Source organism: Cannabis sativa, chromosome 4 (assembly GCF_029168945.1).
Source record: "Cannabis sativa cultivar Pink pepper isolate KNU-18-1 chromosome 4, ASM2916894v1, whole genome shotgun sequence".
Taxonomy (NCBI): Eukaryota; Viridiplantae; Streptophyta; class Magnoliopsida; order Rosales; family Cannabaceae; genus Cannabis; species Cannabis sativa.
Genome location: NC_083604.1, coordinates 70,420,452 through 70,492,540, shown reverse-complemented (window position 1 = coordinate 70,492,540; position 72,089 = coordinate 70,420,452). Strand labels below are relative to the sequence as shown.

At 36.4% G+C, this 72,089-nt stretch overlaps 5 protein-coding genes across 6 annotated transcripts; 3 read left to right on the top strand and 2 right to left on the bottom strand.

Moving 5' to 3' along the window:
- The first annotated feature begins 32,034 nt into the window (after window positions 1–32,034).
- Window positions 32,035–33,126, top strand: LOC115712459 (uncharacterized). The gene has a single exon (XM_061114414.1). It carries the CDS (start codon window positions 32,278–32,280, stop codon window positions 32,860–32,862), a length of 585 nt encoding a protein of 194 aa, XP_060970397.1. The 5' UTR covers window positions 32,035–32,277; the 3' UTR covers window positions 32,863–33,126.
- A 636-nt stretch (window positions 33,127–33,762) lies between these two features.
- On the bottom strand, window positions 33,763–36,811 carry LOC115712312 (GTP-binding protein At2g22870). Of its 2 annotated transcripts, none has more exons than XM_061114412.1 (5): window positions 36,525–36,811; window positions 35,505–36,064; window positions 35,341–35,410; window positions 34,290–34,452; window positions 33,763–34,196 (listed from the first exon to the last, which is right to left on the bottom strand). In XM_061114412.1, exons 2-5 carry the CDS (start codon window positions 35,974–35,976, stop codon window positions 33,987–33,989), a joined length of 915 nt encoding a protein of 304 aa, XP_060970395.1. In that variant the 5' UTR covers window positions 35,977–36,064; window positions 36,525–36,811; the 3' UTR covers window positions 33,763–33,986. The 2 variants fall into 2 exon arrangements, with proteins under 2 accessions (XP_060970395.1, XP_060970396.1); XM_061114413.1 differs by having other exon boundaries at window positions 35,505–36,142; window positions 36,525–36,644.
- Window positions 36,812–47,747: 10,936 nt separating this feature from the next.
- Window positions 47,748–59,470, top strand: LOC133037358 (carbon catabolite repressor protein 4 homolog 6). Its single transcript, XM_061114409.1, has 15 exons — window positions 47,748–47,975; window positions 48,076–48,526; window positions 48,614–48,780; window positions 49,033–49,098; window positions 49,550–49,602; window positions 50,115–50,196; window positions 50,292–50,338; window positions 50,905–50,986; window positions 51,299–51,391; window positions 51,507–51,539; window positions 51,671–51,759; window positions 51,865–52,861; window positions 52,963–53,048; window positions 53,160–53,244; window positions 58,959–59,470. Exons 1-15 carry the CDS (start codon window positions 47,895–47,897, stop codon window positions 59,043–59,045), a joined length of 2,499 nt encoding a protein of 832 aa, XP_060970392.1. The 5' UTR covers window positions 47,748–47,894; the 3' UTR covers window positions 59,046–59,470.
- A 116-nt stretch (window positions 59,471–59,586) lies between these two features.
- LOC133037360 (uncharacterized) lies at window positions 59,587–62,255 on the top strand. Its single transcript, XM_061114411.1, has 3 exons — window positions 59,587–60,592; window positions 61,024–61,211; window positions 61,367–62,255. Exons 1-3 carry the CDS (start codon window positions 59,983–59,985, stop codon window positions 62,036–62,038), a joined length of 1,470 nt encoding a protein of 489 aa, XP_060970394.1. The 5' UTR covers window positions 59,587–59,982; the 3' UTR covers window positions 62,039–62,255.
- A 236-nt stretch (window positions 62,256–62,491) lies between these two features.
- On the bottom strand, window positions 62,492–67,405 carry LOC133037359 (ACT domain-containing protein ACR1). The gene is made up of 7 exons (XM_061114410.1): window positions 66,906–67,405; window positions 66,096–66,270; window positions 65,923–65,968; window positions 65,146–65,260; window positions 64,177–64,244; window positions 63,118–63,876; window positions 62,492–63,012 (listed from the first exon to the last, which is right to left on the bottom strand). Exons 2-7 carry the CDS (start codon window positions 66,194–66,196, stop codon window positions 62,584–62,586), a joined length of 1,518 nt encoding a protein of 505 aa, XP_060970393.1. The 5' UTR covers window positions 66,197–66,270; window positions 66,906–67,405; the 3' UTR covers window positions 62,492–62,583.
- Between the last annotated feature and the right edge of the window lie 4,684 nt (window positions 67,406–72,089).

The window sequence follows — 72,089 nt, the reverse complement described above, 5'->3', positions numbered from 1 at the left end:
TGTCAATAGAATTAACCACCTCTTTACCAAGGACATTGCACAAGACATTCTCTCTCTGCCACCTCCCAACATTCAAAGACCTAATTCTCTCTTTTGGAAATTTACCAACTCTAGACATTATACCGTCAACTCAGGCTACCACTTTGCACAGAGATTTAGGAGAGCTAGTAAACCAACACCCTCCAATCCTGACTCAGATGCTGGCTGGTGGAAGTTCCTTTGGAACCTTAATCTCCCTTCAAAAACTAAGCATTTCACCCATAAACTCTGCCATGACACTCTTCCAACAACAAAAAATCTACACTTTAGGAAAAGTAGCCCTACACCCTTATGCCCTCGATGTAAAATGGATTATGAAACTTCTCAGCATGCTTTATTTGAATGTTAGGGTATAAAAAAAGCTTGGACAAGTACACCTTTCACATCTCTAACTAAAACCTCAAACGGAAAAAATATTTTTGATACTTTGATTAATAATAAGTCCCAATTAACTAAGAATGAGTTTGAAGTGTTTCTCTGTATGCTTTGGAAAATCTGGAATAACAAGAACTCTTTTGTGTTTAGACATTTGCAGGAACAACTCTCTACAACTTATCAGGAAGCTTTAGACTATCTCCATTCGTACAAGCAGGCGCAAGGCAAGCAGCCTAAATGTGCCCAGGATGACACTACAATCATCACTTGGACTCCCTCAAAAGCATGTCAATTTAAGCTCAATGTGGATGGAGCGGTTTCAGCAAAAGAGGAGAAAATAGGTGCATGGGCTCTAGTTCGTAGCTCGACAGGACAAATCATAGCTGCTTTCGCCAAAAGCAATCATGGTATGATGCAACCAAGAAATGCAGAAGTGTGGGCGTTATTGCAAGCCCTACTCTGGTGTCAAAACAATCACATTTTAATCCACTAGGTGGAGACTAACTGTCTGAACCTCGTCCACGACATCAAATCCCAAGAAAGTATCTTCTCAAAATATTGAGCTCTTATTGATGCTCTTAAAGAAGTGTTAGCTTCATTTCTCATTGTTTCCTTTTCGCATGTCAGCTGACAAAGGAATACAGCTGCACACAATCTTGCCCAAATATTTATTGGGTTAATTGACACTTGGTTTTGGTCTGACCCCTACCCATGTTCTTTCCAATTGTTTGTGTCATTCTCCCCTAGAAAAGGTTTAAAATTTTCTAAATTTAATCTGAAATATCTTATATAATTTTAGCTTATAGATGGATAATGAATCCTTTTAATTCTTTTTCCAACCTTTCTGTACTTCTAATTTTGAATGGAAGAATTTAAAATAAAAATAAAAAAAAAAATTGAAGAATGAAGAAAGGCCTTTCCTTTTAGTTATTCATGAATAAAAAAATTTATTGTAGCTATTCACTTTTCATGACTCATTATAAATTGGATCATTAGTTATTCTATATGACATTTAGGATCAAAAATCATTTCATGAACTTATTTCAGTTTAATACTTAGGTTATTTTCACTATTTTGCAGTAGTAGTGGAGCTTAAGATATTTCTTGTATACATAAAAGAAATGTGTGTTTTTTTTTTTTTCAACAGAGCTTTAACGGTTTGGTCTCATGGATAAAATAATGGAGAGATAAAAAAAATGGGGCCTTTTCAAATTAGGATATCTATTATGTAATTTTTTTTTTTATATATATATATATACTAGCAAAAAACTACGTGCGAGGCACGTATACTAAATTTATGCTAGTTTTTTTCTATGTTATTTGAAAGTGATACAATTAAAAATTAAAAAAAAATATATTATTAATTATTAGGTGAAATTAGTATTATGTGTATCTAAATATTATATTTTATAATGTTGTCAATTAAAAGTGAATACTGAATGCAATGTATTAGTGTTTAAGAAAGCTTGATGATTTAAATATGTTCTTAAGTTAATCCAAAAATAAATTAAAAATTGATGTTCCAGTACTTAAAGAAACATTACTTAAATGGGTGTAAGATAAAAAGAAAATTAAAAATCAATCTCTAAATTACTGATAATTGAAGATAGCATTTGTCTAAAAATTGTAGATAAGAAAACTAATGATAGTCATTGGTGGATTTCAATTTTCATTTGCTTCGATAGAGACAATAGTGTAATTTTTGTATTTTGCACTTTTTATTCTAGCCGAGTCCGCATATATCTGGATTGTCCATTTTTTCGTTGATAAATTGAATATGGTAGTGTCGACAAAAAGTGAAAATCATGTTTAACAAAAAGTGATAGTATTCTATAACAAAATACTATTAAATTATTTTAAAATACTATATTTTATTAAAATAAAACTTTATGCGATTAAAATTTCATATTTATCTTTACTCAAAAAGAAAAAAAAAATGATAAAAAAAATGAAAAGTTTCTATTATTATCTCCACTGCCTTTCTAGATGTGAATAATAGTCTCTTCTTTCTTCCATATTCTTCTTTATTTTTTGTATATTGTGTTTGCAACATATATGTAAATTATTACGTAACTTTAAAAAACTTTGCTCCTGGAAACTAATGCATATGCCGAGCACTTAGAATCATTTATTAGCTGTAAACTTTGTTGGGTTTTTTTCGCCATTGATGCTTGGTTTTGTGAACTTTGATAAAAGTCACGCTTCTTTTTTATTATTATTACTTATATATTTTGTTATTAAGTTGTGAAGAAGAAAAAAGAAAAGTGGGGATTGGAATATTATGTGTGATCCATGGGAATGTCCAAATTGTAATAGGAAAAAGAATACAATAAATAATTAAAGAAAATCTAATCGTAGATGTACAACAGCAAAAACCCAATCGTATTTTTTTTTTTGGATTTAATAAGATTTATTTTATTATATATAAATGAGAAGTGATCCATAAATTTCTCATAAACTATTTTATTTTTAATAATAAACCATTTTATTTTTAATATAAATAAAAAGTAAATAACAAATGCAGTATATTAGTGTTTAAAAAAGCTTGATAATTTAAGATGTTCTTAGGTTAATCCAAAAATCAACTAAAAATTAATGTTCAAATACTTAAGGAAACACAATGTTTGTAAGATAAAAAGAAAATTAAAAATTAATCTCTGATAATAGAAGATAACATTTGCTTCGACAGAGACAATAGTATAATTTTTTATTTTGCACTTTTTATTCTAACCGAGTCTGCATATAACTGGATTGTCCATTTGTCCTTGTTTCGTGAAAATATAATCCATTAATTGGACACCAGTACACGAAAATATTTTTACCAGTGAAAAAAAAAATAATTAGAAAATTAATTTTCTTTTTTCTTAAGATAAAACGAATTTAGGGTAAGTAATTTTTTTTGTTTTGATATTATTTTTATAATATTTTTTAAGATCATCAAAAAAAGTTTTAAAAAATATCAGTGTATATTTTTGTAAAGGATAATTTTATGATTTTTTTGACTCATGTGGACCCAACGCGCATGGATAATTCAGTTTTTTTTTTGTTATTTCATATTAGAGAGAGTGAAAAAAAAGCTATATATTATTTCAAAAAAAAAACTATATATTATATTTATTAACTATCCTTTCGAAGATAGAAAAGAAAAAAGACTGTATATGAATATTTAGTATAGTAAAACACATTAAGATAATTAAACGTATTCTTTATAAGATCAAATTCTTAACATAATCCAAATATAGAATATAACAACATGTTTTTTGATGTGAAGGTTAAACATAACAAATGACATAGTTTAGTCTCCGTATAACACAACAACGATGTGAGCTCATTAATTTTGATAGAAACAATGCAGATTTGAAAAGATTCAATAAGGAGACAAAAATCCCAAAATGTTAGAAAATGAAAAATTAATCTTAAAAATTGGAGGATGATTTACGAATAAAAAGAAGATCAGAACCTGAAATTGGGGGACGATTTGGTAAAAGAAAAATCCATTTATAATTCGTTCTTTTCTTGATCTCTCTCAACAAACTAATTGTATATGCGATTTAAGGTTCAATTTATTTTATATATATTTTTAATTTCTAGAGTTATAGTTGTGATTATATATAGAGTTGAAATATGCTAAATATCAGTTCAAATATTAATAGGATTTATTTTATTATTATTTTATTATATATAAATAATATTTTATTATTTTATTAAATAAAAATAAAAAGTCACCCTTGAATTTCTCATAAACCAAGAATTTTAGTTATATAGACACACTTTATATAGAATAGATATATTTATGAGGTTATGTGTGAGAACTTAACTTTTTCCATTTTACAACTAAAAGCACCATTTTACAAATTTTTGATTGAGTACACATAGGTGTATATTAAATAATGTGTACTAACATAAATCTTATATATCAAGAGTTAAAAAAGCATTCTTATGCTATGGGGACAAAATAGACATGCCAACCCTAAAAATTTCTTATATTATATACTTTATTTTAAAATTTTAAAATTTATTATTTTTAGTATTAATATAATTATTTATTTAATTTCTAAAAAATAAATTATTGGTTTAACTGTCACTAATTAAAAAAAATTAAAAGTATAAATTTGTAACAAATAACTTTTATGAAAAAAATAATATAGTACAAAAAGATAATTAAGTTGTCAAAATTAAGTAAAAAAATAACTTCGTAATACAAAATATTTTGAGGAGTTGATATTATTTTGTTTATTGCGACGAAATTGGTATTTTGTTATTTTTATGTTGCTTTGAGCTGTCTTTTTATTATTTTATAGTTATTTTTATATTATTAATTAGGTGTTCAATATTTATTTTTTAATTGTTTTAATTATTTTTTATTTTAGTGAAATATATTATTTTTATAATTTTGAAACTTTAAAATAATATTTTAAAAATTTAATGCAGTAAAAAATGTGTAAAAAAAAATATATATAATAGTAAAAATATAAGAAAATAATAATAATAAATCTATGACCACATCATCCATTAACACTTATTCTTTTTTTTTTTTTTTTGAAAGGCCATTAACACTTATTCAAATGAGCTAAATTTGATGATTTTACAACAACAACAATAATAATGATGACATCACTTGCATCCGTGAATTCAAATTAGTACAGCCTTTGTAAACCCACGGAGACTGATATTAAGTCCATTATTATTTGTTCGGTTCTTATAGATTGGGAAAATAATATATAAATACACTTTTATTTGATAGACTTTAAAATGTGTTCAAAAAAAAAAAGATAGACTTTAAAATAAAGTAAAAAATCAATATATTCTTTTGGAAAATTCTACAATGCATCCTCATAAAATGGATATATTGATACACCCCTACTATTTTAGCATCTGAGATAATTTTTTAGTCAATTTTATTTTTATGGTCATGTATGTTATAGTTATTTAAGACATCCTGCAAAATTTTAAGAAATTTGAAAAAGTTTAACACGCCGAAAACTATGTTCAAACAGTGTGTTGCACGCGTGACTATTTTATGTTATACGCGTGTAAAATCGACTGTTTGAACATTGTTTTCTATATTGTAAATTATTCCGAATTTCTCAAAATTTTGTAGAATATCTTAAATAACTATAACGTATATAAATATGAAAAAAAATTAGACTAATTTTTTTTTCTAGATGCCGAAATAAGTTAAGGGTGCATCAATACATCCCTTTTAAGGGGGTGCATTGTAGAATCACCCTATTCCTTTTTCTTTCTTTTAACACAAGTAAAACGAAATAGTTGTGTTTGGTCAAAGTATAACTCCTATTTATATATTTACTAGGTGAAAAATCCATGCGTAGGATTCTTATTAAAATTAGAGTAAGCAATCGCTTTTTTAAAAAATTTAAAAAATATAGACATGTATTTTAATTAATTACAAGATATATTTTTAAATTAAAATAAATAATTAATAACAAAATACTTTTCAGTTTAATATTTAAGTAATATGTCAATTTCCAAAAGTTAAAATCCCACCAACAATATTTTTTTAAAAAAAAAAAAGAAAAGTGTAGTTTTTTTAAAAAAAAAATAAAATAAAATAATAATTAAATTTTATTTTATTACAATTTAAAATATATAATATATTAATTTTTCTCACATTTATTTTATATTTTGTTATGCAATTTTTTGGTTTATATATTTTTTTTTTATTTTGGTTAAAATATTTTGTCTTTTCGTGATTTTTCATTTTTTTTTTGAGTGACTCTTCTCTTTAAAAAAATAATATTTTAAATAATTTAATATTTATATTTAATCTTGTGGGTTATGACTTAATTTTTATAAACTCTTCTATCTTTTTAAAAAAATACTATAAATTTAAATTTCAATAATTTAATATTTTTTAAATATTTAACCAATAATAGTTTTAAGAGAATTATGTCATATACCATTTTTTAATCTTTTTTTTTTTTTTTAAAAAAAATTTACAGTTTAGATTGCTTTGGTTGTTACTCCAGTAGTTTCTATGTAAATTTTTGTTGCGATTTAAATTGCTCTATTGGTTACTATGTGAATTTTTATAAAAATATAAAAAATATATATACAAATTTTGAAGTATAAAAATAAAAAAATCTCTTTTTTCATTATAAAAGTAAGTTGGCGCCATCATCAATATTGGGCAACGGTGCCTATATATTCTTTATATCTCTTCTCTCTCTTTAGTCACATCATAGTGACCTCCTATTTTTTTTTTTTTGGCAATTACACATACTACCCCTATTAAAATTGGTCTTATACTACTAAAAAATTATTAAATTTAAGGATATTGGCGACTAAACCACCTAAATTTTACGGTTTGTAACAGTTAACTACAAAAACCAAAATTTTAGCGGCATAACTACCTAAACCCTAGTTCCGTTTTGCTCTGCACACCTCCGTCCAAAAATCACAGTTAAGTGCCACAGTGGATTGTCCACGTGTACACACTTGTACACGTGGCAAGTTTTTAGTGGTCCATGTAATATTAATTTTAAAAAATAATTATAAATATTCAAAAATTAGAAAGAAAAAAAATTAAAATATTTTTTACTTTTTTTTTCTTTTTCCTTTTCTTTTTTTTTTTTTAAAAAAAATAATTTAAAAAATTATAAAAAAATTATTTTCTTTTATTTTTTTATTTCCTTTTTCTTTTTTTTTTTTTTTTGGTAGGTGGGAAAATGCATGAAAATCATTATATTGTCCATCTTTTAAACTAGATGCAAAGGACTTGGGAGATATTGGAAAGCAGAGAAAATAACATCAAGAAAGACAAACACGGTTCCTAAAGATCATCGCTTTCTCCTTATTTTTCCCATATTTTCTCATCAACCAAACAAGTAAGAACATCAACAAAAAATGCATAAAGTTCAAAACCCAGTTCACAACTGCATTACAGTTTGGAACCCCCAACCCCCTGTAACTTCTTCTTCCTCCACCTTCAACCCAAACCACCACCACACTAGAACTAACCTAAAATTACAAAAAAAAAAAAAAAAAAAAAAAAAACATTGCCACCACAAATCACAACAGCCACCATCTGCAAGATCTCCACACCCACAAACCAAGAACCCCTCCCCGTTAGGGGTGAGCAAAAAATTCAAAAAACCGACCAAACCGAATACACCGACCGTCCGAACACCGAAAAAACTGACACCGAAAAAATCAAAAATTGAAAAAACCGCCTTAACATGGTCTATTTTAGTGTCAATGGCAAACCGACCGATTAAACCGAGAACCGACCGAACATATATGTTATATATTATATATATTATTTTTGTACATATTTAATATACAATTTTATTAAAGTAGTTTTACTTATATCTTTTTTATTTAAAGTCTCAATTATTCATTGCTTTATTTTATTGTAGTTTGATGCATTTACATATTATATATACACATTCATAAAATAATATAAATTTTTAATATAACTCATTACTATATTAATAGCACAAATAATTTGAACAAAATTAAAATAGTTTATTTTACATTATTTATTGGCTAATTAGGATTTTTGCCCCCTAAACTTTGACATGTACCAAATCATGCCCCCTGAACTTTTAAGATCGTTGAAAATGCCCCCTGAACTATTTAGATTGTTGGATTTAAGCACTTTTTTCCAATTTTAGTAAAAAAGTCTAACATGGATGAAAGTCCAGGGGCCATAATTTAGTACATGTCATAGTTCGAGGGTCATGATTTGGTAGATATCAAAGTCTGGGGAGCATGGTTTAGTATAAAAACAATTACTGAAGTAGTAAAATTGAATGAAATTAGACAAAAGTCCTTAAATCCAACAATCTCAATAGTTGAGGGGGCATTTTTAACGACCTTAAAAGTTCAGGGGGCATGATTTGGTACATGTCAAAGTTCAAGGGGCAAAAATCCTAATTAGCCTTATTTATTTGACTAAGAAAGTTTTATTCTTAAATTATATGATATTTGATACAATACTCTAATTTTTTTAGTTTTCAAATAATTATAAAATATTTAAAAACTTATTTTTTTTAAAAAAAAATGAAGTTCGGTTTGAACCGACCAAACCGTAGATTAAAACGGTCAGTTTTTTTTACATTTGTATAATGGTCGGTTGGTTTTTGGATTATAACCATGAAAATCAAAAACCAAATTTCAGATTTTTTTTTTTTTGTGTAAAAAACCGACCAAACCGACCGTTGCTCACCCCTACTCCTCGTTGAACCAAGAACCCACGAACCTAAACCCCAACGATGTAAGCAGCTCCAATCGCAATCCTCTCTTGGCAGCTCTAGTCACACGACTCCAGTGTGAAGTAGAGGTTTAGGAAGGAGAGGTTTAGAAATGTGGTGAGGAATCAGAGCTACTCGGTTTGTCTTGTGGTCGAAGGTCTCACTGATTTTGGAAACGTTTTGGCTACGTTTAGATCCGCAGATGCTCTTGGGTTTCAGTCCGTTCATGTCGTCGCGTGCGATAGCTCCAAAAGGTTCATGTCAGCGTCAAAATCAACGAAATGGTCTGAGAGAGAGAGAGAGAGATAGAAGAGAGGAGAGGGTCTGAAAGCGAGAGAGAAGAGAGGAGAGGGGGGGAGGCGACTGATGGAGGCAGGTAGGGTTTTTTTGGTTTAGTTAAAGAAGAAGAAGGAAAGAAAAATGAAAACGAAAAACATAAAAGAAAAAGGAAAAAGATAAAGAAAATAAAAAAAATAAAAGAAATTAATGTTTTTTTATAATTTATTTATTTTTATAATTTTTAATTTTTATAATTTTAAAATATTTTTTTTAAAAAAAAAAAGAAAAGGAAAAAGAAAAAAATAGTAAAGAAAAATATTTTTTAAGTTTTTTCTAATTTTTTTAATTTTTTTTAAATATTTATAATTATTTTTTAAAACTAATATTACGTGGACCACTAAAAACTTACCACGTGTACAAGTGTGTACATGTGGACAGTCTACCGTGACACTTAACTGTGATTTTTGGACAGAGGTGTAAAGAGCAAAACGGAACAAGGGTTTGTTGGGTTTTATGCCCTAAATAAAACTCTTTACAATCTGATTAGTTATCAATATAAGAAATTTGAAGTGATTGATGTTTGCATGAATTTTACATGCTAATGGTTTAATATGTTTATTACTTTCATACACAAAAATCAGTTAAATCCAGATCATATGTTTATTCACAATTACAGTATCGTCAACACAGTGGAATGTTTATTTTAAAATATATGAAATTTATTTTCATTTTAATGTTTTAAAGTTAATTTTAAGAAAAACACTTTTAGTTTTAGATATTATTTCTAGACAAACTATTTGTATTTTTCTTGTATTTAATTAAATATAGAATTTTAACTAACTAGATTCTTTCTGGAGCTTATTTAATTAAATATTCCTATTTAAGTTATAAATCAGTTATATCAACTGATTTTTCATATCTAACTTAAATTTGAATATTTTATTTAAATTTTAAACTAAGTTGACGAATCCTAGGCATTAGTTATTAAAGATTCTTAAAATATTTTTTAAGTTAATATCTTTTCGAATATTAACTTAAAATGGAATATTTTAGATATTTTTTAGGTTAATATCTTTTCGAATATTAACTTAAAAAGATATCTTCAAATTAAGTGGTTATAACTTAATTTTTGATATTTAATTAAATCTAAATTTAAAATTATTTAAGTTTTAGATTTTTTCTATATAACTTAAATTAGATATTTTTCAAATTTTTGTTGAAAAGATACTTAGTCAAATAAGATATTTTCTAGATAGTTATTTCTAGACTACTTATTATTTCTAATATTTAAATAGGAAAATATTATAAATTGTGAGATTGATTATTTAAATGATTAATTTTGGTACAATTTTATTTAAGTATATTTTTCCTAGTATTAAACTAGAGATTAATAATTAAGCCTTCTCTACACTTAATTATTTGTTTCTTGAATTTAATACATTTAATTAACTTGAAAATTTAAATATCTAAGTTGATTTTCATCATGATACTTAAATATTTATTTTTCATGACACTTAATTAAATAGAAAATTATTTTTAAGTTGAAATTTAATTTTTCAACCTAAATTTAAATAATTTTCAATATATATATATTTTCCTTTATTTTATTAATCAATTTCGAAAAAATTGCATTTTATTTATGCAATATTTTTGAATTTATCTTGAAAAATAGATTGAGCTGTGTTGACCGAGGTTTTCGGCAACTATTAAAATAAAATTATAATAAGAAGCTGTAAGAAAGTGAGATGAAGACTTTTTACGTGGTTGGGGCGTTAATGAGCCTTAGTCCACGAGCCACTGCTATTAATGGATGTATTTAATACAGATTCTACACTTGAGAGAATGTTTTTCTCTTAAATACAGAGAATTTTCTTGGTGAGTTTTTTCTCTTCTTGCTCTTTTGCAACCAAGATTCTCGACCCCATTAAATGAGCTTTGAGGGGGTATTTATAGTGTTTTGGTGGGGTAATCCCTAGATTTGTTCTTACACATGTGTCTGTAAGTATCCATAAAGTTGGGCATTTCCGATGAATATACCATGGGTGATGCATGGTCAAATCCCTAGGTGCTGTAGGGTTTTTATGGAAAATGTCCTTTTTGTCTTGTGATTGACGTGACTCTTCGCAGAGTAGCCGTCGCTAGACTTAAATGATCATTACTGTAGCGCTGCTGTTCGGGGGTTGTGCCGTCAGACTTTATTGCGTGTTACAGTCCCAACACGCTTCCTCCCATGCAGCATTAAATGCGACTTGATTTCTCGGGAGAGACCTGACACATCCCGGAGGGCCTTCATGCTATACTAGCTTCCTGGAGTACCTTGTACTCCGGGTGTCTCCTCCGGGACCCATGCTAATAGCGCTTCCTGGTGGCATAAAAAGACTTAGCAAATCTTTCCAAGTTATCTGATCCACGTGTCCCCTCTCGACTGGTCCACGTATTTTGGGCGAATTTTGGAGCAACATTTACCCCCCAAGCCTTGTTTACTTAGTAAAAATAAACCAAGGCTTGTTCAAGTGTCTCCGGTTGACCCCTCGTTTCCCTAGCTCGAGCCTCGAGCGTGTGGGGGCAAATTAAATGATGTCATTTAATGCAGCGATATGCTTTTTGCAGGAATGTTTCCAGCCGCCTCCTCGGTCTTCTGATACGACTTGGGGACGCGTGGAGGTGTGTCTGATAATGGCATTAAATGCAGCGATTCACTTTTGCAGAGGTCGATTCGTTTCACGCCCCATGATTGATGCGGCGCATTGATGGTGTCAGACGGATACTCAAACGTTTCCACCGCCTTAATGGTAGATTGATCTGGTCCGTTGATCTTTGGAAATTCAAATCGTGCGTTCCCCCCACCGTGCGATTGGTAGGTGAAGACGCCTGTTCCTCATGCACTTTTGCCTATAAAAGCCACCACCTTTCCTTCATTTCGGTTACTTTCCATTCCTTGCCATTTCTGCTCGAATTTCCTAGAGAGAAAATTTCTCGAAGTAGCACGAACTATCTTAATACTCAGACACTTCATTTAATTTTCCAGTGTTTGATTTTGCCAGTGCTTCTCAACTCTCACTCAACCACCTTTCAGTTCCTCCAGTTCAACGATCGACTGTAAGTTTCTCGCATCCTTAGATAATAACATGCTTATATTTACTTCGTTCGTTTTCTGGGTTCGCACTTAGAGGCTTCTGGGTGTGTGAGTGTTTAAGTTCTTCGAGTTCTTTTTTTTTTATGTTTACTGCATTAGTTGTAGAATCGCCATTTATCATGCCCCTGTTGTAGTTATACAGTTCTGTTTGAAGAGGGCCATGTGCTCTTCGTTTAACAGTTGCTTAGGGCATAGGATGGCTTTTCTCTCCTTTTTTTTTTTCTTTTTGCGAAACCACTTTCTGCGATTTCACTGCACCCGACACTTGTTGAGGGATTCTCTCCGCAGTTTCCTGTGTGACACGCGTCCGAGGGGCCTCTTTCCGGCGGTTAGGGGACCCCCACTCCCTTTTTCTTGATTTAGGGTTTGGTATGGGACCTAATCGCCGGGTTTTTCTTTTTCCCTTTTGTTTTTCTCAGAACATAAAATGTCTGCTTCTGGCTCGAAATCTTCGAAGAAGAAAGGGAAAAGCATGGCCACCCTGGAGGAGGTTTCTCTGGGACCCGTTGCCCAGGAGGGGTACAAGTCCCGTGCAACTGGTTGGGAAGCGACCGAGCTTCGATCGACCCTGACTTGTCCTCACCACTCGGAGAACATTATTAATGTGGCCGGGATCAAACCCTCCACCTCGGGGACCTTCCACCGGCCTCCTCGTGACTCGGAGACGCCTAACCACAACTATGAGGGCTTCGGGGCTTGGAGTCAGACCCATTTGATGACCGGTGCCATGCTCCCGCTCCAAGATTACTTTGTGAATTTTCTTGTATTTGTCGGCCTTGCGCCATACCAACTTATTCCTCAAGCTTACCGCCTGCTCTCAGGCTTATTCATTTTTTACACCGCCCGTGGCTGGGGGTCTCCCACCCGGCGGAAATTTTATATTTTTATGAACTTGTATCCGTCCCCACGAAAGGGGTCAAACTTAAGGATGGTTTTTATGGGTTCGGATCCACCCCGCTAACGAGGGGGTGGTTCCATATAATAGGCGGTACTCATGTTAAGGAGTACCGCCACCGCTTTTTCTTCTCGTCCGTGTTCAGGGCCGTGGACCACCCGGAGCTTCTCACGGAGTGGGTGCGGATCCCACCTTACCAGCGGACGCTTCCCACTCAGGCTTTCCTTCGAAGGGCCCAAGCCTTCGCCTCCTACGACCGTGCCGATCTTGATGTCGGGGGCCTGGTCACCACGGAGAATTGTAGGAAGGCCAAACTTATCCTTTCTCATCAATCCGTGGATGACTCCAACCTCTCACGGGTCATCTGCCCCAATGTGAGGGCGCCGGTTGCGGAGAAGGCCTTCCGGATGAGCTCATTGCTACGGCAGAGAAGAAGTACCAAGATTATCTCTACCGAAGGCCCAGGAGAAGGCGTATTCTAAGGCCCAGTGCCGCTCGGGGAGAGGGCTTCGCGTGGGGAGTCCGGTGGTGCGAAGGAGCCAAGCCATTGGCGGGAAGTCCGAGGCTAAATTTTTTGACAAGATACTTCAAGAAGAGATTGGGGGCCCTTCCGCCGGGAGGCCCCTTCGTCTTGAAGGTTCTTCTGAGAATCAGACTTCCCGGCCTCGGCCTTCAGCCCCCGAACCAAACTCGGGTGCTCCTGCTAGCACTTCCAAAGGTGCGGTGGTAAGTCTCCCTTGATAATTCGCTATGTTCCTTCCGTTGATGTATATACCAGTCATAGGCCCATAGGGTTCGACGAGCGTCTCCGTAGGATTAAGATGTCGTCGACCCGGTGGGGGGATCATTTGAAGGAATTTTATTTTCCGAACTTAGGAGATTACCTAGGTCGGTCCCGGATGGGCTCCGCCCTCCGAACCTATTCCCTTAGGTCCGTCGGCTTACATAGCTTCCACCGGTTTCGGCCCTCGGACGGTTATCTTGGAGATGATGTCGCCGCATTAAAGTTCGGGACTTTGCTAGGGCCGAATTAGGAAGTTCGGTAGGAGTAGCTTATTTGCCGCATCTTTTATAAGCGGTTCCTCACGAACTTCTAACACTTGCTTATTTTATTGGAACAGTACCTCCATGGATGCCATCCCGGAACAAATTGCGGGGTTCATACTCCCGTGGCTCCTCCGGCTTTCACCCCTCTCCCCCGCTCCTTCCTTGAAGGTTCCTTCCGCGCTCCCCCGAAACCATTGACTTAGTGGATGACGAGGAGGTGCTTCCGGAGAAGGCCAAGGGAAAGGGTGGGACTTCTCGGAGGAAGCCGTTGAGGGTACCGGAGAGCCTCAAGCCCCTCCGGTGGTAGCGAGAGGAGGACGAGGAGGAGCCCGAAGTGGCTCGATTCGCAAGCGTAAGGGCAAGATGATTGCCCAGACGAGCCGAAGAGGCCTCGGAGGCCGACACTCCCCGCTCATGGCCTAGACGGCGGGGTTTCCCCGATGGAGGAAAATCCCGCTCCTTCCCCACATTGATCTTACCCCGATTCCGGGGATGAGGTGAGGCGGAGCTTCGCATAGCCAAACACAACTATGCTATGGACGAGTACTCCCGGGGTATGCCGAAGTGGAGGCCCTTAGGAGGATTCGCGAGCCGAGGTTGAGGCGAGCATCAACCACCCGGACTATCATGATCCGTGGAACCTCAATCCGGACCCCTTAACGGACCGGTTCCGTCCCCTCCTGTGGCCCACTTTGGCTCCCTTTGCCGCGGAGATGACCAGGTGAGTTCGCTTCTCGGCTTACACGTTGCGCGCCCAAGCGGTTTGCCACTTGTGCTTCCCCGAACTCTATCTTCCGTGTCCAGACCTCGGCCATTCTCTCACAAAGTGGTAAGTACTTTGCAATTTTTTGCGTTTCCTTTTTGTTGTTTGTATTTTGTTTTCTTCCTTTGAGAAATTTTTCCTTATACCTCGTTATGGTTCGCCTTGCCGCCGAGGCCGGTCGCCTCTCCAGAACATCATAAACCATGGCTTCGCTCCGTCCGACTTTGGGGACATGAACGACGTCAGAAGGTCCTCCAAGACCTCACGGCGGAGAGGCAGATCTACCGGGGAGGCCGCCGAGCGCCAGAGGCAGCGCCAAGGCCAAGGAAGAGGAGTGCCCACCGAGGAGGCTCAGGCGGAGGCCATGATCCGGGACGAGGCCCAGCGGAGAGACAGGATGGAGGCCCATCATCAGGAGGAACTAAGGGCTCAAACCGAGGCTGTCGAGAAGGCCAGGCGAGATCTCCGGGAGGCCAGCGAGGCTTTGGATGAAATGGCCGCCAAGGTGAGGTCTCTAGAGGAGACTCACCAGTCGGATATCGAATCCAAGGCCGCTCTAGCTGCGGAGTTGAAGGAGCTTAGGGATTACAAAGATCAGTCTACTAGGAAGGCCAAGAGGGCCGAGCTCCTTTCTCCTGTTTCCTGCGCCCGGTGCCCGAAGCGCTTTGATGATGGTGTCTACATGGCTTGGGCCACCAATGATCAGAGTATCAAGCTTACTTTTTATCCCAAACCCGAGGAAATGATTGCCAGATTTCGGGAAAAGAAGAAGAAGCTTGATGCTGCGCTTGAGGCACGGATTGGACCTCGTCTTCCTCCGCGGCTGACTGAGCTGCCGTATTATTGACCCAGATTCTACCCGTTCTTCTAATAACTCTTTTTTTTTTTGTTTTGTTTGTACATATTTGCTGCTGCCTTAGAACAATTTACATATAGGCGGCAGCTTTTATTTGAAGGGGAGACAATTATATCTTAAGGCCTGTCCCCGGGCCATTTACATGTGTATGACCTACCCTTTGGGCTAGGATATTTTTTTCCTTATATATATGCGATCTTTATTTGTCACACTTAGGTATTTTAACCTGTCCTTTGGCTCAGGGTTTTTATACTTATGCTCTTTATTTTTGCGCATATTTTTTGACCTGCCCTTTGGGTCAGGATATTTTACTTAGATTGACCTGCCCTTTGGGTCAGGATATTTTTACTTAGATTGACCTGCCCTTTGGGTCAGGATATTTTACTTAGTTTGTTTTTGTTTGTCTGTGCGGTATACCCTAGTACCCCCCTGAGTGGCATAGAAACTTTGTTTTTAAGGCACTCAGTTTTATTTAATATAGAGGAGGCATACATTTGGACGGTACAAACCCTTTGAACAAAATCTAAGTTTAATTCGCTACTGGTAATATTTTCTGAGGTGATCGACATTCCAGGCTCTTGGGACAGTAGTTCCGTCCATTCTTTTCGCCTTGTAAGTGCCGAACCGATTTCGTCCTCGATTTCATATGGTCCTTCCCAATTTGGTCCAAGTACCCCCACTCCGGTTCTTGGGTGGCCGGGAAAACCCTTCTTAGGACCATATCCCCAATAGCGAATTTTCTATTTTTAACCTTGGAGTTAAAATACTTGGTCACCTTCTTTTGATAAGCTCATCCGTATTTGGGACTCATCCCGGAGTTCTTCGACTTGATCCGCAGCCTCTTGGAGCAGGCTCGATTGGTGGCCGGATCATAAGTCGTCCTCCCGTGGGATGGGAATAATGTTTCCACCGGACCATTGCTTCACAACCGTACGCCATTGAGAACGGCGAGTGACCGGTTGTGGTTCGGGGGTCGTCCGTAGGCCCACAATACCCTTGGCAATTCTTCGTGCCGGCTATTTTTACAGCGCAGCCTTCTTTTTCAAGGTGACCTTTAGGATTTTATTGATCGCTTCCGCCCGGCCGTTTGTTTGAGGCCGGCTACCGCGAGAAGCTTTTTACCACTCCGTGTTGGTTGCAAAAGTCGCAAATTCCTCGCAATCAAATTGCTTTCCATTGTCTCGAGACTATCTTGTGAGGCAAGCCGTATCGACACACTATGTTTTTGATAACAAAGTCCAACGCCTTCTTAGCGCTATTGTCTTCATAGGCTCACCTCCGTCCACTTGGTGAAGTAGTCCACCGCTACTATTGCATACTTTACCCCTCCTTTTCCCGTAGGTAGAGACCCGATGAGATCTATTCCCCGTACCGCGAAGGGCCGTGGGTTGGTCATCAAAGTGATCTCATTTGGAGGAGCTCTCGGTATGTTCGCGTACCTTTGGCACGAGTCACACTTTTGGACATAGTCTATACAATCTTTTTTCATTGTTGGCCGAAGTACCCCCGCCTCAATATTTTCTTTGAGAGGCCGGGTCCTCCCGTATGATCTCCACGAACCCTTCATGGACCTCCAAGCATGATTTGTCTAGCTTCACGGTCCGATACACACCTTAAATAAGGCATGCCGAGTCCTCTCCGTAGAGAATTTGATCCATCATTACATAACGATGAGCCCGACATCGAATCTTTCGAGACGTGCCCTCTCTTGGGGCAACTCACCCGTGGTTATGTACTTTATGATGGGGACCATCCAACCTGGGTTCTTGCCCAACCGTTTGTGTGGTCTCTTTTATTTTGATGCTTGGCTCGCCAAGCGTTCCACCGGTACTACCCCCGCCTCTTCGATTTCGCCGTCCGAGGCTAACTTAGCCGGACGGTCCGCGTGAGCGTTCTTTTCTCGGGGATTCTTTCTATTTTATAGTCCGTGAATTCGTGGAGTAGTTCTCGGACTATTGTTACGTACGCGGCCATCCTTTCGCCGCGAGTTTGGTATTCTCCGAAACTTGGTTTACGACCACTCGAGAATCGCCGTAGACTTCCACCCTCTTGGCTCCTACGGCTTTAGCCAATTTTAGCCCCGCTATCGTGGCCTCATATTCGGCTTCATTATTCGAAGCCGTGAAGTTGAACGGAAAGTGCCGCCCGGAGCCCGCAATCCGCAGGTGATATCATAGCCACTCCGCTCCCGAACCGTTCTCATTAGAAGCTCCATCCACAAATACTCTCCAAGTGGGGATGGGTGGCTCCGTGTATTGGCCGTTGCCTCGGCTTCATTACATTCGGTGATGAAGTCCGCCAAGGCTTGGCCTTTTATGGAAATCCGTGGCACGTAATGTAAGTCGAACCGACTCACTCCATCGCCCACTCGAGGAGCCTTCCGGATGCTTCGGGCTTGGAGAACTTGCCGAGTGGATGATTGGTCAAGATTCGATCGGATGGGCTTGGAAGTATGGTCTCAACTTCCTTGATGCCATCGGGAGGCGTAATACTAATTTTTCAATAACCGGTACCTTGTCTCGGCCCCTACCATGCGCTTACTAACATAGTACACGGGGTGCTGAATTTTTCTTCCTCCCGACCCGTGGCAAAGATCGACCGCATGCTCGGAGACGGCCAAGTAAAGGAACAAGTCTTCTCCAATGACGGGTTTTGATAGGATAGGAGGTTTGGCCATGTGGTCTTTTAACCTTTTGAATGCCTCCTCGCATTCATCCGTCCATTCGAACTTTTGGCATTTCTTCAGTATTTTGAAGAAGGGTATGCACTTGTCCGTGGACCGTGAGATAAAGAGGCTCGGTGCCTACCTTCCGTCAAACTCGCACGTCCTTATGTTTCTTGGGGGATGGCATGTCCAGGAGAGCTTGGATTTTCTCCGGTTCGCCTCGATCCCCCTTTGGCCGACTATGAAGCCCAGAATTTTCCCGACTTGACCCCGAAGGTGCATTTTTTTGGATTGAGCTTTATGCCGTATTTCCGGACGACTTCGAAACATTCCTCTAAGTCGTTTGCATGGCTGTTGCATGCTTTGGATTTGACGAGCATGTCGTCTACATATACCTCCATGTTTCGTCCCGGGAGGCTTTTAAACATCCAGGTTAACCATTCTTTGATAGGTTGCTCCGTGTTTTTCGGTCCGAAAGGCATGACTAGGTAACGCATACCTTCTTATCTGCCCCGAAGCTAGTGCACTCCCGGTCCGCCGTATGCATTTTTATTTGGTTGTACCCGGCATAGGCATCCATGAAAGACAAGAAATTAAATCCGGACGTGGCGTCTACCATCCGGTCGATCTGGGCGCCGAAAGCCTCCTTTGGGCGTGCTTTGTTTAGATCCGTGAAATCTATACAAACCCGCTGTGTCCCGTTCGGCTTGGGCACCGGGGACCGGATTGGCCAGCCATTCCGGATAGTATACATCGCGGATCATGCCATTGGACAAAAGTTTATCCACCTCTTTCTCTAAGGCCTCGGCTTTCACCGAGTCAAGCGGGCGTCTCTTTTGCTATACAGGGGGCATGTCCGGGTTGACATTGAGTACATGGGTGATGACATGAGGGCTGATGCCGGTCATGTCTTCTTGGCGCCATGCGAAAATGTCGATGGCGCCCTTCAGTGTTTTTATTATTTTATCTTTTTCCTCCGGATCCAGGCTTCTCCCTATCCGGAGTACTTTGGTGGAGTCGTCGTCGCACACTGGTATTTCTTCGACGTCCTCTATTGGTTCTACGACCCTTTCGGACCCTATGCGAGGATCCAACTCGTCCTCTTCAGCCTTCTCTATCTCAGGGGGCCCCCGGACCATGAGTACTGGCAAGTGGGTGGCAACATTGTAACATTGCCTGGCCTCTCCTTGATTTCCCCTCACCGTTCCGACTCCGGCTTCCTGGGTAGGGAATTTTAGGCATAGATGTCGGATTGAGGTTATTGCACCAAAGTCGACGAGGGCCGATCGGCCTAAGATTGCGTTGTAGGCTGTTGGACAGTCTACCACCACGAAGGTGCAATACTTGAATGTGCTTTGGGGGGTATCGGGGCACGGGGTAACCGGAGCCCGACTTTTCCCATCGGGATTAGCGTCGTCCCGTTAAACCCCGTGAGCCGCGATCCACTAGGCGAGAGGTCCCGCCTACGGCCAACCCTATCGCAGTGAAGGCTTCTTTGAAGAGCAAGTTCATGGAACTCCCGTTGTCAATCAGGACCCTAGCCACCACCTTATTTGCGATGGGGGTCTCTATGACCAGCGGGTCGTGATGAGGAAAACGCACCGCCTTGGCGTCTTCTTCCGTGAACGTTATGGGTTGGTCCATTAGCCGAGGCCTTTGAGCCGGGAGTTGAGTGACCTCCCATACCTCACTGTGTCTTGCGGCCTCGGCATATCTCTTTCGCTCCTTGCGAGTGTTTCCTCCGATATGGGGACCTCCGGAGATCATGGCTACCCGTCCATTAGGCCGGGCGTAGTCCGGCATATGCCGGGTGTCACTGCGGAGCACCGGAGGCAATACTCCCGCCGTACCCCCGGTGTTCCCGAGGCATACCCCCCGCCACCTCGCCCCGGATTAAGGTGGGGCAACCTATTTTTGATCCACTCATGTAGGTGGCCCAAACGGATCAAATTCTCAATCTCGTCTTTGAGATTTTTACACTCATTGGTGTTGTGACCAATGTCGTTGTGGTACTCGCACCTTTACTCGGATCTCTCCGGGAGCTGTCTTTGTACAATGGCTGTGGTCTCCGGTAGTGCGTATTCTGCCTTGTGGCAAAATATACACGTTCCTGAGAGTCCGTGACCTCTGTGTACTGGGTGTATTGGGGTGTGTACCCCTTCTTTTGGCGCTTCTCTCCCGTTCGGGTGCTGCCCTTGGAGGACCTTTTGCCCCTCGACCCCTGGGTAGGGCCTGTTAAGCTAGCAGTCGGGGCAGCCTGTGAAGGGGTTCGTCCATTCACCCCGGACGGGTTGCCGTAATGGGAAGATGCCGGGGCCAAAGCTTGGCCCTGGCTGTATCCGGGAGTAGCAGAGAACTGTATGCCACTTACCGGAGGGGTCGCGGTCGAGACAGTACCCGAGGGCGATACTCCTGGCATGTATCCCGCTATCCCGGTGGGATAATAGCCTCCGTAAGCCACGATCTGGGCTTCTTCGAGGTTAATATATTTTTGGACTCGCTTCGGAAGTCCCGAAGGCTAGCGCCGCCTTCTTGCCGTAATTCGTTCCGAAGGGAGTCCCGGTGCGGATTCCTCGCTGGAGAAGCGCAAGCCGTTGTCCGTCGTCGACCTTCTTGGTCTTCGAGGCTTCCTCTCGAACCTCTCGATGTAATTCTTCAAGGTCTCGGTGGGCGGTTGCTTGATGTTGGTCAAGGCACTAACCTCCAAGTTGACCTTCCCGGCAGCCGACAAACCTCCGTCTCCGAAGTTGGTTTGGAGTTTGTTCCAACAACCCACCGATCCCGGTTCCAATTTCTTGAACCATTCCTCCGACGATCCGCTCGCAGTGAGGGGGAAGCATAAGCATTTGGCGTCATTGCCGACCCGCATGATCGTCATGACCCGCTGAACCGTGACAAGTGATCACCGGGCCTCGGAGTTCCCGCATATGCTGCCATTTCGGGCATTTTGAAGTTTTTAGGGAGCTCCGCCTCCAGGATATGTTTGGCACAAGGTTCCCGATCCTCACTGTCCGAGTCGGAGTCATCTCCCTTCTGCCTCCGGGAGACTCGAGCAATATCTTTTCGAAGTATGGCAAGTTCTGCCATAATCCCTTCGTTTACGCACCCGAGGAGACCGCGGCCCGTATCTTTTTTGGTCAAGGTGATCCCGGAGGTCACCTTGATTCCCATTGATTTGATTTCTCGGCATCAATGGGTGGACATCTCTCGTCCTCTTCTTCCTCTACCCCCGGTTCCCGGTGCACGGAAACACTTTTCGGTCCCCTCGATCCCGAGGGCCAAGACTCCCTCTATGGGGCTTGCCCCTCCGCGACCTTTCCCTTTAGGGAAATCCGAGCGGACCTTTCGCGGATCCCGCGCCTTTTCTTTCGACCGGGGGCGAAGTAGGGTTTTTTGTTTGGTTTTCCTCGGCAGGTGCCTTATAGGGCTAGGTTCCCTAGGCCTTTGCCGCCGGGAATTAGGCGAAGACGTTGCCGGCTCCCCGTCGAGTCCGGCGGCCATCGCCTTGGGATGCACGTGAATACCACCGCCTCCATGGCTTTCTCGCATGGCTAGCATCACTTCCTGCATTTTTTGATTTTGCGCTTTCTGAGCTTCGATCTCAGCTTCATGATCGATAGCTTTTTGTCTAAGGAGCACCAGCTCCGAGTAGCTTCCTCCGTCATAGGCATACTCGTCGAGGTGTTCTTCATAGTTTTCATCGGGGACTATTTCTTCTTCTTCTTCCTCGGACTCCTCTGCTGCCCTTGAGGCTACATCTTCCTCATTGGGATCTTGAGCGTCTTCCAGAGGGCGAGGGTGACGTGTAGCTCTTGTCTCCACCATTGTCGTGAAGTTAAATGCTTGTTGTGAAGCAGCTTTCCTCAGCTCTCAATGAAAGCACCAAAATGTTGACCGAGGTTTTCGGCAACTATTAAAATAAAATTATAATAAGAAGTTGTAAGAAAGTGAGATGAAGACTTTTTACGTGGTTGGGGCGTTAATGAGCCTTAGTCCACGAGCCACTGCTATTAATGGATGTATTTAATACAGATTCTACACTTGAGAGAATGTTTTTCTCTTAAATACAGAGAATGTTCTTGGTGAGTTTTTTCTCTTCTTGCTCTTTTGCAACCAAGATTCTCGACCCCATTAAATGAGCTTTGAGGGGGTATTTATAGTGTTTTGGTGGGGTAATCCCTAGATTTGTTCTTACACATGTGTCTGTAAGTATCCATAAAGTTGGGCATTTCCGATGAATATACCATGGGTGATGCATGGTCAAATCCCTAGGTGCTGTAGGGTTTTTATGGAAAATGTCCTTTTTGTCTTGTGATTGACGTGACTCTTCGCAGAGTAGCCGTCGCTAGACTTAAATGATCATTACTGTAGCGCTGCTATTCGGGGGTTGTGCCGTCAGACTTTATTGCGTGTTACAGTCCCAACACGCTTCCTCCCATGCAGCATTAAATGGGACTTGATTTCTCGGGAGAGACCTGACACATCCCGGAGGGCCTTCATGCTATACTAGCTTCCTGGAGTACCTTGTACTCCGGGTGTCTCCTCCGGGACCCATGCTAATAGCGCTTCCTGGTGGCATAAAAAGACTTAGCAAATCTTTCCAAGTTATCTGATCCACATGTCCCCTCTCGACTGGTCCACGTATTTTGGGCGAATTTTGGAGCAACAAGTTGTAAATTAATTATTTATTTTAATTAATTCTTGGGCCAACTTAAATCAATGATTTTTTCATCTATTGATTAATTTAAAAAATATATATATAATATTAGAAATTAAATTAATTAGTCAAAGAAAAATCTAGATAGATGATATTTTTGCTTGAAGTATTTCTTTTCTAATTTTTATTATTTTTCGAAATTTGTATATTTTTTTATATACTTAATTTTCGAATACAATATATATATTCTATAAGGAAATTTTTAAGTTGCTAATTAATCTAATTTAATTCAACTTAAATAAATTTCCTTAATATTTATATTTAAGATTATTACTAAGATGGAAATAATTAATTTTATTTCAATCACCATCTAAGTATAATTTTATAAATATTATATTAAATTCTTATTTTTGAATTTCAATTCTAAATTTCGAATTTAATGAGAGTATATTTATTAGAATAATAAAGAAAATACATTTTAAAGAGTGAGCTTTATTATTATTAAGATATTCGATCTCCATTGTGGGTTTTACATCGTGTTTGTTTTAGTGAGTAATCCTCCCTAATGGAGGAACGTTCATTAGCAATTTCGCACCGTTTAATCTCGAAAGATAAGTAGTTTGTAAGTGTTTTATATGGTATGGATCACCCTAATGGTGGCGACCATATTTGACTTGCGAATTGCGAAACAATAGTAGAAGCTCATAAGATAGAATAGCCTTGACTCTCGCTTAAACGGGACAACGCTGGATTCCAATCTTGATCGAATAAAAGGTTGCTAGAATGTTTAACATTTTAGATGAGCTGACAACTCTATTCAATGGATGGTAGCTTTGACTCTCGCCTAAACGGGACACTGATATCAGTTTATTGAAAACCTTGGAAATTATTTAGGATTGAATTTTTTAAGTATTTTCTCATATCATTTCTAATTGCTATGTGCTTATAATTTCTGAATTGATTTTGTGTTAAACCATTATTAATTTCTATTTGTTGATTTCTATTATTTTGTAGTATCCTGTATTATCAAAATGAATCTCATGTTATCACTGTTGACTGAAAACAAGCTGAATGGATCTAACTTTAATAAGTGAAATGAGAACATTAATATTGCTCTCATAGGAGAAAGTGTCTTGTTTGTTTTAACTGAGCCGTCACCTGAAGTGCCTGGGGACAATGCTTCTAAAGCTGTGAAAGAAAAATATGAGCGTTCGCAGAAAGCAAATGACAAAGCTCTATACTTTATGCTTTCTAGCATGGTTGACACCCTCAAAACTCGGTTTTCTAAAACCGAGAAGGCTGCTGAAGTTATGACGAAGTTAAATGAGCTATTCGGTAAGGCATCACTTCAGTCACGCTTTGACGCGACTAAAAAGTACATTAATGCACGGATGGAACCTCATCAAAACGTGCGTGACCATGTTCTCCTAATGTCAAGTTATTTCCAAGAAGCCCAGGATCATGGTGCTGAAATGGACAGTGCTACTCAAGTAAGTCTTATCTTGAATAGCCTGACTCCAACATTTCTACCATACACATCAAATTATGTCATGAATAAGAAGGAAATTGACTTTCATGAATTAGTCAATGACCTTCAAACTTATGAAAATTTTATTGGAGGACCCAAGAAGAAAGGGAGTAAACCTCACAATCCTGGGAATGGTAATGAGACGAACAAACCTGAAGCAAATGTTGCCTCTGCTTCGAAGCCCAAATCGAAGAAGAAGTGGAAGAACACCAAGAAGCGAACAAAAGCCATGAAGAATAAAAAGGCTGCTCCTTCTGGTGATGCTACACTTAAAGGAAAGTGTTTCTACTGCAATGAAAAAGGTCATTGGAAACCCCAATGTCCTAAACTTCTTGCAAAGAAACAAGGTATTTCTATTTATAAACTTTAAGAGTTTTAGTGAATTGTTATCCAATTGGATTTATGATTCTGGACTAACTTTGTTTATTTTTTTCCTTCTTCTTATAGGCCAAGCTACTTGAACTCAGATGAGTTGGATCGGAAAGCTGGACCAAAGGGTGAAATCGTCCAGATGAAGATGAAGCTCTTCAATTTATTTTTGAATTAATTGTTTTAGTTTAAAGACAATTTGGATTTCAAATTTTAGTTAGGGATATTTATCCCTGTTTTTCTCATATTGTTGCAATACATTTTTTATTATTATTATTAATAAAGTTTCTTTATTTTCGAAATTCACCATTGCAATTTATGAGAATGAGCTTCATTTATTTTATCTTCATCAATTAATACCACATTATATTTATATGTTTGTATGTGTGAGTGTTTTTATTATTGATGCAAATTCTATTATATTTATAACTCTTCATAGAGTTATATTAAATAAACACTAGAAACTATTTCTATGTTTATTAATAATTGTTAATTCTAATACAATTATTAAGAATTTGTTTAATAAAAGGATCTTTTGATCTAATAGGGGTGGAGAAAAGTTAAGAAAACTATGCAGTTCAACGATCTTTTATATCTAATGAACTCTGGATAGTATTCAACTCCACATAAACTCTATCACACTTAGAGAATCATGATCTTTACAACCTTTAGGGGTGGATCATAATCTCTATATACTTAGGGGTGGAGGTTATCCACAAAAATTCTATATGTATATTCTTAGGGGTGGAGTCTATTCCACAATTCCCTATGTAACACATATCTTCTTTAAACATGGAAGTAATATAATGAGTCAGCTATTATCAATATAAATTCTTGATCTTGATTGTATGTTCCATTTCGATTTTACTGTTGTAAGTAAAAGTTTGATACCTATGAAAGTTCTTTGGAAAAGTTTCACACTACCTTAATTGAGTGGGAGAATTTTAAAGTTCTATACCCATCTTCATCAGGTTGATACTTGTGATAGATACTTAAGAACACTACTGAAAAGCAAATCTAACCATTCACATGGATAGGTATAACTTATCAGAATTATGAGAATAAGATAAAGAACTCTAGTTCAGTCCATTCGAATGACTTGAACCTAGAATTATTAATCCTCATAAAATTTTATGGTATCTTAATTTTGATTACTTTATCTCTGGCATGTATTTTCTCTTCAAGTACTAGTCTGCTATGTTGATGACTTAGTCTTAACTTAAAGTTGCAGACTAATACAAAAGTCACAACTAGATAACTCTCCAAACAATCGGAGGTTAAAAGTATTATTTAACCAGACGTCTGCAATTGAGTGGGAGCTATCTGAGATGTAATCAAATAGGGAACATTAGAAGATATTCAAGAAAGATTTATGAAAGTGATCTATATGTTAGATACTATGGCACTGTGTATCAGTTATCCTTGTATCTCACCAACTCATTTCGAGATTTCTTTGAGATGGTGCTTACTTTGGGGGTGGAAGAATTATTCTATAATTCAAGCTCTACCAGAGAAGAATTATAACTTTGTAAATTCGAAAATACCAGAAAGTTATATTGCTGAAGAAAAGTCTACACTGTATTATCTCAATTCCATATTTTAAAATATGAGAGATATGTCTTCTGTTAATTCAGATGTACTTTTAAAACAGTAAAGATTTCAGTATCCCTTGATGAGTAAAGCATATAGTAAAGGATGTTTCATAAGAGTATTTATGAACTAGTTTCCAGAAGTTTGGGTGGATTCAAATATACTACACTTGATCTGAAGATCAAGACATCAGATTGACCTATTTGCATACTTTGTTTTATATTAGTGCAAGTGGGAGTTTGTTGGGTTTTATGCCCTAAATAAAAATCTTTACAATCTGATTAGTTATCAATATAAGAAATTTGGAGTGATTGATGTTTGCATGAATTTTACATGCTAATGGTTTAATATGTTTATTACTTTTATACACAAAAATCAGTTAAATCCAGATCATATGTTTATTCACAATTACAGTATCGTCAACACAGTGGAATGTGATTGTGATCATATGAATCAAAAGACTTGGTCCCTGTTTCATCAGTGTTATTGGGTTTACACTAATGTGATAATCAGCGATGATGTGTACTTACACTTGGAGTAAGTGTTATGTTCTTTCCAGGACATTAGCAAAGTATACTAGTTTCGAATGTATGGAGTATACATTGGACTGGACCGATATTGCAACTAAGTTAAGATATTACAAACTTACCGTTATATATATCTTTCCAAGTCAATATCAGTAGTTGATCTTAAGATTAAAAGAATCTAAATCCTGATATGTTTAGGCTCAACTCAGGAGTGTTATTCATGTTCTTTGATTTATTAGTTAAGCCTACTTTTAGGTCAGGGTGATACGTATATTTTGGGAACATGATAGTATGATTGAGTGGGAGTGCTGAACATAAATATGGAATCTATAGCTTCTACTGGTGTATAGAAGTCAAGTGATGATTCCCTTCGAGCTTAGCAAATAGAAGTAAATGGATGAGCTCTTGTTTAACTGACTAATTATTAGATCACTAAACACCATTTACAGGTAGCTAAGTGTTTTAAGGGGCAAAATACATTGAGGGGTGAGAACGGTAAAGAAATCTCATCTCGATGTAGATCATCTATATAGAGGATCTTTAAATCACAATAAGATTATAACAATGGTTAAATGAGATAGCATATTGATATCGTGGAACATATAATATGCTCTATATAAGTCTGAGAGTGCAATTCTAAGTTCTAAGAGTGGATTCAACGAAGAATTAATAAGTAGGAATTTACTTGGTAAATTTGGTTCACTTATTGGAAGCTCAGCATATAGATCCATGGTCCCCATTCTAGTTGAGAACATTCTGCTTGTAAGACTCATTAATTGATTCGTGATTGATCAATTATAATTCTAAAGTTAGACTATGTCTAATTTTATGAATTTTCACTAAGCAGGGATGAAATTGTAAAGAAAATAGATTCTAGGTTTATTTATTTATTAATGGACTTTATATGTCTAATTAATAATTAAATTAAATGACAATATTATTTAGTAATCTATTTTAGTTATTAAATAATTAGTTTTGGCATTTAAAAGGTTAGAATTAGAAAATTGGCGTTTTTGAGAAAATAGAAATAAAATTTGTTAAAACTGCAAAATCAAGTGGGGCCCATAACTACACCATGGCCGGCCACTATTTGTGGAGTTTAAAATTGATTTTTTCATTATTTTAATGCCAAATAATTCCTAACTTAAACCTAGTAGTGACCTATAAATAGAAAGTGATGGCTCAGTCAAATCACAAGTTTCCAATATCCTTTTCTGACAGAAATTTCCCTTTTCAGAAAAACTGAGCATTCCCCATTTTCTATACCTGGCCGAAACCCTCTCTTCTCTTTTCCCTTCATCAATTTCGACCCTAGTGAAAGAGTGAGTGCCCACACACAGCAAGCAGTAACTCAATCATAGATTGGAAGACTGTGAAGGATCAAACTTGAAGAAGAAGGACATTCGGGCTCAGATCTTGATTATACTCTGCTACAGAAAGGATACAAGGATTAGAGATCTGAGCGGAATGAGACATTAATTCTGCTGCATCAATGTAAGATTTTCTTAACTTTATATGTGTTTAATTTATCGTTTTAGAAAGTTCATATTTAGGGTGTTTAAACAACATACTTGTGAGTAGATCTAAGATCCTGGTAAAATAAATTCCAACAGGGTTTAGGTAGTTATGCCGCCAAAATTTTGGTTTTTGTGGTTAACTGTTACAAAACTAAAAGTTCAGATGGTTTAACCGTCAATATCCCTTCAATTTATAAAAGTTACAAACTCAAAATTTTAAATACCTATTACTGTGAAATTTTTAAATGAAAAATATAAATTGACACTTTATTTACAAAAATACATCTATAAGGTGTGGGCAAAAATTTTATCTTTAATGAGCTTTTATTTACCAAAACATTACTTACACATATTTATTCATGTTAGCCTAAATATCAACTTTTCTCTTCTTTTTTTTTTCTCGTTTTTATTTCATTTTTTATTTTTAAATATAGCATTCAGTTTTTTTTTCCTTTTAATTCTCAGTTTTTTATTTTAAAACTACCTTCAAGCTATCATCCTTTCGAAACTCACGTTCAAAACCCACGAAAGTCACCTCCCAACCATAACTTTCACCATCTTCTTCTTCTAACTGCCTCATTAATTAGTTTTTTAATCTTTTATTTCATATATATAATGGCTATTATCTGTGGCGCTGCTTCTCCATCTCTATTGCTAAAAAAAGCTTTAAAATGGGTCATAAATCAGTTGCTAACAAGGCTTAAGGAAAACGCCCAGTCATTGACGATGATGACTTCGATTTTGCTCCCCTCGTGACTAAAGGTGGTCGTCGTCCAGTGAAGAAGAAGTCGAAGGTGTCTTTGCCTGAAAAGAAATTCTAACTCTGACGGTCAGAAGGGAAAAAAGAAGTCAACTTCAAGACAACTGTGATGAAACTGTAATGCAACAGTTATATTTGTTGCGAGCCAACTAACATAAAACCACAAAACAACTAATAATTCCACATATTTAATACAAACAAATATTACAACAATCGTGTTTTATCTGTTCAGGTCACGTATTTGACAATTTCGAGTCCTGTTTTTATAATACTATGATATTGTAGTAGCAAAACTATTATTGAACTAATGTGCAACTTAATTGCAACTAGAAATGTTAAATGTTAATGTATATTTTTATGAAACTATTTGTCAGTATTTTTTTTGTCACTGATCAATAATTAATTGTACCTTAATAGTAATATGTAGAGAAACAACTATTAAACATCTGTAAACTAATTTTATATCAACTAATTTAGTATATTAATAAAACTAAATATGTTATAAAATTTTATTTAAAGTGCTTTATATTGTATTGACGATATGAAACACTTGCAAATATGATAAAATCTATTGTATTTTTATCACTTTGTAATAATTGATATGTCAAGTTTCAGAGAGTTAACAAAATATTTATGCAACTGTTATGAAACATAAAAAATTATAACAGTATTTCTACGTACGTAATTCTATTTACATATAAATTTACTATTCTATTTGTGATTTAATATTAAATTCACTACTGAAAATCTGAAAAATAACAAAAATACATCGAGATAAACATTGAACTATAGTATTGATGTAAATATTTTTGGATTATACCTGAGTACTTGGATTATTTGGGAACTCCAGTTCAACTTTTTGAGATATGCATTTCATGGATCTAAAAATTGAAGTGAGGACATTAGTTTTATGCGAATTAAATCAGATTTGAATTTAAGTTTTATAGTAATTTTTCTGCAATTTTTTTTCATGAATTCGAAATAGCCTCTGTTTTGATTGATTTCGATCATCTTCTCAAGTGAAGTTGCTGTAATTAATGGTGGTTTTCTTTTGGATTGGATTTCGTTTCGGTTGTGTTAGGTTGTTGGGTTGGTCGATCGAAAATTGCATGCATGATGAGGTTGTTTGTTTCGTTCCGTACGGCTAAAGTAGTAAAAAAGTGATATTTTGGTAATTTAATTTATGGGTTATATTAATATTCATAAGACCGACCATAAATATTAGGGTTGTACAAAAAAATTTGTAAACCGCTCAAACTGAATAACCCGCCCAAATCAAACCGAAAAAACCGATAAAAATTACAAACCGAAATAACCCGAAAAATTACAAAACGCCCAATCTGTTAATTGGACGGGTTGAAAATAGGTCCAACCTGCCCAATTAAATCGAATAACCCGACCAACCCGACTTTGACTTTTTTTTTTTTTTTAGTTTTTATTATCTATAACATAAATGATTAAATATATAATAATATAAAATTATATACTTAATTGTTAGTTTCAAAGTCATATATGTTGTGGACATTGTCCCACATCGAATAAATGGTAGAGAATTGAGCCATACATAAGAACATGGGCTACTCCACTCATTGCCAATTGGTTTTGAGATGGAACCCCATGATTCTCAACATGGTATCAGAGCCATATGCCTTGTGGGCAAGTGATCCTATCTGATCCGCACCTATACAGATAGTGACCATGTCCACTCTGATGCGATTCAAGATTGATGAGCAAAAAATAGCCATCATCTTGAGGGGGAATGTTGTGGACATTGTCCCACATCGAATAAATAGTAGAGAATTGAGCCATACATAAGAACATGTGCTACTCCACTCATTGCCAATTGGTTTTGAGATGGAACCCCATGATTCTCAACAATATATATTGTATTGTATTTTAGTGTAATTTGATATTTTTAATTTATCTTTTTAATTTTTGTTGACTTTGAAACCAAAAAAAAAAAAGTATGGCTGGTTTTGGTGGGTTAACCCGACCAAACTGCCTAAACCGTTGGTCGGTTTACATTTTTTTTTTTAAATTGGGCGGGTTGCACTTAAATTTTAGTAACCCGAACTTTAAATTGAGTTAGAAAATATATAGGATAAACCGCCAAAACCGACCGATGTACCGCCCTAATAATTATTATTGTAATTCAATTATTTTTTTTATTTGTATATACATGATTAAATCCCTATTACTATGATTATTATTATTATTATTTTAAAAACAATATTCTATTTCAAATAAAAATGATTGCGACCGTATGTAATGTTTAATACCTAATTGGGTGGGCATCGTATGTAATATTTACTACCTAATTGGGTGGGCATATCTCAAATCTCAATACATATATATGGTCAATTATTATATGCTGTGGTCAAAGAAGCAACAAAAAAAAAATGCACGTGTGTACTTGTGTGGCATTATTATAAGGCTTACTGAGCTAAGCAAGAGGCGGCTTAGCTGAGCTGGGCTGGACTGGACTGGTCCACAATCCATCCCAAACCACCACGCAAAGAAGCATCTGCGTTTTAACAATTAATTTGGTATTTTTTTCCAGCAAAAAAAAAAAACTAATTTGGTATTTTATTAATTAAGAACGACAAATAAACAAATGCCGCCGCTATTAAATAGAAAGAAAAAGAAAAACAATATATATTTTTTTTTGAAAGAACTTGTGCTTTATTAAAACAAGAAGTAATACAAGCAATAAAGAAAAACAATATATTAAAACAGTTTACAACATCAAAATTGGAAAATAGTTGGCGGAAGATTGAAATTTTCAGAAGAAAGTCAAACCTGAGTATTTTGACCATAAAGTAGTTGTTTGCTATTTGTATTGTATTATTATTACATCAGAGATCCACTTCCCGCCGACGGTTAAGGACAAAAAACGACAATAAATATCAACACTTTCTTATTCAAATCAACTTCATCTCTCATTTTACTTCTATATAACATCAAAACTGTCTTCTTTCTAATTCACTCCATTTCAATTCCTTTAATAATTAACCCAGAAATAAAACACCACATAATAATAATAATAGTAATAACAAATATGGAAGCTTATTCCTACTCTTCTTCTTCTTCAAACACTAGTAAAGTTCCTTACTACTCTTCTTCATTGCACTCGGTTAAGAAAGCTGCAACGGCTAAGCCATGGAAGAAGCTGGTGGCTCCTCTTCCACCGAATCCGCCCCGAGTGTACAGAGTGGACCCCATTAACTTCAGGGACCTTGTTCAGAAGCTGACGGCTGCGCCTGAGTTCCAGCTCGACCCACCACAGCAGCCGCAACCGCAGCCGCAGCTAAGGCTGCAGAGCTTGGCGCCGCCGCCGGTGCAAGCAGTTGGTCAGGTCCACCGCCCTGTGCCAGAAAAAGCAGCATCGTTGTCTACGGTGTACAAGGAGTTCTCTGAGGTGTTACAATACGAAAAGAAACCAAATCAGAATAATAATAATAATAATAAATTGGGATCAGCTGATATTAACAACGTTGTTGGATCGAGTTTTCTTGGTCTAAACTCCTCTTCTATATCATCATCATCCATATCGTTATCGCCTTCTACTAATTCTCATAACTGGTGCTCTTTTCTGTTGAGCCCCGGAACTCTCTCCAGTCTGGGGCAGAGTACAGTTCTTTAGACCATCATATTACACACACATATATAATTGTTCATTATTGTATAATTACACTAGAGTTGGGTTCAGATCATATTCCTATGGATCTTAATTAGTTCGTGATTTCCTTTTATATTTTGATTTAAGAGTTGTTAGATTAATGTATAACGGGAGTTTGTAATGTGCTCGATGGGAAGAGTACAGTCATTTTAATACTGCTCAATATCAATATTGTAATTGCATTTTAATAACAAAATGAAAATAAATAACACCCATTTTTCTTATATATAGTATACAAAATGTGATACATTAATATTATGAGCATATTTATCATAGGAAAGCAACTTATTGAGAGGGGGAGTTGAGTAGATTAGATAATGCAGTAGCAGACAAAATGAGATGTCATTATTTAGATCAATTTTATCTTGAAATTAAATGGGTTGAGAATATAAAATTTTAGCATTATAAGTTATAAAATAATCTTGTGATGTGAACCTGAGAAATGAGAGGGTGGACCTAGCTAGCTAGCTAGCCGCCGCGGCGAGTGTCAGCTGGTTAACACTAATACAAAATTGAAAATTGTTGTCCGTAACCTCTATAATTCCTGTGATATCTACACGTTTATTTTGTTTGTTTGTTTGAGAAAGACAAGGGGGAAAACTAAGCAAGACAACACACTATGTTGCTGTTGCAGGGTATATTTGGTAATATAAACATAAGAAATGGATAAAAATTGACTTATAATTCATTCAATTCCACACCATCAAATCAAACCGGGTCTAGTGTGAGAAAAATATTTAAAAAAATTGACAAAACAAAAGAATTCGATTATAAGTAATAACCAACCACTAATAATAAGAAGTCCAATTATAATCGAAGTAAAACTAGACGAGAAAACTCTCGATTAAAAGAACGACTAGGAAATAACAGAGCAAAAATGCACTAGTAAACCTCAAACGGTAATAATCATCTATATATATACAAGAGAGAATCATTACATTTTGCTATAAATCTAAATTACAACAAAAACTTTTAACTAATGCAATTTTTGAGAAAAAACGATCAAAGGCGGAAAAATTATGCAAGCAGTTGTTCAAGTCACTAGTTTTATAAGCAGGATTTTTGTGTTAAGTTAATCAACTTCAGCTTCATTGATCCCAGTAGTTTCTTAGTTGTGACATGTGAAGGAGGAGCTCATCTCTGCCCAAGCCAGTGACACTGCTAGTCATGATCCATGGAGGATGCTTTGGAAAGTTCTCCGCAATCAATTGCTGAAAATTTCGGATGTTTTCATCAGGCCTTTTCCCTTTCCCCACCTTCATTTTGTCACACTTGGTAAAAACAAAAGTCATTGGGATCTGACATCAACAAAGGCAATAAATCCATTAGAAATGAAGTTTTAGGAAGCGCTAGTGTGCTTAGTTAAAGGGTGAAAAGTGTAAGCAGATTACCTTGTTGCGTCCAAGCCAATTAGCACAATCCAAGTCAATCTTTTGAGGTGGAACACTTGCATCAACGAGAAGTAGCACAGCGACCAAATTATCTCTGTTCAGAAAGTACCCTTTGGTGAATGATGACCAATCCGTTCGAGCTGATTCTGAAACCTTGGCAAACCTACAAATAAAGTAAGCATATTAGGCTATTAGATTATGAAAAGTATTGTGAAAATAGAAGACAATATATACGTTCGCATAGAAAAGAAGGGGGTGAATTGGCTCTAACCAAAGGGTTTACATGCTTGCGAAGTACTTGTTTAGTGTGGATTTTGTTCTTTAAATTTATTTATTTGAACATAAAGCATTGTGGATATCATCTTAAGGAGATTTTTGAGATGATCTTCACCCTTTCATTTCATTCTTTCAATTTGAATTAAACAAGCAAGAAAAAAAAAAGCTATTCAATAGAAAATTCCGTATGTAGATTTGTCACAAACTAACAAGCCATAAACATAAGATCAACAATGTTATATATCTGTGGAATATTTCAAGTAACCTACAGCACACTAGGTGCTTTTTACATAATCTCATTCTCATGTTGTTTTAATACACTAGACGAACATTAACAAAGAAGTCGAGAGTTCAAACCTCCAACCTTCACTTTATTCTTTCCCCCTCCAACTACTGAGATAGCCTCAGTGGCTTTCTCATCCTCTTCTTTGTCTATCAGAGACTAAGTCTATCCTTCACCCACTTCCCTTCCCCACCCCAATTTTAACCAGTTACAGACTAAAATAAATTGCACCATTCAATTTTTCCACATGAAATTTGTAGCATCTATCTCAGCTGAGAAATATGAAATCAACTAGAAATTTAACTAGTAACTTAATCTTTAGTGAACGTGCTCTTTTCTCTATTAACAAATACTGACAGAAGCAGTCAGTAAAAAAAAATGGTCCAACGATAAAATTATCTCACTCCAAGCTTTAAACTTAAGGAAAGACATAACAAACCATAAGCATTAAACACAACTTAACAATTTAAAAAGAATGAGACTTGGCATTACCCATAACCAGGTAAATCCACAATGTACCAGCTTTTGTTCACCAAAAAATGATTGATAAGCTGAGTTTTCCCTGCACAATGTGAAACTCATTTTTCATTATCTGTTAACATTAAACATATACCTTCATTGAAAAAATAAAATATATAAAAAGTGGGAATGAAAACCTGGCTTTTTAGAAGTAAGAGCAACTTCTTTTTTGCGAACAAGGGCATTTATAAGTGAGGACTTTCCAACATTGGATCGACCCAGAATTGCAAATTCAGGTCTGTTATCTTTAGGGCAATCCTTGGCTTTACCACTGCTTTTGACGAACTCTACCTCCTTAATCTTTGAATCGCCGGCATAAGGTCCAATTACAATATTAGAACCTGCTAGGACCATGTCCTCCGTCACCTCCTCTGGATCAACTCCAGGTGGTACAAACATAAAGGTACGGAGGAACTTGGCGGCCTCTGAAAAAGAAGAGCCTGTGGGGGTCTTTGAAGCCGAAACATGCTCGCTCGTGTGCGGACGAGCTGAGCTCGAGAGTGCATTTCCAAAAGAGAGAAAGAATGGTTTAGTTTTTCTAGGATATGAAGAAGACGGGGATAAGAGAGACGTGAACTGGAGACTTAAGAGGCGGTTTCGAAGTAACATTGTTTGAATCTGTGTAGTCTGGACTCTGAAGCCTCTTCGGTTTTCACTTTTCAGGATTAGGTTAGAGATTGTTCATACCCCTTATCTTCTGCAAATGAAGGAAGTTATTACTACTTTTGCTCACACACTATCTCTATTTGGTATTTGCCATTTACCAGCTTCCATGCTTCATTGAATTGAAACTTTTAGAATAAGAAATCTCACAAATACTGCTAGAATTTTACATTAGCATTGGTTACATTTAAGAAATGAGTAGGGTTATCATTATGAGCCTTCATGTAGTTCTAATACACAATTATCATAATGATCATGAATTACTGTAATTCACACATTTTTACGCCTAAAAAGTTTTAAGAAAAAATCCAACCAGAATATGATATCACTCGTCCCTCACAAGACAAAGCCGAGAGGCGATAGTTCAATTTATATGTATAGATAAGTTATACGTACCAATCAAGAACAATACTAACCGTACCATATGCATATCATCAAAACAGACAAGTTTCTAACATGAAAACAATCAATAGATATAGGAGGACTTCACTTACGTGGCCGAGATGGTGAACCCAAAGCTGACCACGTGAGAGTGAGATTCTCTTTTTCGACGGTGGTGGGTTGTTCCGGAGGAGCACAAAGTAGCGCAGAGAGAGAGGAGGAGGAGAAGGGTCGATGAGGGAATAAGATAGGACCGCGTTCAGTAGAAAGTTATTCTAACTGGGCCAACAGTATTGGGTTCGTAGTCGGCCCACTTTAAGGCCCATTTTCTCTGTGGACAATACTCGCCACTGGTAATGTGCGCCCTAGCCACTCCCACAGCTCGAGAAGATGGGCCAATATCTTAGACAATTGGAGAAGCAGCTCTCGCCTCTTCGTATATTTGGTATATAGATAATAGACCCGATTTAATCCACCAATTTTTTTTTAGTCCTATTCAATTAAATTAGTAATTAGATTTTTGAGAGCAGTTTTATCTCACGTGTCTTGCAATAGAATTTAATAGTTTATAATTTGGTAAATCATACTTTTTTAGTTAGATGATGAACTTTCCTAGTTCGAGGAGATTCTTGCGCTGATTACATATCTACATCGTTCATGAGCGATTCACTATATCAAACAAAAATTGTAATTAGAATTAGAAAAATATAGAAGCTTTACAAAATTTAAACAACAGTACTAAAAACATACAACAACATATGTTCTAAATTCATTCTCCATTTTAAAGTTTTTTTAAAATACACTATTTATGCTTTATATTTATAAATTGTTATTCATTGCTCTAAATATATTTTATTAATTATTTAGAGTTTTTAGTAATTATTTTTGTATGTGGATATGTGTATATATATTAATATTATGAGCATTGTTATTGGTCACCAGTGGTTCGTAACACCTTTTAGACGTGTCGCCTTACGATTGGCTAGCGATACTCTCCTTAAAAATTATTAAATTAAACTATATAAGACTGATGCTTAATTTGACCAATATCAATATTAATATAGGAGGGTGCTAGACACCGCTGATGTCTTTTATCATTTCTCTAATATTATATATTTCAAATGAATAAAATATAATTTTTTTTAAAAAAAAAAAGTAAGATTTTAGTGATGTATTTTAAAAAAACTGATGTATGGTGTAATGTAAAAATGTGCTCTAAAATAGAAAAAGTAGAATTTTTGTAATGTATTTTAAAGGATAGAGTAGAAAAATTGATAGGTATTCTTAGATTGTATTAGTGATGACAATTATACCGGCGGGTACCTGCTCCTAGTGGGCCGAGAGCAGGGGTCGACTTTCAGGGGCGGGGCGGGTATAGGTTTAAATGTTCATACTCGAGTTAGAAACGGGGTGGGGCGGGAAATAGATACCCGTTTTTAATATGATATATGTATATATTTAAGTTTTAAAATCATAACCACTACAATTAAAATGATTTCATGATTTAGACTTTTTATTGATTATAGAGACATTTCAGTTTTCATAAAAATATTTGCGGTGATGCATATTAATAACCACACTTAATTACTTAAAAAATTACACTTAACCATTTATTTTCAATTACCAATTTTGTAATTACTAGCTCTATTTACTATATACACTATTTCACTTATGTGTTATTGTTTTAATGAGTTTTTATGATTATTTATTTTTTAAAAAATATATATGTAATGGGCATCTGATGAGAATTCTTCCTCCATCGAGTAATCTCAACCCCGTCTGTGCTTTAATTTAAATGGGTATTGATGCAGATGTAGGAGTAAATTTAGGAAGCGAATACGGGGGTAGGGAAGCAATCCCCGCTCCCGCCCCACCCTGTTTACATCTTAGGGCAACTCCAATGGCAAATATTAAATTGGGATATTGGCGGCTAAACCACCTGAACTTTACGTTTTGTAACACTTAACCACAAAAATCGAATTTTTGGCCGCTAAACTACCTAAACCCTAGTTCCGTTTTGCTCTGCACACCTCCGTCCAAAAATCACAGTTAAGTGCCACGGTGGACTGTCCACGTGTACACACTTGTACACGTGGCAAATTTATAGTGGTCCACGTAATATTAATTTTAAAAAGTAATTATAAATATTTAAAAAAAAATAAAAAATATTTTTTTACGTTTTCTTCTTTTTTTTAAGTAATTTAAAAATTAAAAAATTATAAAAAATAATTTAAAAATTATAAAAATAAATAAATTATTTTATTTTCTTATTTTTCTTTCTTTCTTTCCCTTTTTCTTTTTTCTTTTTTTATTCTTTCTTTTTCTTTTATCACTGGAACCATCGACACCCTCTTCTTCTTCCTATCTTCTTCCTACTTTAATCTGTCATTATCACCATGAAAATGTTAGACTATATATATAGTGTATGTAATATAGCATATACAATGATATGAAATGCGGAAAATAAACTTTAATCATATCAATAATATATGCAATGAAAGGATCGATGTACCTCCAGCCATTGATCTTTGAGCTTCAATCCCTGCGATAGCTTCGGTATTGGAGTTCGGGCTTCCTCGCTCTCTCAACTCTCTTTAGATGGAATTTGCTGAATGGATTCAGAATGAGTGAGGAGCTCGGGGACCGAGACCCTATATTTATAGGTGAGATACTCCATCAGTATCTCCGCCACATTAATTGTCAGAATATTTTGACAATTAATTCAGGAAATCAAATCAGGTAATGAATATAGAAATCTGACCATATATAGAATATTACATAATTGATTTTGTCCAGATTTAATGAATATAAAATATTCATTTATCAGAAAATCAATTATTTATTTATTTCCTTAAATAGAAAATCATTTCCTTAATTAGAAAATAATTTCCATAAATAAAAATATTCTAATATTCTCCCACTTGGTCAGCATTTAAACTAAAATATTCAAACCCAACGTTCCTCATTATATAATAAACATACGAATCATAGCGACATGTCCTCATTATGAATCGAGTATTATCTTCCATGTATTACAATACATTTATTATATAACAATGTACTTTATGTGGCAATGTACTTAAGTGAATAAACCCTAAACCTTATGTTTATTCAGGTCCTCTGAAATTTTTCTCAAATGTAAAATTAAGATGCGCATAAATATGAGAAAATCAAAAATAAGAGTTTCATTAATAATAACTTTATTTGTACAAATTACATAAGGGAACCAAGTCCCATGTTCTCTACATGATCCTTGAATTTATGAGGTGGCAAGCCTTTTGTCATAGGATCGACAATCATCAATTCAGTGCTAATGTGTTGAATGACCACTTTATTTTCCTTAACACATTCTCTAATAGCTAAGTACTTAATGTCGATGTGCTTGCTTCGACTTCCACTTGTGTTATTCTTAGCCATGAAAACAGCAGCTGAATTGTCACAGAACATCTTTAGCGGCCTTGCAATGGAATCAACCACTCTAAGGCCTGAAATGAAACTCTTTAGCCATACACCATGTGATGTAGCCTCAAAGCAAGAAACGAACTCAGCCTCCATAGTAGAAGTAGCAGTCAAGGTTTGTTTGTTACTCCTCCAGGACACAGCTCCACCAGCAAACATAAACACGTAACCAGATGTAGATTTACGTGAATCAGTGCAACCAGCGAAATCTGAGTCTGAGTAGCCAACTACTTCTAGATTGTCAGTTTGTTTGAACATCAGTTTGTAATCCTTAGTACCCTGAAGATACCTCATTACTTTCTTTGCAGCTTTCCAGTGGTCTATCCCCGGGTTACTCTGAAATCTTCCTAACATTCCGACAGAATAAGCAATGTCGGGTCTTGTGCACACCTGAGCATACATTAGGCTTCCGACAGCAGAAGCATAAGGAATGTTCTTCATTTGTTCTCTTTCAAAATCATTCTTTGGGCACTGGCTCAAATTTAATTTATCACCCTTCATAATTGGAGCAACGCTCGGTGAACAATCTTTCATATGAAATCTTTCTAAAACTCTGTTGATGTAGGCTTCTTGAGATAAACCTAAGATACCTCGGTATCTATCTCTATGAATCTTAATGCCTATGACATAGGATGCTTCACCCATGTCTTTCATCTCAAAGTTCTTTGAAAGAAATTGTTTCACTTCACGTAGCAACCCTTTATCATTGGATGCAAGAAGAATATCGTCCACATATAAAACAAGAAAACAGATCTTACTCCCACTTTCCTTCAGGTATATGCATTGATCCATGACATTCTCTTCAAATCCAAAGGAAGAGATGACATCATGAAATTTTAAATACCATTGGCGGGATGCTTGTTTTAATCCATAGATGGACTTCTTGAGCTTGCATACCAAATCCTGACCTTCACTAGAGGAGAATCCTTCTGGTTGTTTCATGTATACCTCCTCCTCTAGATCACCGTTCAGAAAAGCAGTTTTTACATCCATCTGCTCCAGCTCTAAATCAAAATGAGCAACTAATGCCAAGATGACTCTGAGGGAATCTTTCTTTGATACAGGAGAAAAAGTCTCTGTATAGTCAATTCCTTCCTCTTGAGTGAATCCTTTAGCAACAAGTCTCGCTTTGTACCTCTCAGTGTTGCCTAATGAGTCTTTCTTAGTTTTATAGACCCATTTACAGCCAATGGCTCTCGCCCCATTAGGCAACTTTACAAGTTCCCAGACTCTGTTGCACCTCATAGAATTCATTTCTTCATCCATAGCATTGTACCACAATTTTGATTCTCTACTGTTCATAGCTTGTAAAAACGTTTCTGGATCATTTCCAATTCCAATATCAGATTCTAATAAATACACAACATAGTCTTTGTAAATCTTTGGTTTGATAGGTCTAGTAGATCTTCTTAAGACTTCACCAACAGGCTCTTGGGGAGCAGCAGCAGGTTCAGCAGGTTGTTCAACAGTTGCAGGCAACTCTTGAACATTTTGATCTACTGGATTATCATTACCAACTTGTGGATCTTCAGTGATTGGTAATGGTTGTTCAACATTCGTTTGAACTACAGGAGTGTTAACCATTATCAATCTTGTTTTTGAAGTGGAAGGTTCTGAAGGATCTTTCTCAGGACCTAAGTCCTTTGATTGATCACTCCCACTGATCAAGGCATTCTCAAGAAATTTTGCATTCCTTGATTCCACAATTCTTGTGCTATGAGATGGACAATAAAACTTGTAACCTTTAGACTTTTCAGCGTACCCTATAAAGAATCCGCTTATGGTCCTTGGGTCCAATTTCTTCTCTTGTGGATTATATATTCTGACTTCAGATGGACATCCCCAAATGCGTACATGATTCAAACTTGGTTTCCAACCTTTCCATAATTCAAAAGGAGTTTTTGAGACTGCCTTTGTTGGAACTCGGTTTAATATGTACACGGATGTCTTTAATGCTTCAGTCCACAAGGATTTAGGAAGGTTAGAGTTGCTACTAAGCATACTCCGCACCATGTCCATTAATGTTCGGTTTCTTCTTTCTGCAACACCATTTTGCTCGGGTGTACCGGGCAAGGTGTAATGGGCAACAATCCCATTTTCTTCAAGAAACTTCGCAAATGCACCAGGTGCTTGTCCATCTTCTGTGTATCTACCATAATACTCACCTCCTCTATCTGATCTCACTATCTTAATTTGCTTGTTGCATTGTTTCTCTACTTCAGCTTTAAATATCTTAAAGACATCTAATGCTTCACTTTTATTATGAAGTAAGTAAATATACATGTAGCGTGAGTAATCATCTATGAATGAGATGAAGTATTTCTGACCATGTGACTCCATATCTGGACTACATATATCAGTATGTATGATTTCTAATATTTCAGAACTCCTATGGACACCAGTTTTGACGTACTTGGAGGTTTGCTTTCCCTTAATGCAATCCACACAAGTATCAAAGTCAGTAAAATCTAAGGTATTGAGTACCCCATCTTTTACCAACCTTTTAATTCTATCAATGGAGATATGTCCCAATCTCCGGTGCCACAATGTACAGGAATCCTCTTTCATAACACATCTTTTAGTGCCAGCGCGAACATGCAAAACATTATTAGTGGTATTATTTTGTAAATTAAGGCAGTAAAGACCATCAGACAAAATACCATTTCCAACACATTCAGATTTATAATATAAATTAAAATATTTGTCTGAAAATGTAAAGGAAAAACCAAAGGGTATAAGTCTTGAAATCGAAATCAAGTTTCTAGAGAAACTTGGTACATAACAGGTCTTTTCTAACTTTAAAATAAAACCATTACTTAAAACTAAATTGCATGTTCCAATAGCTTCCACATGTGAGCCCATCTTGTTTCCGCATAAGATGCTTTGCTCACTTGCCATCGGCTTCCTTAGATTTTGAATATCCTGCAAGGAATTTGTTATGTGAATTGTTGAACCTAATCAATCCACCAGGTGTTAAGATTAACATTAGCCATATTAGATTCATAACATACTAAGGAAATTGGATTACCTTTGTCATCCATCCATTTCTTGAACTGGCTGCACTCCCTTTTCGCATGTCCCTTTTGTTTACAAAAGAAACATTTGATGGAATCTTTCTTTATGACAGCCTTGGGAGCCATGGGCTTTTTCCCTTTGTTCTTCTTGAATGGCTTGCGTTTCTTAGGTTGAGTGGTCAGGTGAACACTTTCTCCTTGCTCCTGTAGGAGCCTGGCTTCCTCTTGAACACACATGGTCATCAATTCATTGATAGTCCATTTTTCTTTATGTGTGTTGTAGGAAATTTTGAAAGGCCCATACTGTGGAGGAAGATTGTGAAGGATGTAATGAACCGGGAAGGTATCGGGAATGATAACGTCGAGTTTCTTCAAATGAGCAGTGATGTCCCTCATTTTAGAAATGTGTTCTCGAACTCCTTTAACACCGGTGAGTTTTGTGGACGAGAACTCTTGGATGAGGTTGATGAACAAAGATTTATCTGAAGTGTCAAACTGCTCATCCATAACTTTGATAAAGTCTTTCACCTTCTCAGGTGGCTCCACCGATCCACGCATTCCCATAGGAATTCTGGACATAATGAACATGATGCAGTAGACGATTAGATTGCTCCCACTTTTCACGCAAAGTGCAATCTCAGCAGCTAGTGCTAGTATCGTTGATAGCGAGTCGGTTCATCTTTCCTTATTGCATAATCCATGTCGGTTGCAAGCAAGGTGGAGAAGAACTCGTTCCTTCCAGATTTTGAAGTTGTCACTCCTAAGCTCAGGGATTTCACTAGTGATTTCAGCATATTTAGAGGTGGATGAAATAGCTGCAAGAATAGGATTACAAAAAATTTAGATGTTAAAAGAATTGAGGCTTTAATGAATTCATGTTTTACCAATGTAGAAACATGATGAAGATGAAAATTTTATTAAATCTAAAATTGCTCGTGGGCTAAATTTTAAATCTAATAAAATTAGATGAACTTTATGATAGATTTAATGAAGTATTTAATTTAGAAATAATGGAGGAATGAAATCTATCTTTAATTAAAATTTGTGATAACACTATTAATTCAAATCCTCATAACTCCCTGTGGGGTAAATTAAGAGAATTTAACTTAATATATTATCCTAATTAATTATAAAAATATAATAAAATCCCTGTGGGGTAAAATTATTATATCCAAATAATTAATTACAAGTTTTGTCCATTAAGGTGAATTTTAATTAATATATAATTTTATATAATTAAAGATGCTGTGGCTACTCCCTAATTATAAAAATTATATTTTCACTTTAGACATTAGGTATTGGGCTCTACCTAAAAGTAATTTCGTTATTAACATAATAGACAATCACTGAGATTAGTGCTCCTAGTGTGGTCGTCCGAAGATCATTAAAAACCGTTCTAGATATGAGCATTTGTCCCAGGTTCATGTTTTCTTATGTCAAACCACAAAACTACTTACGTTTTATTCATATTTTATTCATTTTATAAAGTTTTATGAATATTTTATGAATAATTTTATGAAGTTTTATGAAACTTAATTGCTAAATAAAATATTCAACCTATCTTAATGTTTGAATATTTCTAAATATATCTAACACTATAAAAGGAATTTATGTATAGCATTTAAATCATACAAATCCAAATTAATTGCATTAAACATAAATTTGTCAAATAAATACAAAATAATACAATTAATGTATGATCATTAATTAAATGCAAATTCCTTAATATGAAATTAATGGCAGATTTTTCAAAATTAATTTAGACAATAAATTGCAGAAATTTAGCACAATTTTTACATGCCTAAATAAATCATGTAATAAATTACCAAATTTAAACAAATTTCCATTTTCAATTTATACTATATATATGTATTAAACAAAAATGGAAAATTAACTAAATGCAATTTATTGACTAAATTAACACTGAAATGGGAAAATAATTAATATTCCAAAAAAATAAAAATTTATAAAAAAAATTCGGAATTTTTCCCTTTTTTTTTTTTTTGAAAAATCCATACTTCCAAACGACATGTCGTTTTTGCAAAAGGCAAAAACGACACGTCGTTTTTTATATTCTGAAGTGTGCTGAGAAAATATACAAAACGACATGTCGTTTTCCCTAAGGTAAAAACGACACGTCGTTTAATTAATGTAGAGGCTGCCTCAGAAGACGGAAAACGACATGTCGTTTTCCACAATGTGAAAAACGACATGTCGTTTTTCAACAACGACAACTAAATGTAGGCTTTCAAACGACACGTCGTTTTTGACAAACGACACGTCGTTTTGGGCAAACGACACGTCGTTTTTTGGCAAACGACATGTCGTTTGCGTCGTCTTCTTCAGCCAAACCGGGTCGATTTTGACCCGTTTTTCTGCACGCGGGTCCGTCGAACCCGACCCAAACCCGATCGGAAATTGCGTTTCCGACGACCAAATTGCGTGTTTTCAAATCTAAATGGTTCTAAATCAAATAATAAAGAGATCCACATAGATTTTATGCACAAAAACACGAAAAAATATATACTTTAATATCACGAAATTAATCGGGTCCGAAAAAGTTTTAACTGAAAATTTTTTCCATCTTTAAGTTTTTCAATGGATTTTCAATGCTTAGATCGATCTATAATACTATACGAATATAGTAATGTATATAGAATTTGAAATAAACACCGAAAAATGAAAAACGGAAAAATTAAACTTGGACCGATCGTGTTTATATATATATATGCATGTATATATCACATAATAAAAATGAATATTATGATTATTATTATGTGATAAAACATATATATAATATACAATATATATATATATAAACATATATACATATACGTGAAAATGAAAAAATATATATATATACAGTATATAAATGTATATAATATATATAAGAATAAAGATATATATATACGTATGAAAAATTATATATATATATTTAGAATTATATGAATATGTGTATATATATATACACCACGAAATGAACCAAATAAGTATATATATATGAACAATATATGTATGTATATATGTATATATGAAACTCAAATAAAATCAAGGCAGAGATAAATCCGCTCTGATACCAACTGTTAGACTATATATATAGTGTATGTAATATAGCATATACAATGATATGAAATGCGGAAAATAAACTTTAATCATATCAATAATATATGCAATGAAAGGATCGATGTACCTCCAGCCATTGATCTTTGAGCTTCAATCCCTGCGATAGCTTCGGTATTGGAGTTCGGGCTTCCTCGCTCTCTCAACTCTTTTTAGATGGAATTTGCTGAATGGATTCAGAATGAGTGAGGAGCTCGGGGACCGAGACCCTATATTTATAGGTGAGATACTCCATCAGTATCTCCGCCACATTAATTGTCAGAATATTTTGACAATTAATTCAGGAAATCAAATCAGGTAATGAATATAGAAATCTGACCATATATAGAATATTACATAATTGATTTTGTCCAGATTTAATGAATATAAAATATTCATTTATCAGAAAATCAATTATTTATTTATTTCCTTAAATAGAAAATCATTTCCTTAATTAGAAAATAATTTCCATAAATAAAAATATTCTAATAGAAAATTCATCTCCCTCTCTCACGATCTCCCTCTCGCTCTACTGCCATCTCTTAAATTTGAATATATATCTATATACATATATGTGAGAGAGATAAAGAAAAGTTTATGAGTTTAGGTTTAGATCTGAACTCGCAAGGCAAGAAGCGAGGTCGACGCATATGGTGCTTGGACGGAGGAAGATGCAGATGGTTCTTCGACTAGGATTCCTGTTTTCACTCTCTCTCGCTTTCTCTCATCATCGACGTAGATGGTGCTTGGATGGAGTCGTTTGGGCTCAGATCTGTTAAAGGTGTGGTGTGATGGTAGTGGTGATGTGGTGGTTATGGTTTCAAGAGAGAAGATTATAGATCTAATTGGGATTTTGGAGTTAAAGATTTTATTTGGACTTTGTGATATTGTTTATGATTTGTGTTTCAATTTGTTGTGTTCTTGCCCTAATTTTTTTCTTTGATTTGTGCTTATAACCAACACAAAGCAGTAGCATCTTACAAAAAAAAAAATAAAAAATTAAGCATTAGCCGTGGTAGTGATATGGTCTAATGTTGGTTATGGTCTAGTGTTGGTTATGGTGTGGGTTTAGAGAAGAAGAAGTTGTGGGTTTAGAGAAGAAGAAGGGCACTGGTTTTGTCGAGAGAAGAAAAAAAAGCAAAACAAACGAAAAAAGAAAAAGAAGAAAAAAGAAAAAAAGAAAAAAAAAGAAAAAAAAATTATATTTTTTTAAATACTTATAATTATTTTTTAAAACTAATATTACGTGGACCACTAAAAATTTGCCACGTGTACAAGTGTGTACACGTAAACAGTCCAGCATGACACTTAACTGTGACTTTTGGACGGAGGTGTGCAGAGCAAAACGGAACCAGAGTTTAGGTAGTTTAGCCGCCAAAAATTCAGTTTTTGTGGTTAAGTGTTACAAACCGTAAAGTTCAGCTGGTTTAGCCGCCAATATCCCTATTAAATTTGATGCTAAATTAATACAAAATTTTAACACTATTTTTTTTTTTATTTCAATCACAATACTAAAAATTACACTAAAACTATATTTTTTATTAATATATTATTTTATTAAATTATAAATAAACACAAATAATATATAAAAAAATTTACTTATAAATATATTATTTAAATATTAAAATAATAAAAATTTATTACACACTATAATATTATTAATTATATATAAAATAGATTGTAGAGTGTTGTTGGAATAAAAGTGTAAAATCTTAACAAATTTAATATTTTAATGTTCCATTGGAGTAAGCCTTAACGACCATAGTCACCATACTACTTTATGCCTCTTCCTGTTATAGGACTACTGTGGAATTATATTTTTGATTTTTAAAGCCATTTATTAATGGCATGCTCATCTCTTTGAAAAAACGCGCATAAAATTAACAACGCTCAGTTCAGTTCGATTTCTTCATGCGGCGGCGACCACTTCACCCTCTCCGATTCTGCATCACTGACTTCCATTCTTCCCTAACTGCCGTCTCCATGTCTTCTGTAATAGTCTACATGTTCATGTATAATTTATTATATTATATTATATTGATTTATAAACTCTTGCTGTGAAATCAATTTTATCTTTTTTTCTCTTATGTAGTTCCGTGGTGGTCGGAACTACCCGCGGAGGAATTTTTCCGACCGTCCGATTGTTGATGGAAGAAGAGGCCATTACATTTCTGATGACTCCCATTTCCGGCCAGGCCGAGAGGCCAATCTAGGGTCCCACAACGGTGAGGGCGGAAGCTTCAGGACTGCCTCGGAGTTTCCATTGCCCGATCGGCCATCTCATCCCAATCAAAATCACCAGTTTCGGCCGCACCTCTATCAGAACCAGCAGCAGTTTCGGCCGCGTTTCTATCAGAACCACCAGCAGTTTCGACCTCCACCCACGCATTACAATTATCAAAACCAACAATTTCGTCGGTCTCCGGCTCCGCCGTTTCAACATAATCAACCGCGCAGGGTAGCTAATCAATACCAGCCTCGGCCTCGGCCTCCAGATTTTCGAAATTGGGAATTTGCAAAGACTTCACCGCCATCAACTAGTGGTAACTGAGCTCTGTTCTGTTATTTTGTGCTTGTTATGGTAGTGGTGTTTATTTTGTAATATATATTTGATATTATATGCTAAGCAGAGCGGTTTACAATTCTTTCGTATAATATACTGGCTGACTATCTGGCTACGGACCACCGAAGCAGACTTTACTATCACATTCCTCCATACATGTTGGACTGGCAATGGAGAAAGAAAAATATACTTTTCGAGCTGGGTTTGTGGTCTGCTGATATAATATGTTTTCAGGTTCCCAAACTGACTATTTCTTTACATATTCTCATTCATCACTTCTTTATTATGCTCTTGCACCCTCTTTTACGTTTGTTTCCTTTGACAAAATGAATAGGTGTCTTAAATTCATGTAAGTTTGTGGCTTAGTGGCTGATAATTCTCTCACATTGCCAAATTTTATCAAGTTGCACGTTTTTTTTTTCTTTCTATGTGGTTACTGTCATAACTTCTAAGTTCCGACCTGCAATGGTTTAATTTTGTTTTTAGGAGGTCGATAGATTTCAGGAACTAGAAGAGGGGTTAAGGCTTCGAGGATACACTGGCGTTTGGAAGGTATGTCATAAATATCATTGCTCTTTTGAAGCTATGTGATAAGGATCGAGAACATCTAAAGTTTCTTCTTCTTCTTGAAATGATAATAATGACAAAGAAACAGAATTTATTTTGTTTTCTATTCTATTTTCAATGGTGAAGAACAATTAAACTATCACTGTCTTTCCTTTTTCTATTTCCATCAAATGTAGAATAACCTCTGATGTGGATTGAGGGTTATTCATTACAAGTTTGTTTATGGCCTTGTAGTTGGGTATGTGAGTGTGTGTGTGGGAGAGGGGAGGAGGGGGTTCTATTCATCATTATGCAAAAAAAAAAAAAAAAATCTCTTAGTTATAAGATTTATTTTAACACTATCATATTTATATTGCCCTGCTTATAGGTTTGTGTCATAGTAATGGTTTGCTACTTTTTAAGGAAGAATATAATAAATGCTTTGGTTATAATATAGAGGCGGACTGGTGTTCCTATTGATGGGTGCGCAATATTTTGGCGTTCATCAAGGTAAATTTTATATTTTTAATTGCATGTTTTTACATGTTTGATGCTAAATATTCATTCTGTAATCTATGGCTTTCTTACGAATAGGGAGATGTTGATTTACCTGATTAGTGGGTGGAATGTTCATATTTATGCGTTTTCTTGATCTAGCCATCAAAGAATTTCCAGTCCTTTATCGCAGTGATAAATTTTCACATTCTCTGTGTGGTTTCACCAATTTAATTTTGTAGATTATGGTGGTACTAGTAGTGATAAACCCTATTTTCCACAATATATCTAAATGAACCTCTCGTATGTAGAACAACGCAGTTAAGGTAGACATTGGTGTTGCTGAACCACTAAACAAACTTTACTGCAATGACATGTTTTTGATCATCTATGCACTAAAATAGTGCAAGAGTTACAGTGTCCATTCATTGTCTGTGTACTGCTCTCTTAAAACTGAATAAGGATGAAGTTAAGGAATCCTTCGTGTATTGCTGTCTAGTTTATGATTGTTTGTACCTCCATTTTAGATTCAAGTTGCTGCATGAAGAATCTATAGAGTTCAATAAGCTTGGACTTCGAGATAATGTTGCTCAGATTTGTGTATTGGAGGTAATTTAGAAGTTTTCTTTGAACCACAACATGTTTGTTGCTTTAATTTGAAAATTTTAAGCTAATCGTATAGATGTTACTTTTCTTTTGAACAGTTGCTAAGTCGAAATTGTGATGAAAATGCTGCAACTCTACCAACAAGGTAATTCTTGATTTCGGTGATTTGCTTCTGGTTCGTATATTTTATTTGTAACTTTTATTGATCGTAGTTTACATTCATAGTGAACTTTGTACTCTACATACAAGGTGATATATTTTTGGGTTGGCGGTTACTTATAATTGTGTTTAGCAATTGGCTTGGCTAATTTCTTAGGGTGCTTAGAGATTGATTAAGCTCTGACTGTTCGATTCTGTTGTTTAACTGTGTTACTAAGTGTTGATGTCTATGGATTAAGTGTTGTCAGAATCTTTATATTTCAACTTTAAAGTTGTTTGAACCTTTATATTTAAATTTCCATTACGATTTATTCGCTTGAGTTACTCGATGGATTAGCATAAGCCATATTTTGAGCATTTTTTATTGTGCTATTGATGACTTTTTTATTTGGAGAAACCATGAAGAAGAATGATTAATTGTTGTGAAATATATAAGTACTAATATATTAAAAATTTATTTAGGAGATTTTCTCTCTGTTTTGTATTCTTACTTATTTGTGTGTTCATTCCAAATCATTTTAGTACTTATCCTCATCTATTCTTGAACTGCAGCTCAACCAATTCAAATAAAGTTGTTGTTTGTAACATTCATGTGCTTTTCAACCCTAAAAGAGGAGATATTAAGCTTGGCCAGGTAATTACTTAATTAATTGTAACATATGCTTTTAAGTCATAGACTGGCAGCCTTATCTAATTTTAAGCTGATTAATGCTGCTATTTATGTAGTTTCTTAATTGGTAATAAACATGATTGTAATTTTCCCTTGAAACTATACAAGTTCAACCTATTTATGTAGTTTTCTTTAGGTAACATTTTACTGAATAGTATATGTGTGAATGACAATGACAATGACAATGTATTTAGTTTTATTTTTTATAGCATTGGTGATTTCACTAAGTCTACATTTGATTTATTTAATAAGATATGCCTATGTATCTTTCAACAGGTCAGGACACTCCTTGATAGGGCTCATGCAGTTTCAAAGATCTGGAATGATGCTCCAGTTGTTCTTTGTGGTGATTTTAATTGTGTACCAAAGGTTTCCTCTCCCACTCAAATTTTGGCCTAGGATGTGTTTTTTATTTATATTTGCATATTTCAATCTAATCTACTATTCTGCCCCTATTGACTTTTTTTTTAATGGTTGATGTCAGAGTCCATTATACAATTATATCTCAGAACAAAAGGTAAACTTTTGTCAACTTATAGATTTTATGTAAGCAAGTAGTGAATTATGAATGTAATCGACATCATACTTCTAATGATAAATGGATTTATCTGGACATGAAATACAAATAAGATTATTATTATTTTGCAGATAGATTTGTCAGTGGTTGATAGGAATAAGTTGTCTGGACAAGCTTCTGCTGAAATTCGTGAACAAAGAACTTATAATCCTAATTATGGGTAGGTTTTGAACAGGTTAACTTCTTGATGTTTAACTTTTTGCATTTGGATGTTGGAAATAGCCCTTATAATGCTGAACTGAAAGCTTGCCAAAAACAATTTCAGTGTTATATCTGGTGATTATTCGTTTAGAGCTCCATCAATGGTACAAGGTAACAAAGTTGTGAAGATGAACGAATCATCATTAGATATGGAGAAACCCTTTGATCTAGATAGCAGTACAGAGAATGTGCCGTTGGTGGAGAACTCTCCTCATTCTCATAATGCCTTGAGTGTGAATGATAGGTCAAGCACCAGCCTAATTCATGAAAGAAACGATGCCAAAGTAGGTGATGAAGTGAAAGAAGAAACTCAGGAGATTCTTGTGCATGATCCTAGTGATAGCTTACGGAAAGATATATGTACGCCTTACTGTGAAGGTGGCTCCTCAACTGGTAATTTGAATCATGAGAAAACGGATAACATGGTCAATGTTTTATTTGGTGGAAGTTCTGAATCGACCAATTATTCAGAAGAGGAAAGCAAAAGCTGTGATAATGTTTTGCAGTCCTTACCAGATGTAACTTGTTCTTCCATGGTTGAGACTGCTTCAGAGGCTTACTGCCAGACTATCTCTTCTTGTGATGATAACAGAACTTCTCCACAGAACTCTGAAGATTTATTCTCTCTGCAAGTCTCTAGTGACAGGCAGGGTGACTCCTCAGGCACAAGTCAAACACACTTGGCATTTTCACCTACTAACATTGACGTGCAAGAAAAAGTTGACACTTTAACTTTGGATGAAACCATGACTGGAGAAGGAAATATAGCTGAAGATAGTACTACTTTTTTATCTGCATTACACAACTATGAAGGAGACTTTTCTTGTGATCCTGATCAATTGCTAAGATCAGACACCACAAACTCTAACCCTTTATCAAACATTGGAGTGGAAGGTGACTTGTCCACAGATTTGGATCCAGAGCAGCCTATTGAAGTTGAGAAATTTTTTTATGACCCATCATTATGGACTCCTGCAGACATAGAAACTGCCACAGGCGATGCAAAATGTACCTTTGTGGAGCATCCTTTGAAGCTTAAAAGCACATATACAGAAGTCGAGGTAAATCTTGTAAGCCAATTTTCATGTTTTAGATAATAATAATTTTAATCAAAATACTTTATAATTTGTTTTTTTTTTTTTCTCTCTATACATTTTGGAAGGATTGTTTGGGTACTAGAGATTCAAATGGAGAGCCTCTTGTAACCAGTTATCATAGATGTTTCTTGGGAACAGTTGACTACATTTGGTAAATACTTTTATGTTTCTTCTCTTCTGGTGTGCTTTCTGTTAAAAGCCCTGTTCGTGTTGGAATAATAAAACAGAATCGATATAAAACATACTTGGTTTTGCTATTCAGGCGTTCTGAAGGCTTACAGACAGTCAAAGTGCTATCTCCTATACCAAAACACGTTATGCAAACAACTTCAGGATTCCCAACAAAGGTACAATGCTCAAAATGTTATGTAGTAAGTAATAACCATAAAAAGTCCAATGAGCTACGTTGATGCAAGCTCAAGTTGGAGAATGGTTTTAAGTTCAAGTCTTGGTAAATGTATGGCTGAATGTTTATGATAGGAATTCACCTATCAACAAGTAACACAGTAGAAGAAAAATAGAGAAGATGAAGAAAGAAAACTGGTATTGATTAATTCCCCAGGTATTCGAGAGCCTGGCCTCTCCCTTACAGCTCAAAACAATTCACCCCAGAAACAATAACTCAAATCTTATTTATACTATCCACCCAAATGACTACTATGGACTCACCCTCACCCGAATATTACCCACAAAACAGAATTACCATTACATTAATTCCCTGTAGTCATTCCCTCATTAACTTTCCTACACTTCTTTCTAGCATACACGTATGTGACAGGTGGCTTATCAATACCGCCGGCCTGAAGTTTCACCTTGTCCTCAAGGTGGAAATGAGGAAATTGAGCTTGAATTACTGAGAAGTCTTCCCAAGTGGCTTCGAATTCCGGAAGGTTCTTCCATTTGATCAAAGCTTGAGGGCTAGTCTTGTGAGTGCCGGGGCGAATGGCCAGTAAGGCCTCAGGTTCCAAGAGCCACTCCAGCTCAGCCGTGAGACTAGGAGGAAGGGAAGAAGCTTGCTGTTGGGGTCCCAAAGCTGCACGAAGCAGTGACACATGAAACACCGGATGTATCATGGTGTCCGGAGGCAGCTGAAGGCGGTAAGCAGCGGGGCCAATGCGAGCCAGAATGGGGAACGGGCCAAAGAAACGAGGGGACAACTTCTCATTAGAACGTTTGGCCATGGTGCGCTGTCGGTATGGACGGATCTTGACATAAACTCGGTCACCAACGTTGAATTGGACATCTCGACGCTTACGGTCCGCTTGAGTTTTCATTCGTTGTTGGGCTCGCAAGAGATTTTGCTTCAACAACACCAAAATCTCCTCGCGGTCCAAAAGCACCTGTTCCACAGAGGAAACCCGTGTCGAAGGGGACTCAAACCGCACAAGTGATGGAGGATCACGATGATACAAGGCACGAAAAGGTGTCATTCCCGTGGCTGTGTGATGCGAAGTGTTATACCAATACTCGGCCCAAGGCAGCCACTTGACCCATTGATTGGGTTTGAAACTAACGAAGCAGCGTAAGTAAGTTTCCAAGCAGCGGTTGACCACTTCGGTTTGTCCGTCCGATTGAGGGTGGTAAGCGGTACTATACTTCAAAGAAGTACCTTGCAAGCGAAAAAGTTCCTTCCAAAATAAGCTCAAAAAGATTTTGTCCCGATCTGAAACAATGGAACGAGGAAACCCGTGGAGCTTCACAACTTCTTTAACAAATGTGGCTGCCACAGTAGGCGCCGAGAAAGGATGGCGGAGCGGAATGAAATGGCCATATTTGGTGAGGCGGTCTACCACCACGAAAATGGAGTCAAATCCATTAGAAACGGGCAACCCTTCAATGAAGTCCATGGAAATGTCTTCCCAAACTTGGTCCGGAATTGGAAGAGGTTGAAGTAATCCCGCCGGTGATTGCGCTAGGTACTTGTTTTGTTGGCACACGGAGCATTCAGCCACAAATTTTTGGACATCTTTTCGCATCCCAGACCAATAAAAATCAGCCGCGAGCCGTTGAAAAGTTTTAAACACACCGGAATGGCCGCCCACTTTACTAGTGTGATATTCGTGTAATAGTAATGGGATGGATGGTGAAGAAGCCGGTAACACCAATCGCCCACGGAACTTAAGACAACCATGAGTGAAGGAGTAACCGCCACCATCTTGACCTCGGTTGAGGTCCGCAATAATCTTGGAAAGACCAGGGTCAGTAGCTACTTGTTCTTGTATGGTGGCAATGGGCAACACACTAGGAACTGAAATGGCAGCAATAGAAACTGTCGGAGAGACACGAGAAAGAGCATCAACTGCTCTATTTTCCATTCCCGGTTTGTACTGAATATCGAAGTCATACCCCAAGAGCTTGGTGAGCCATTTTTGATGTTCCATCGAAACCAGCCGTTGTTCTAATAAGTACTTCAAGCTGCGTTGATCCGTGCGGACTAAAAACTTTCGCCCCAACAAGTAAGGTCGCCATTTTTGAATGGCAAGGACAATGGCCATCAACTCTCTCTCATAAACTGACTTGGAGCAAGCTCGAGGTGATAATGTGCGGCTGAAATAAGCGATGGGGCGGTCATGTTGCATCAAGACAGCTCCTAGACCCACACCCGAAGCATCAGCCTCAAGGACAAAAGGGGCGGAAAAATCAGGTAAGGCTAAGACAGGCACGGAACACATAGCTTGTTTCAACTGTTCAAATGCATCTTGGGCTGCCGGGGACCATCCAAAGGCATCTTTTTTGAGTTGATCAGTGAGTGGGCGAGCGATGCTCCCATACCCGTGAACGAACTTCCGATAATACCCCGTGAGACCCAAGAAACCCCGTAGCTCCTTGATATTGGAAGGAGTTGGCCACTGAACCATAGCTTCAATCTTGCTTGGGTCAGCCGATACCCCCTTAGCAGAAATCACATGGCCCAAATACTCCACTTGTGGTTGAGCAAAGATGCATTTCTTTCCATTGGCATATAATTGGTGTTGCTGGAGTTGTCCCAAAACCATGCCGAGATGAGTAACATGTTCTGCCAAAGTGGGACTATACACAAGAATATCATCAAAAAATACTAGTACACAATGGCCGCGGAAATCACGAAATACCTCGTTCATGAGAGCTTGGAAGGTGGCCGGTGCATTCGTAAGACCGAAAGGCATGACTAAGAATTCATAATGTCCCTCGTGTGTGCGGAAGGCCGTCTTCTCGACATCACTTGGTGCCATTCGAATTTGATGGTACCCAGACTTTAAATCCAACTTTGAAAAAACTGTTGCGCCATGTAACTCGTCTAGCAGTTCGTCAATGACCGGAATGGGAAATTTGTCTGCAACTGTTGCCCGATTAAGAGCTCAGTAGTCCACACAAAATCTCCAACTTCCATCCTTCTTCTTTACTAACAAAACTGGACTGGAAAACGGACTAGTACTCGGTTGAGCGATTCCCACATGAAGCATTTCTCGAACCATCTTCTCAATCTCGGCTTTTTGAATTTGAGCATAGCGATATGGGCGAACTGAGATAGGCCCCGTGTCCGGTTTCAATGTGATGGAGTGGTCCCGGAAGCGTCGCGGAGGAAGACCAGCCGGCATCTCAAACACCTCTTCATACTTGTCTAGTAGCTGAATAATTGGGGCTGGTATTAGAGGTTGTTCATGGTGTTTTTCTGTAGTCAAGGCTCCAAATTGCACCCAGTAAGCTTCGGCACCCTTCTCAACTGTCAACATCATGGCCTTTAAAGAAATTGGGGATTTACATAAGCTGGGGTCCCCTTGCAATGTAACCCAAGTTCCTGCCATCTCAAATTTCATGACCATAGTTTTCCAGTTGACGTGCATATTACCCAATGTTTCTAGCCATTTAATACCCAAAATTACATCTGCACCTCCTAATTTCAAAGGAAGGAAATCAGTGATCACACGAATAGCACCCAAATCTAACTCCACATTAGCACAAATCCCCTCTGTTCTGACCTTTCCTCCGGTGCCAAGAAGTATACCATAACAAGTGGTTGCTGAAATTGGAATTCCCACCGCTGTAACAACTTCCATCGACACGAAATTGTGTGTGGCGCCACTATCAATTAGCACGGTCACGGGTTGGTTTCCGATATATCCTGCTAATTTCATTGTTTTTGCCGTTGAAATTCCAATTAACGAATTCAATGAAAGCGTGGCGGGAGTCTCCTCGGTCGCCACTGTTTCCCCGGAGTCAGGGGATAATGGAGAGTCTTCTTCTGGCAAATCCGATTCTTCTTCGTCAGTCGTGAGTAAGATTTGTAACAACTTCTGTTCGCATTCCCTGCCCGGATGAAATTTCTTATCACACTTGAAGCAGACCCCCCGTGCTCTCTTGTCTTGGTACTCAGCCTCCGAGAGTCGTTTATACGACGGAGTGACTATCGAATCCGCCGTCGCCCGCTTAGACGCCGTCGAAGCCGGCGGATCCCGACGAAGGGGTGTAAGGTCGTGATGGGGTAGATGACGTGCTTCGTTGCACACCTGAAGTGAAATTGAATTTCGATGGAGAGTGAGAGCCGGAGTTGAATCTGGGATTGTGGGTCTTATTCAATGGACCCGTGCTCATTAATTGGTGTCCTTCTTCTACCCTTTGAGCCATGTCCATTATCTGATTCGGGCCCAATGGGCTGTAACATGTGCAATGCTGCCTTAATGTCGTCCTTGAGCCCTTTAACGAAGGACCCTTCCAAAATGTGATCGGGTACATCGGGTACCCGGGAAGCCAAAACTTCCCACTGGATTCGATACTCACGAACTGTCCCCGTTTGAACCACGGACAAAAACTCTTCCGATAACGACCCGATCGGAACAGCTCGGAAACGGAGAAGGAGCAGTTGTTTGAGCATCGCCCAAGATGTGATCGGTCGTCGCTGGTTCTCCCACTGAAACCACGACAGTGCGTCGCCGTCGAGCCCCACAATGGCCGTATCCAACTTCATGGGTTCAGACATCTTCGAGAGCAAGAAGTAACGCTCGGCACGGCAGATCCAGCCATCGGGGTTCTCTCCGTTAAACACAGGGATCTCCATTCGTGGGGGACGGTAATCAAACCCATACGCTTGACCGGACTGAAACGTCCCAATCTGAATTGGGGGTGATGTCGAATTAGGAAATGGTGGTGTTGCCATCTTTGCAGGGAATTTAGGCGAAGGATAAGCTCCCCCGAAACTGGGTTCTCCGACTGAGGACCCGCTGCCTTCGACAGCTCTCCTTTGTCGATCGGCACTCGCAGCTACCGCCTCTGGCGAGGGCTTTCCCGGAGGTAGGAGGAGTTGAGAAATCTGACTTACCACCGTTTCCATTTGCCTTGCGACAATCTGCTCTATAGTGATCTGAATATCCCCCTGTAATTTTTCCAACCCTTGATTCACCTTCTGCACATCTTGGCGAAGGTCAGACACCTCTGCTTCCACTTTTCCTTCAATGAGTTCTGCCATTGAATCTTTCTTCGGCCCCATGAACAGTTGCTCTGATACCAATTGATAGGAATTCACCTATCAACAAGTAACACAGTAGAAGAAAAATAGAGAAGATGAAGAAAGAAAACTGGTATTGATTAATTCCCCAGGTATTCGAGAGCCTGGCCTCTCCCTTACAGCTCAAAACAATTCACCCCAGAAACAATAACTCAAATCTTATTTATACTATCCACCCAAATGACTACTATGGACTCACCCTCACCCGAATATTACCCACAAAACAGAATTACCATTACATTAATTCCCTGTAGTCATTCCCTCATTAACTTTCCTACACTTCTTTCTAGCATACACGTATGTGACAGGTGGCTTATCAGTTTAATATTCAGCTCCAATGCTAATAATAAATAAAGCGAGTATGCTGTATGAATTAGTTGTCTAAAAGTATCTTCCTAAGGTCTAATACTCGTATCTTTTTCTTTCCCCGAAAAGCTTCCACCAATTACTTTGTTCTTCTAATTATATTTTGCACCAGCTTTTTATTGTAACTGAATTATTAATTTCAGTCAAATTTTACTATAGGCTCACTCAATCATAATTTCAGTTAAATGTATGGACTTCTTAACTGTTTTGCAGAAATGGGGTAGCGATCATATTGCCTTGGCTTCTGAATTAGCATTTGTCAAAGAAGATGCTAATCACAAAATAGATGTTCAGCAGTGACAACGTTAACCAACATCACTTGCAGAAAATAGATGTTAGACTTCTCTTTTGCACATTTAGAAAGCTCGGTGATGCTCTGATTATTTATATATTTGGCATTTTCAGATTTCAGTAAGAAGAATCTTTTGGAATTGTTGCCATTCTGAGAGCATCTATTTTTTCGATTCTGATTGTTTTAATGTTTGCTGAGAGGAAGTTCCACAAGGTTGTTTTCTAGTAAGTCAAAGTTGTCACCATTTCTAATTATTCCTTATGTACAAATATAGTTACAAGTGGCTATTTAAGTGGGAGCTGTATGTACTACTTGGAACGAATGTTCTTAAAAATTTGAGAGGTTTATACCATTTTGCTGTTAAATTCCTGTTAGTATTCTGTTTCAAAAAAAAAAATTGTTTGCTAAAATAATTTCAAATATAGTTCAATCATCCTTGATTTTATGTATTAATTAATCAAAATATTTATTAAAAATGTAATTCGATAAGCTGAGTTTTCCCTGCACAATGTTAAACTCAATTTTCATTGCCCTGTTGACACTAAAAAAAACCTTCATTGAGAAGAAGAAAAAAAAGTTAAATAGAAGTCAATTTTAATTATTATTATAAAGAAAGCAATATGGTGTATAACTCAACAAATTAAAGAAAGAAAAACATCCATAAAAAAAAAAAAAAGATATCCATAAATTTTAATTTGTATATATTACGTAGCACATGACATTATGACAATATTTTATTAATTTATAAAAATTTATAGAATAATAAATAAATAATTAAAAAATCAGTTTAACAAGAAAGAAATGACTTGGCCAATTGACATAATCCTTTTTGGTTAACTGTAAAACGACATAGTTTAAGTAACAATTATCCGTATTAAGAGTCCGGACCCCGCAAAAGGAAGGATCGATCCTGGAGATTGGGATTCCTCACTACACAAACAAACAATGTCTTGGCTGGCAAGATCGATCGCTAACTCGCTCAAACTCGACGACAACGACGACGACCACCAACCCAATGTCACCGCCTCAAAGTCCTCTCCGGCACCCAATACCGACGCCCATCAGACTCTCCACCTCTCCGATTCACCGACTCATTCTCAATCCTCCTCTTCTTCCTCCACTCCCACACCTAAAGGCGTCAAAGACGATATCTCCGAGCTCACCCAAACCCTAACGCGCCAGTTTTGGGGCGTTGCTTCCTTCCTCGCCCCGCCTCCCGAGTCGTCGCCTTCTCCTCCTGCTGCTCAGATCTCCAATTCGGGTGGTCCCTCTGATGAGGTTGTACCCGACGAGGATGTGATCGCAGGAATCCGTAGCGACTTTGCGGAGATCGGGGGAAGATTCAGGAGCGGGATTTCGAAGTTGTCTAGTAACAAAGCGGTGTCTGAGTTCACTAAGATAGCTTCGAATTTGCTTCAGTTGGGAGAGGAGGATGAGCTCGAGGCTAGAGGTTCAGTTGGGGTTACTGATGAAGTTCTGGCTTTCGCCAGGAACATTGCTATGCATCCGGAGACTTGGCTTGATTTTCCTTTTGCTGATGATGAAGATTCAGACGGTAAGGGGTTTTTTTTTTTTTTTTTTTTTTTTCAATTTCCAAAACATTTTTGTTATCCTATGAAATTTGATGGGATCGGCTTCGGTTTGATAAATCTATTCTGCCCTCTTTGATCAGATTTCTCTTTAACAATCGGAAATGATATACATTTACTTGTTCTATTTTGATATGCAAAATTGAATTGACATTGCTCTATTCAGCTTTTTTGGGCAAGTAATGCTAATTTTGTAATATTCATTTCTAAAAACTGAATGTGGGTTATGGAGAGTTGGTAACCTCCTGAGTTCCATTTTTGCAATTTTTTAGCTTAAGCATATGTATGGATACGCCTTTGTACTTCATGTTCATTAGAGAAATCTCTTAGCATTATTAGTCTATTGTAAGTGATCTTCAACTGGTTAATTATATGTTGCGAGCTTGTATTATTTCAGATTTTGAATTATCTGATGCCCAGCAAGAACATGCATTAGCTGTTGAACGTCTTGCACCAAGGTTAGCTGCTCTCAGGATTGAACTTTGCCCTGGGCATATGACTGAGGGTCACTTTTGGAAAATCTATTTCGTGCTTTTGCATCCTAGATTGAATAGATATGATGCTGAACTTCTGTCCACACCCGAAGTAAGTTGCTTGCTTTGTTGCATTACTTACCTGAATCATACTTTTTGTTATTATTTTCTTGTATGTATGAGATGAAAATTTCGTTTGTTGAAGAAGATGAGTTTATGTAATTAATCACCTCGTCCTATAGCTTGATGTAATGTTTATGTTCGCAGATAGTGGAGGCTAGAGCGATATTGACTCAAGAGCTACAAGTTCGAGCCAAGGGAAAGACTCAACCACAGTCTTCTTCTGGGATTGTTGAATTACCAAAAGTAGAACATCTTTCTGTGCCATCAGTTGCTCAAGCTGAATATGTGCCTATTGTAACACATAAACCTGAGTCTGCACCTTCTGCTAGGGCAGTTGATCTCGAGACAGAGAAATATCCAGTTCAGAGTACTGAGATTAAAGTTATTGACAAGGCTGTAATTGAGGAAGGACCTGCAAACTCCTCCAAATATCAAGGTTCAACCTCTGGCTCTTCCTCCAAGGTACTGGATGATAAATTTGAGGATGACGGTGATGATTGGTTGAAAGATGAGGAAAACTCAGAGATAGTTGGTGTCAGTGGAACCTCCATTCCTATTGGGAATGACGAGGATGTGTCTTTCAGTGATCTTGAAGATGATGATGATGATGCAGATGTTCCTGTCAGTTATAAGAAAACCACATCTGGTTCTGATTCATCAACCAAAGACTCAAGAGATTGGGTTCAGCTGAGCAGAGGCTCTGCTGATTCAGATAAAGAGGTTAGCTCTATTGAAGTCCGACATGGTGGGTCTGAGCAAGCACCAGCAAAGGAAGGTAATGACTGGCTTGATGTTGATGACATTGATGTCATGTAATTCAATCAATAAACACTTCTTCTGAAAGTTTGTGTTTTTTTTATTATTCTTGTCATTCATTTCCTATGTTGTGAATAGCATGTGAAGCTTTAAAAGGTTAAATGTCAAAAAGACTTGGAAAACTCACGATTGTACATATAGTCCGCTACTGGATCATATTCCGTTCAATGGATGTATTTTTAAGCATAGATAAACATAATCTAATAAATATTAAAAAGTGTCTGGTTCTTTTTATGTTTTCGTTTATTGGGTTCTATCAATGTGCAAATCACAATAGAAAAATGTACAAGCATTGATGTTTTTATAATAAACTTCTTTTTCCGTAAATTAAGTTTATATGTACACTTATCCATGCATATTTCTGGCCACTGGAACCTAACATTTTATGGTAAACAAACCTTTTTTAGTATGTACTCTTTATTGTTTTTCTTCAGTTGAAAATCTGTACAATAATAGATTTCAAAGGATTAACTTGTCTGATTCATTATATAAACAGATATCTGCATAGATACAAACTAAGTTTGCTCCCTATTTAAGGACTTCCTCTACAGCCTTATGGCACCTCCGAAACTGGAAGAAACCCTCTCCAGTTGAGACCAAAGCAAGCTTCCCAATGAGAACCTTGGTACATTTTCAACCCTGGTATGCGTTGCAGTTCTTAGACTTGTACTATTACTATGGCTACTACTACTACTACTAGTACTACTTCTACTAAGGACTGGAGATGAAATCCTGGAAGTGGAAGTTTTGTAAATTGAAATAATTGATCCTCCAATCTCTCTGATCGCCAAATCCACCGTGCTAAGATTCACATCATGGCCCGAAGCGTCAGTCACGTAAAACGACCCAAATGCTCTGTCGTTCTGTGTTGCCACCTCCATTCTTGATAAAGAAAACCCACTTTCACGAAACACCCTAGTAATATACGAAAGCAGTCCAAATCGATTTCGAGAACATAGGTCCAGCCTCAATCCCTGCACCCCAAAAAACAAGAAACACTTATTAGAAACTCTTACAATCATATACATACAATATACATATAATAATCATTACAAAATTGAGAACAAAGCAACACATACATGTGAGATTCTCCGCTCTATTGCTGCTATCAAACACAAGGTAAGCTTATTCCTCTCGTCCTCAACATTCAAACGACGTCCGGTGGCGTGTCGTATGAAGTACTCCTGTTCAGCCATTGTGCCTTTGGAAGCAACCACAGCATGGAAAACGACATAACCCAAGTCCGTGAGAGCACAAACCGTGTCAAAAAGAAGCTTGGGCCGATCTCTACTCCTCACGTTGAGAATCCAGTACCCTTTCTCTTCACAATTCTCAATATTCACATGTGCGCGGTCACACCCACTGATCTTATGGGTCCCAGTCAAAGCACCGTCGCAACCGTTGCATCGCTCGTAGTCACCGTCGGCGTACATCAACTGGTGGAGTCTCCTCTCGGTGTGGGTTCTCCCCACTGCCGGAATCATAGTGAACCTCACACTTGTCTTCTCTCCCTTCACGTGATGGGCCTCCACCACGCTCTGTAGAAAGTCTCGTACCTGGGCCTGCTGTACTGGGTCCTCGATGGGCCCACCTTCAGGCCCATTTTCTACGTGGACAATACAGGCCACTCTTGTGTTGTGGGTCCAAGCCACTGAATCAGTTACGCTGCAGCCCCGTTCGAGAAGAGCGGTCATTATCTCGGACATTAGGCCCGGTCTGTCGGTGCCGGTCATTTCTAGAGCTGTGTCCATTTGAAGTGGTCTCACTACTCTTCCAAGGCTTGTGATAGTGGTATATGTAGTAGGTGTAGGAGCACCCCTCCTAGTTGCACATATTGCCTGTCATAATAATATATATATATATATAAAAAAATTATTGGCACTTTCTCACAATTTTGTCTTGAATTTCTCTTAAAATTGAATTATAAGTTATAACTATTCGGATACATTAAAGGAGTTAAACTAAATTGCAACGATGAGAAGCAAGTTTCAACCATCAACTCTAACTACAACAAATTAATGTAACAAAGTATAAAAACTGGAGCAATACAGTAAACATTCCAGATTCCACACATATATAATATATGAATGTATATAGTATGTGAAAAGGAAAAGAAGAAAAGAAGGAAAAGTGTATACCTCCTGAATGTAGTGTATGAGACTTTCGTCAGTAAGTTTGTTCCCACGTTGGTCTGTCACATGGAACACTGAAACCAAAACACCATGCAATCAAAATGGAGCCCATGTCAATAATAACCCAATAAAGTTCAGACTTATATAATTAATTATATAAAAATGTAAGTGTGTACTATTAGAAGAAGAAGAAGACGAAAACAAAAGCCCTTTTCAATTAATTTGATAATTCTTGGACTGTGAGCTCATAAAAAAGCTGAAATGGAGAATCTTGAATGAAGACAAACTTCCTCGATCATAATAGATCGAACATACATTACTTTTTGGGTTTTATTTTAAAGAGTTTTTCCAAAAAAAAAAAAAATATCAATTTTAAACATTTAGAGTTGTAAAATTTAACTGACTACGTCTACATTATATTTTTTTATGTATACATTCTCCTGAAAATTTCTAGTTAATTAAAAGAAATTTAAGTTATTATCTTCCATAAAATTTTTGAACTTTTCAAATATAATAGTCTTAAAAAAATGTACTATCTAAATTTTAAATGTATTAATTAAATAAAATTCATTTTGTTAAAAAAAAAAGAAACAAAATTAATTACAATATGCTGATTAATGCAAACAATAAATAAAATTACATGAGTAATTTATGATTTGTGCAACACACACTATACAAAGTCACAAACTTAACATTTAGATTTATGTAGCAAAACATAACTGATTATCTTTATTTAATATAAGTATATGGATGTAACTTGTTTAAAAATAAAATACCGTAAATATAAGTGTACATGAGACTTGTGTTGTGTGTGAATATATCATTTCGCATAATACATAATACATATAATAATATCACTTATTAGATATATGTTAGTTTAGTTATCAGTGGAAGATGTTGTATGATGTATATGTGATGACAGAGATGATAATATATATATATATATTTATTTGTGGTATAAATATGAAGACTGACCGTCCATGAACCATCCACCGTCGGATGAAATGTATGATTTAGATATAACAAGATCGAGATCTGTCAACACTTGGACCATCTCCAGCAAAATCCCATCTTTGTTTGCACTATCAACCTGAAATATATATATGTATACATTACAGTAAGAATTGAATTCCACAAACCTCTTCTGTTTGTTTTTGAAAGGTTGTACGTAGAAATCGTAAAGGTTGTTGGTGAGACAGCTATTTTCTAGTTTTTTTTTTATAGAAAGGTAATTTGTAAATAATGATAATTATAATAATATCAATGTAAATATCTATTATTTCAAAAAACAATTTTTTTTCCTTTTGAATATCTATTATTATTATTATGATACGTCATTATCTGGGTTACAGAAGAAACAAGAAGTTTTAATTTTATCAAATAAAAGTAAAAGAAAGAAGGAAACTTCTCCGTAACACTATAATAAATTCATGATAAAATATTTACTGAAAAAGACGTATTCTTCTTTGTTTTTTTTCTCTGTTATTTAATTGTGTTTTCTTCATAATTTCCTTAATTGAGTTGATATCTAATGGTTCTCCACTGGGTGAGTAGTGTATATATATTTTAATAATTTTATTAGGTAAAATTATAACTTTTTTTTTTAAAAAAATAAAAATTATTTGTTGAAGTGAAATTATACTATCTAGGAAACATCGATATTCTGATGAATTGAAATAAAAAAGAAAATCCAGCAGACCAAAGTATCTAGCAATAAAAAAACATAGAAGAAATTATTAAGAAGGGAAATACCTTTATAAGTGTGGAATGTGAACATGTATCATTGTCTATACAAACCCTGAAACGAACACAAAACCAAATAATCCAGATAAACAAATATATATCGTCATAATTGAATCTTTTGTTTTTAGGCTAAGAATTAAAATAATTGAGAAAGAATACAATATAAATCAGATATTATTTACCTTGGAGGGTACATTCTTTCATCGAGAAATTCATAATCTGGATCAATATAAGGCTCATAAATCACATTGGTCTCCATGGCTCTCTTCTCTGAATTACTCATTCTTAGTCGAATTCTCCTCTTTTATTAATCACCAGCGATATTGAGGAGAAAACATCGCTAATGTTGGCTTGATACTATTCACAAATACGATATTTATATATATATAATAATTATAATATGAAATAAATAATATTAAATCACATGTGGCAAATTGATATTTATTATAAAACTAAAAATATATAATAAAATATAAACTTGTAAAATATAAGTGATCACAGCCGTCTATCTTATTATTTAAATTATATGCAATGATTACGACACATGATTAAATAATTACTATTTTGAATTATTATTATTATTATTATATTAATTAAAGAAATTTCTCAATTAATATTAGTTAGCAATAGCTGGTTTTGATAAGAGGAAAAACCACCCGTAATTATGTGGTGATGATTATCTAAAAAAAGAACGAACGTAGTTTCTAATAGAAAACGATATGTGTATGTTTGACCACGAATAATGAGATTTTAGATTCTAATAAGAATTCATTCAAATAAAGTTATATAGCTGTGTTATGATGATATATATTTAGGAAAATCTTCCTGTTTTTTTTTCTTGATCGACGTACTTAAATATAATATAGTTTCAAACCAATCAGAAATTTAGGATCTGATTACTGTATTAATTTAATTTGAAATTTGAATTAAAGATAAACCGATGCATATCTTATTAATAAAGAATTAATTAATTAAGTGATGAAAAACGTTACCTTCGAAGAGAGAGAGGTAGCTCAGAAAAGATGGTAGAGATTTCTTCTGGGAGATAATAAGAGAAGATCAAATTGATCTAGAGTAGAAGTAGAGTTAATTTATAGATAAGAGTTTATTTATTAATTAAAAAATAATTACAAAGAAAAGCTTATGAGGAGAGAACGAGAAAAACGTTTTCATGGAAAAAAAGAAAATACGATCATATATATAAAGGGTAAGAGATAGGAGCGAAAAAGAAGGAAAATCAGTCACGGAAGTAGTGGAATCAGTAATACTATTTCTTCCACCCAAACCCAGAAAAATTAAATATATAATGTGGTTTTATATTTGATTTATTTATATGGATGGATATTAGTGGAAATGTAGAATCAATTATATATCATAACTTAACTAGAGAAATAAGAGATGAGTTTAATTTTGGTTTTGGTTTCTGGGAAAGACAAAACTAAAATGAGGATCTGTTTTAAGGTTTTTGAAAGTTTCCTAGGAGAATGGGATTGAAGCGTAGTAATCATGAATTGATGAGACTTTTGGTAGAGATTTGCCACGTACGAATTGGGAAGTCACATGCGTGGAGTGGAACTGCGGCGGGTCGTTTCTTCAGGGTTACAATCAACACGTGGGTTTTGTGGGCCTGTTGTTCTCAGGCCCAAACTACTGGTTGTCTGTCATCTCTAATCTCTATCAGTATTTGATGTTTTTTTTTATTACTATTTTGTTTTGGTTAGTGCTTAGTCAGCTATAAGTGGAAAGGATGAAAGAGATTGGACCCACTCCTATCCAATGGGGGAAGTCATGACTCATCCTAATTGCCTCCATCGGCATCTACCACACACCACACATCTGTAATCAAATCTTAATAAGAAGCTGCACCATGACACGTTTACATGCATCACATATGTAACAGGGTCTTTCTCACTCTTTGCACTGTGGCTGTGGCTTCACCTTATTATTATTATCTTTTTATGAGTAATGCTGTAAAGGTAATGATAAGTCTATTTATAATATGTACTAAAAATTTATACAGTGTTATGAAAAGTTTTGAAATTAATTGTAATGTATTTAAAAAATAGTGTCATGTTACAAAATGTAATATTTTGGTGTTAGAATTGTACAACACATCCAAAAGTTGATATGTTACCCAAAATAGCCTTAAGCCCAATTATTGAAACAAAGCTCGCTCCATTTTGATTGAAGTTCCAATTGGGCTTGTTTTGATTCGTTCTTTCGTCGAACTCGTCAAATACTCAAAGCATAATATATATAATATATGAGATTGACTTAAGTATGAAATGGGTAATCAACGTGTAATCAATGATTTAAAGAAAAATGTGTAATAAAATGATTAAAAGGGTACAAATAGACAAAAAGTTATGGTGGTTCGATCTTAGAATTGACTTATGAGTTATGTCCACTATCTATTTTCGATGTATGAGCTTGGAGCTTTGATTACACTTTGTGACATGAGAGTTCTAGTGTATATTTATGAGAAATTAGATTACATTTAGGTTTGTGGGTTTTAGCTCCAAATTGGTGATAGGTAATGGTTGTTTTTCAACAAAGTTAATGGGGTTGTTTTTGTGAAAATTAGAATGCTAATTTTTGACTTGAGCCATATAATTATATATATAAATATAAATATATACCTTAAAAAATACTTTATTCAACAATAATCTCCAATTTATTATGAAAAATTAAGAATTATTCTACAAATACACAAAAACAACAACAACAAAAAAAATTACAAAAATACAATTGTATAGAATTTTAAATATTTTTACGATTTTTAAGATTTTATTTACTGAAATACAAGCTTTTTATGTTGAACTCTTATTAATTTATTGTTGATTTTTGTTATATGTATGTTATTTTTTTGTTGTTGTTTTGATGTTACTTAGGTGTTATTTTTCTGTTACTATTCTGTAGTTTTTTTTGTTGTTTTCGTATTATTTTTATAGAAAATTGTAAAAATGTAAAAAAAAAAAAATCTTTAAACATAGAAATGTAATTTTTTTTATTAAAAATGGTGCTTTATGTAATTATCCCAAAAAAATAAGTTCAAGTTTAAGCCCATTATAAATAAGAATAACTTATAAATTATAATTAATTATACATGTTCTATAAAGAAATTATACCTCCACATAAAAATAATTATATCTTAATAAAATATATACATATAGTTTATAAATTTATTTATATACAATTAATAATTTTATTCCAATTTACAATACATGTATAAATATTATATTTACTCAAATAATTTTATTATGATATAGTGTTAAAGATTTTTTATTGTTATTGTTGTTACATTGATATTTTTTGGTGTTTTAATTTTTTTTCTTCTAGTGTAACATTATATAGTTACAACCTCTCAATTAGAATACAATTTTTTTTAGTCCCAAATGTATTCTTAGATAGAGATTCTACTGTATATTCAACCATATAATTAATGCAGTGTTGATTTTGTGTCTTGTTCATACATCTAACGAAGCCTATAAATAGAACTCAATCTCTCCCACTTCATCTAGGGATAGAAATTTTACCCGCGGGCAGGAAGAGCTAGGATTAGAGAGTAGGGGGCCAATATCGGGCAACGCGTACAATAAATTTTATGATCAGGAATTTGATGACTAAAAATCTTTTTTGAGTAGTGTATGTTGCGGAAGATGAGCGCTACCATCAACTTTCTATTTCAACCTCTTTTTCAACATTCGCACCAGAAAATATATGTATCGAATCAATCTTTTTTATTAGTGATGTTTGTTATAGTTACAATATCAATGCTATAAATGTAACACCCTACTAGTTTGGGGAGGTTATTGATCGTTTGTGAGAAAGCAGACCCCCTCCTCCTCTCCAGTTTTAAGTTAATGAGTTTCAGTGCGGTAACATCCTTGAATAATCGGGTTAACTCATCCAATTGAGCCTGGATCACCGGATCCATGGCTGCTTGGGATTGGACAGCATTCATGCCCGCATTAACTTGGTTTCCTTGAATTGCCTCAAGTGTACGATATTTGAACCACAATTATCCCTATTTCTATTAAGGGCATTCCAAAGTTCTCCACCTCCTTGGGGTCTCACACATTCAAAAGATTGACCTAAATCTTCATGGCCTTCCTCCCGCATTTTGGCGATCAACCCTTTTAGCGATCGAGAGAGGTATCTCGCCATTTCCACCTCTCTGGGGTAGATTTTTGGGTTAATGCTATTGCTACCTATTAGGGGCATACGACCCTACGACTTGGCAACCCCCCATCCCTGGGTTTGGTATGTCGTTGACACGACTTTCAGCTTCATTATTGCCATGACCATCAGGGTAGTTAGGACAGTATTCACTATTGATCGTGGGATCTTCCCTTCTCCCCCTAGGCTTACCGTTTCTCGACTGACTGTTGCCTTCTCGTGGTTGGTCGCTTTGACAGGATCGCCACACCCGTTGCTGGGCTGTCCTTCCACTGTTTCCACCACAGTCACTATTGTTGTTCCTGGAGTTTCCCCTACCGCTCGACCTTAGACGAACATTACGTGAGTCGTTTTGTCCCATATGATGACCGGGTAGGACTTGCTCGTTTGCAGGGAGCGGTCGATTGTTGTTGTTGTTGGGAACCCTGTTAAAGGGGTATTTTCTAGCCCTCTCTTGGTTCCTTGGACGTTCCTCAAGCCCGTAAACTACCCTCTCATGTTAGTTTCTTAGGGTGTCCACTTCTTGTGGATAGGTTCGATGGTCCTAAGGTACTTGTTGGTTGTGGTCGTCAGTACGCAACCTTTGAGTGTTTTGGTTGAAATAGCTCCATATTAAAATGGTAGCTTCTTGAGTACGACGATCTTGGTCGTCTTGGCACCTTCTCATCTCACAATCATGATCTTCTAACCAAGATTAGAGCTCCCTCCTTTGGTTAGCGAGACTTTCAATTAAGGACGCTCGAGTTTGAGTTTACTCCTGGTGCATAGTTTGGACTTGACCCTGCATTTGATCATTGCATCTTGTAATTGATCCATCCCTGGGTCAATCTCTTCAATATCCACATGTGGTTCTCTCCGGGGCCTAAAGATGCCAGGACCCCAAGTGGTTTGGGTTTGCCTCGTGCTTTTATTAGTTGGGGCAAAGTTTTCAATATTGCCCTTTTGGCAGTGCCGTTAGTAGTTTCGCCTCTAGTGGTGGTGGCGTTGGTGGTACGCCCAGCCGTTGTCTGCCCAGCAGCGACAATTTGGTGTTACGAAAATTATGAACAATATGCAAGTGCACGTAATCAAGTAGTAAACTCACACACGTGAGGTCGAACCACAGGGAATTGGATTGAATACCACTAGACTAAATTTATGATTCTATTTGGCAAACCAATATTTTTCAAGATTAAAAACAGAATAAAAATTCAAGAAGCTTAAGTAGACAAATAGAAATTAATCAAAATGAGAAGATAGGGAAGAAAATCCTGTTGATATGTTTACCCAATTGTTAATACCTAATTACTATCCCATTTCCTGTTGTGAATGACAGATTATACAAATTAACCTAGCTCTTTTCAGATCTTCTAGGTTCTAAATCACATGTTCTCTAATTAATCTCTTAATTAGAATCACATGAAATCAACATTAAGCGATAATCTAAATGGTCACATAGGTCATGCAAATACTTTTATTTCACATAAACCTAGATTATCCAAATTTTAGCATTCTCAATTCTCACTTTTCAGATTTCGAATTGAGATCATAGAACATATAAAAGGTGATCAAGCTTAAACATGGAAATAACACAAATAAAGATAATTTCACAATCAGAATGAAAGGAATGGCAATTAACATTAACTAGGGAAAACTTTAAACAACATTCATCATCTTCCCTAATTGGGAGTTTAGCTCATGTTCAAATCCATAACCATTCCTAAAACAGAATTCAACATAAAGAAATTAAAAAGGAAGGAAGAAAGAAACTGTTGTAGGAATGAATCCGGGGCGCCACTTTTCTCCTCCAGCCGCTCTTGACTGCTTTCTAAGTCTAAAAATCGCTTCCTCTTTTCTTCTATTCGTAGTTTTCTTTTTATTTTTCGTTCCAGAATTCAAAAGACAAAATTGCCCTCACTTTGTACGAAACCTCGCCGCGGCCATGGGTTCCCTCGCCGCGGCGAGTGCTGACTTGGCCGCGGCTACTGAATCCGTCTCGAGAGTATCTCTCTGCCTAA

Bases quoted from the DNA above. Each gene is read 5' to 3' on its own strand.
- LOC133037358 (XM_061114409.1), top strand. From the start codon at position 47,895: ATGCGGCGGCGACCACTTCACCCTCTCCGATTCTGCATCACTGACTTC. The intron at 48,527-48,613 runs GTAACTGAGCTC...TATGCTAAGCAG, and splicing joins TTCACCGCCATCAACTAGTG to AGCGGTTTACAATTCTTTCG. The intron at 48,781-49,032 runs GTTCCCAAACTG...TTTTGTTTTTAG, and splicing joins CTGATATAATATGTTTTCAG to GAGGTCGATAGATTTCAGGA.
- LOC115712459 (XM_061114414.1), top strand. From the start codon at position 32,278: ATGGAAGCTTATTCCTACTCTTCTTCTTCTTCAAACACTAGTAAAGTT.
- LOC133037360 (XM_061114411.1), top strand. From the start codon at position 59,983: ATGTCTTGGCTGGCAAGATCGATCGCTAACTCGCTCAAACTCGACGAC. The intron at 60,593-61,023 runs GTAAGGGGTTTT...GTATTATTTCAG, and splicing joins TGATGATGAAGATTCAGACG to ATTTTGAATTATCTGATGCC. The intron at 61,212-61,366 runs GTAAGTTGCTTG...TTATGTTCGCAG, and splicing joins AACTTCTGTCCACACCCGAA to ATAGTGGAGGCTAGAGCGAT.
- LOC133037359 (XM_061114410.1), bottom strand. From the start codon at position 66,196: ATGAGTAATTCAGAGAAGAGAGCCATGGAGACCAATGTGATTTATGAG. The intron at 65,261-65,922 runs GTATTTCCCTTC...TATATATTTCAG, and splicing joins CACATTCCACACTTATAAAG to GTTGATAGTGCAAACAAAGA. The intron at 63,013-63,117 runs GTATGTGTTGCT...TTTGGGGTGCAG, and splicing joins TAGAGCGGAGAATCTCACAT to GGATTGAGGCTGGACCTATG.
- LOC115712312 (XM_061114412.1), bottom strand. From the start codon at position 35,976: ATGTTACTTCGAAACCGCCTCTTAAGTCTCCAGTTCACGTCTCTCTTA. The intron at 35,411-35,504 runs GTTTTCATTCCC...CACATTGTGCAG, and splicing joins TCTTACTTCTAAAAAGCCAG to GGAAAACTCAGCTTATCAAT. The intron at 34,453-35,340 runs GTAATGCCAAGT...CTTTATTTGTAG, and splicing joins GTGGATTTACCTGGTTATGG to GTTTGCCAAGGTTTCAGAAT.